This window comes from Pollicipes pollicipes, unplaced genomic scaffold, assembly GCF_011947565.3.
Source record: "Pollicipes pollicipes isolate AB1234 unplaced genomic scaffold, Ppol_2.1 Scaffold_4295;HRSCAF=5057_pilon_pilon_pilon, whole genome shotgun sequence".
Lineage (NCBI taxonomy): Eukaryota > Metazoa > Arthropoda > Thecostraca > Pollicipedomorpha > Pollicipedidae > Pollicipes > Pollicipes pollicipes.
In genome coordinates, this window is record NW_023596461.1 from 28,196,651 (window position 1) to 28,268,391 (window position 71,741).

At 51.7% G+C, this 71,741-nt stretch overlaps 3 protein-coding genes across 5 annotated transcripts in view; 1 reads left to right on the top strand and 2 right to left on the bottom strand.

The window, feature by feature from the left end:
• Window positions 1-5,780: 5,780 nt before the first annotated feature.
• Window positions 5,781-30,345, bottom strand: LOC119097576 (uncharacterized). Its single transcript, XM_037220619.1, has 5 exons — window positions 29,766-30,345; window positions 18,818-18,949; window positions 17,394-17,553; window positions 16,391-16,532; window positions 5,781-8,166 (listed from the first exon to the last, which is right to left on the bottom strand). The coding sequence occupies exons 1-5, from the start codon at window positions 30,109-30,111 to the stop codon at window positions 8,050-8,052; spliced, it is 897 nt and encodes a 298-aa protein (XP_037076514.1). The 5' UTR covers window positions 30,112-30,345; the 3' UTR covers window positions 5,781-8,049.
• Window positions 30,346-35,321: 4,976 nt separating this feature from the next.
• LOC119097385 (mutS protein homolog 5) lies at window positions 35,322-41,288 on the top strand. Its single transcript, XM_037220430.1, has 9 exons — window positions 35,322-35,333; window positions 35,473-35,610; window positions 35,659-35,727; window positions 37,244-38,287; window positions 38,399-38,575; window positions 38,932-39,354; window positions 39,451-39,609; window positions 40,185-40,408; window positions 41,222-41,288. Exons 1-9 carry the CDS (start codon window positions 35,322-35,324, stop codon window positions 41,286-41,288), a joined length of 2,313 nt encoding a protein of 770 aa, XP_037076325.1.
• Window positions 41,289-69,299: 28,011 nt separating this feature from the next.
• The window catches only part of LOC119096868 (sugar transporter SWEET1), a 10,105-nt gene continuing 7,663 nt past the window's right edge, over window positions 69,300-71,741 (bottom strand). For all 3 annotated transcript variants that reach the window (XM_037219848.1, XM_037219846.1, XM_037219847.1), the window contains one exon: window positions 69,300-70,276. In XM_037219848.1, coding sequence (XP_037075743.1) covers window positions 70,250-70,276 — 27 coding nt within the window. In that variant the 3' untranslated portion in view covers window positions 69,300-70,249. The remainder of the gene's footprint in view (window positions 70,277-71,741) is intronic.

The following is a 71,741-nucleotide window of genomic DNA, read 5'->3' on the forward strand; positions in this document are numbered from 1 at the left end:
TCTGGCTCTAACTAGCTCTAAACGATCAGCTATATACTCTTTGTTGCGCTCAAAGCACGATCCAAAGCCGAATCTTCTCGAGCAGCACCTCTAAAAGTATTTACGAATATTTAACATTTTAACGCGTCCTTAGCAACAGTGCAGAAGGTATTCACAGGAACAAAGCCGCTTGAGTAGGCCGCATTCTCCTGTACGTTAGAGACGGTCGGTTGGGATGTTAATTGTGACGATGGTGTTTAGGGACGCCGTTTCCTTTTTAGAAGGGAAGCGAGTACCGGGCCCCACCTTTCAGAGAAAACTGTGTATAACGTCGAAGTGTTTCAGAATGCATTTTTCAAAAATATGTGTGATGTGGGAGTGGTTTTAAGTGTACGTTTTTGTGCATTTGTGGCAGGTTTATTCATTTCCCACCCGGGCTGAGACCAGAAAGTCCAGCCGTTGCGCCGGATGCCCCATGACATCGCATAGAAACTAGTGCACTGCCGCATCGATCTCCGCGCATTGCGCTGCATTTTCAGGTCGGTACAGACGGACTTACTTGCATTTATATGGCAAGTATTGTCTCAGAGTCGGACTGCCGCGGCACGCCAATAGAGCGCTCAATAGTGACGAGCTTTTCCACAATTGCTGCTCGCATTCTGATGAATACTTGGGTTTTAGGGTGCATGACGGGTGAGGTAATGTGGCCCCATGACTGTGATGTTAGGGGTTGTAGGTCTCAGAGTCGGGCTGCCGCGGCACGCCAATAGAGCGCTCAATAGTGACGAGCTTTTCCACAATTGCTGCTCGCATTCTGATGAATACTTGGGTTTTAGGGTGCATGACGGGTGAGGTAATGTGGCCCCATGACTGTGATATTAGGGGTTCATTGGGGTAAATGCACTACCGAAAAGCACGTCTGAAAAGGCAACAGTCCATCTGAATTATGTCTGATTAGCGGATGTTTTGGGACACTTCGAGGGGTTACTCTATGATTTGTTTGCCATGCAGAACCAGTTGGCAACCAGCTTTCTAGGTATTTTCCCATGTCGTCTTTCATGTTTCAGCTTATTGGATGATAATGTCAGACATAGCAGCACCCAGTTGCGTTGGTAAGTAGGTAGCGTCACGACTAGCGACTTTTAAGCATAACATCAAAATTGCATTAAAGTTGGTGGCAGGAAACTCCCTGAACAAACTCACCCCTCTACAACCATGACCTCACGGCCTTGAAACCAATCAATGTTCGTTCCGGTCCGGTCCGCTTTTACGTTGGATTTCCAGATCAAATGGTCAGCTGATATATCGCTGCTCGCAATTGTCTAAACACAGCCATGCCCCTTAACTTCTGGCTGACAATCCTGGCAGGCAACCACGGTGGATTGGGGCTTTCCAGAGTGCAGCGAGGTTGATATGTGATTGCTAAGCCATGTTGTCTGAAATGAATTATTGCAAAATATGCCCTGTAATGAATCAGCGGCTGCCATGAACCCAAATTAGCTACTCTGTGCCAAGATGGGTCGCTTCAAACGTATGCAGAGATTTTATGGGAAACGTCGTCCCAACGGCGCATACATCAGGCGCAACGTGTATCCTTGAAGTATGACGTGACGTACCCCCCCCCCCCCCCCCCACACACACACACAACGCATTTTGAGAATCCACCTTCCTGATTCGAGATTCAGTTTCTTGATGGGCCGCACGACAATGATGTGAGAGGCCTTTTAGTGCATGTGCCCGCATGCACGTGGGCCCACAGAAGATGGTTGGCGATGTGTTGGCCTGTTTTCGACAGGGCTTTGAAACATTGCTGATGGGTCCTATGAAGAAATGGAGGGAAAAATGCAGTTTTTACTTGTTTTATTTTTACATACCCAAGGAAGAATAACGCTGTTTTCCAAGGGATGAACAGGTTATCTCAACTGCCTTTCATCCACCCACACGTTCGCCGTCCCTGCGTTCAAAACACAAAACAGGTGAAAGTAAACAGCACCACGCGGTGGCAGCGCCACCTGAGACCAGCGTCTGCGCTGGTGCTGCCACCTATTACCGGGTTTCCAACTCGGTGCTGATCGCCTCTGCGCACAACCAACAAGCTTCTTCAATTGACTGGTTCTCCAGTATCGCACCAGGAGTGCATCCAGTGTCAGCCCAGGGCAGCCCCATATCGAGAGCGGTGGTGGTGGTGATATGTCTCGTCTATTTCTTATCAAACGTGGCCACCGTCTACGCCCGTTGCCTACCGGTTGTACGTATGTTGCACGCTGGCGCTGCCGCTGAATGCTGAGCTGGCCCGTGCTGCCTTCTGTCACCAAAAGTGGCATCCCGCATCACGTGGAGTCATTATTTCACCAGGGCCGCTCAGTATTTACGCATTAGGGGACGTTACGCACTCAATAATTAAGGACCACGGGATGACCCACCAGGGACGCTTAGCATGTGTTCTTGTTTGGGTTTTGAGTTAGCAGTTTCAGTGCAAAGAAACATTGCATTCGCAGTTGGATTTTTACGAGTTGTTACACCAACAAACAGAAAAGGTAGGCAGTCTCATACTCTTAAACATAGATACCTGCTGCATGCCTAAATCTTGACTAAACATGGAATTGGCCAGCGTGTTCTGAGTACTACTTGTTAGTGGTGGTTCAGCGTTATTTGGAGCCTTTTCGTAGCGTTGAAAGCCAGCACCATTGACGCTCGTCGCTTGACGAGCTTTAACGAGAGGGAATCACCCGGGACCATTTTGTTCGGCAGCTATCATGTAATAAGAGCCGACACACCCACCGGGATCGCTCGCCTTGCATTGGCACGAGGTCAACCCAGCCCCCCCCCCCAGCCCCAGCCCCCACGATCGCCTTTTATGAGACGGCTTTGAGATGGACTTTTAGCGTGGCAGTTCAACTCAGTGGCATGATATCAATTTCTCACTCATTAATATGCAATGTCTGTCGGGACAGGGAAATGCCATTATTCCTCAGGGGGAGCCGCCATTTTTTGTGGCGCAATATTTATGCATGGTAGGGGTTACACGTGACGTTCTAAAAAATGTTGTCATCTATTGCTTGTTTTGGTATTTAGACGTGCAAAGCTTGCACGGAGAGATGGCCCCGTGTCGCCTGGGCAGGCAAATAGCCGGGCACTCTCTGATATTATGATATGCCCAAGACGCCATTTTTAGCCCCAGGGCACGTGATGCGGCGGTGGTGGGATGGAATCTTCACCACTGAGCTACTGGAATGCGGGACGGAGCGTGACACACGGAAGCGAATCGTTGTATGGGCGTGGATCGGCACGGCGCTTAAATGCAGGCAGCATACAGACGGGTGTTCCATCCCCTCACGTATTCGATTTTCTTTGTCATACTTGGCGCTACAGGTTTCCCTATGCCGCACGGGCGCCTATGAAACTATTATGTCTTGTCTTGAAACTTGTGTGTCTTGTGTGTTGCATATCTTGAAACTTGAATGTCCTGAAGGCAGCCTGTGCGTATTCTTCGAACACCATGGGCGCCCACTCAAAACACCAAGGTCACCCAAGCCCCCTCCCAGCGCCCCCCCCCCCCCCCACAATGGGATCCTTGGGATCCCTTTTATTCTTTACGACCTTTTTATCGCCCTCGTGACGTTTTTAGGCCTCAGGGACGCTTGTGATAAGGGTGTCCCTGCACCGGGCGCTTCTCCAGAATTTGGGGCATCATTTTATTTTAAGGGCGCCCTTCTAGCCCAATGGGTCATTTTCAGATATTAGAGGAAGTCATCGGAATTTTTTCCGTCCATTTAAACCATAGGAATAGTTCCAGGCCCTTTCAGCCCTTGGTATCAAAACTCTCAAGGATTTGTGTCTTTCTGTTGGCCTTTTTTGTCCTTTTGTTCTTTAAAGCGTTCCTCTATACGTGAGGACACATTTTCGGACTTCATCGACGCTGTTGGAGCCCTAAGGGATAATTTTCCTGGGATTTGGACGCCCTTCTGTTCTTAAAGGCGTTTTTCTTTACCCTCGGGACGCGTTTTCATACTCAGGGACGACCTATTGGCCACCGGCGTGCCCGTCCAGGTTGTGGGGTACCCAGACTCTAGCGCATCCTTCTAGACCTCGAAGCATATTTTTGGACTGCAGAAACATTGTTTACGTCTTCGGGGGCGCCCCAATATGGTTTGGGGCGCCGTTTGTTAAGAATAAATGCAACGGCACTCCTCTAGACTTTGGAACATAATGTCAAACGACAAGAACGCCTTTTTAGCTGTCGGGGGCACCCTCAAGGCATGGGACACTATTTTTTATTTTTACGTTTTTGATCCTGGTCCTGGGACATATCATAAAAGTCAGCGGCACCTTTTAAGCCCTCAGGGCGTCCCTCCAGGATTTGAGGCATCCTTTTATTCTGTGGAGCATTTTTATTACCGACGGGACGCCTCTCCAAGCTTCAAGGCGCCCTTTAAGCCACCTGGGACGGCTCTCCAATTCTAAGGGCGCCATTTTATTGTTACGGGCGTTGTTTTCCCCCGGGCAATTCTGCTACGGGAGCGCACCAAATGAGTCCTAAGAGGGCGCCCTGTCAGTCAAGGAGCTTTTGATGCCTTTCTATTTTTCAGAGCGTCTTTCTAGACTTCGGAACATTTTTCAGACCACATGAGCGTCCTTTCAGCCATCGGGAGCGACTTCTCTTCTCCCCCCCCCCCCCCCCCCCTCCTTCCGCTCCAAGGTTTCGGGGACCTTTGGATCTCCATGACTATTAAACATCTGTTCCGATCCGTGCCAAGCGTCTGCTTGGGAGCGCCGTCACAGATGTTCGCCTTCAGCGCCCATCCAGCGGCGCCTTAACTTTTCGATCGAGGGGGGGGGGCTCGTCCCCCAAGTGCCCCCTCTGGATCCGCCCCCATGTCTTCCTACCTGAAAAGTAATCTCAAAGTTGTACGGCAACGTCCAACACTTCATTGCCGCATCAGCTTGAAGGATTCCTAAGAAGTGTGTTTTCTACGCTCAGATGGCTTTGGTGGGCAACATTCGTTTCTATGAAATGCTCGTGCTGCGACATGTTTACTGCGCACCTCTCGTTACACGAAGCAGCAGAGGTTACTTTTATTCCTCATAGATGACAAAATACAACCGTACAGTAGCAGCATTTTGTTTGAGATGGTAACGTATCCATGTTCCATGCGTTTTATGCAGCCAATTTCGCCATTTGGAAGCTACTGTTGTAGAATGCCTTATCCATCTACATCAAGTTAGACAATTTTAGCCAGGTCCAGTGTGTGTCGATCATACCCCGCCTAGTGACAGACATTTAATTCTGACGCCTGGCAGCTGGACGTCACGAAATCGTCCATCATGTCGTTATCAAGGACAAATCACATGCACCAGGGACGACGGATGGGAGGGGGACCGCAGGGAGGGGGGGGGGGGCAGCTGCCCTTCCCACAACTCCGACCAACACTTAACATTAGCTCCATGGCGATGCATGGAAAGGATCGAAGTAAAAGGCACGATGAGCCTGTGACGTTAGGTGCTCTACCTCTTTGCATTAGTAGCGTGGTGCATCGTGATTTTTTGTGATAACTTAAGAGCGTTCGTTATGCGTAGATACTGTAAGTGGGACTGAGATTCGGCCTTTAAAAAATCCGGCCGCTCCCATCGCATATGCTGAATGCTCCTGCCTAGGAGTACAGTGTCAACAAGAACATGATGTTGGGTATCAGCTGATGACCGGCGACCGTCACCCTCAGGGGATGACTGCCATGCTGGTCCTAGGCGGGAAGTCTGCTCTCCAAAATTATCACATGTATGCCAGCAGCAAAGTCACTTAACACTAGCGATATGTCTGTATTCATCTACGTTGCAAGTGTCACCAAGATTACAAAATGGCAATGCACACGAACTCAACACAAATGACTAGCACTGTCCAACCAAGACCCGAATGTCAATAAACACCGCGTGCACATAAACCTAGACCCTGGCCTCCGTTGCGCGGCGACTTCACGTCCTCTACCACGCAATAGACGGGTAAAGTCGCCGCTCCCGCCGGCCAGCCGCGCCGTCACGGCACCGCCGATACTGCACCGCAGCACACGCGCGCCGGCCGCCGAGTCTGTGCTCTCGTGAGCAGCGATGTGACGCGTCTGAGACGAGTCAGACGCGCCCATCAGGCTCCCTCCCCTCAAAACCGGCCGTAAACAAGGGGGCGCGATGTAAGGCGACCCCGCAACAAAATGCTTAACGTAACAAGCGGCCGAGATCGCGTCACCATTCGTCAGACCAGGCATAAACGAGCTCGAAAACAAACGTAGCGATGATGAGGCGACAGGGCGATGACGAACTGAGGGAACTGGTGCTACAGGACCGTACATAATCAACGATGTGGCCAAGTTGATATCCAGCATGCGAGCAGATCAAAGCGAAACACTGTGCGCGCTCATGTACAATTGGAGAACACGTGGCGCTGTATACAGGTGTTCGTTGCACAAGTCAAAAGGATTTTCCTTTCCCACAACCCGCACCTTTTAGCGCCAGCCTTAATTGAGCTGCATTTGAACCAATCTATCAATCACATCCCTCCGGCCTAAACCTATCGAGGTTTCAAATCCCCTGTTTGGTGTGACTAGTAAGTGTTGTGCAGTGTGCGTGTGTGGTCACATCAGGCCAGCAAGCACGCGCCGGTAGCGACCGCGCCCAATCCTACTGTGTCACGGTGACATCGTCTAAGGAGATAGGGCGGCACCTGCTGATAAAATCTTCTTGGTTGCGTGCAGCATCCGCAGCAGAATTACCTTCTTAGGACATATTTCGGTGTCGCGTGGTGCTGATTACATGAACGACTGGTGGCGCAGCATATCAGTATTTCCATATTCCAACCGTTAACTAGACTTCGCTCATACCCCGCCATTCCCGTGAAATGCAATGCGTCACAGCCCCCTACCTAGTCTCCAAGCCAGCTGTGCACTTGCCGCAGCCAGGGCTGTGTGGAGCGTGCCGGCAGGACAGGACCTTGACCTGAGGAAGTGGACGGTCACCACCGGAAGCGCGCTCAACCATGTGTCAGATCTAGATCCCTACCACCACGCTCTCGTTGCCCATGTGCTTCGCAACGCGCTGGGCTCGCATCAAAGGCTTGAGGCCTCAGCATTCCGTCAAACGTGGTGACCTGGTGACCTGGTGACCTGCAGGTCAACCCGGCCGATCGAGAGCAGTAGTGCGTGACTAGATAATCCCGGAGTCGAAGTGCCTTCCTCGTCGGCAGCTAGCTAACAAACCAGTCCGGGGCCAGGTTTCCCACAGGATTACTGCAGTTTGTGTGCAAGACTCACAATTTGACCTTTTCACGATAATGCAGTTTTCAGGCTCTGTTCGCTGATCATTGGTTTCCAGCAGGCTCCGTGTTCAATGCATCCCCATAACGCCGTACGGTGGAAAGAGGCACACATATTATCAGAATGGCCGCAAATTTCATCAGCTTAGATCAAGACACAGTTAAGAGAGCATCCAAACCGCAGAACAGTCGCAAAACATATCGTAAACCAGATTTCGGCAGTGGCACCGATCTTGTCCATCTTGTCCACCTCGGTTTATATACACCAGTCGGCCAACACTCCACGCGTACGCTATCACGGGCACCTGTCAAAAATATATCATTCGCAAGGCGACCATCGGACGGACGTTTCACATGACAGGCATCTCTTCCCTTCAAAAAATACAGCCTCACGCTCATCCTATTTACAACAGACATGGTTTGTACTGTAACATTACATCGCTGCGTATAATGGGAAATGGACGGAGTCGATAGGGCCTTTGTCCTAGCTACTGGACGGATTATGTACACTTAACAGCACTTGAACCGGCAATGATTTGACTTCCAAATCACACCGAACTCGCAAAACGGATTCCATATTCAGATGCACAATCACAAGTCCTTTAAATTTATCAATGTTCAAAACTCGATGTCTTCAGTGATCCTCGGGGTTTCAGCTGGCCCGAATGTCTCGTCGCATGTCGGCGCCAGCTCATCCTCCTGACGTGGGGCGCTGGCGTCACCTGATTATTCCGCGCAGAACAGTAGAAGACATCGCATGCGCCAACCGTCTACAACTTCATGACGAGCTGCGACAGGATGTTGGAGTAGTTGTGCTCGACGCTCAGAGATGGCAGGCAGATCGACTCGCGGTCGCCGCCGCCCGGAATCTGCACCACCGACAAAATCTGCCGGCGACATCAACACAAGTTGGGGTTACTCTCAGCTGCTGCGACCTTGGTGAGCACGGTCATCAGAGCAGACATCGTCTTATAAAACAGTATACGGTGTGTTCTCCATTGTGCGATGCGGAAACACTGGACAGTTTGTTCCCCAATGCACGGTGCTGGCAGTGATAAGTCTTGAAGGGTCGAAATCTGTCGATGACGCAGCCGCGATCATGTTTTGTTGTTGATAGCGCTAAACATCATTAATCACCGAACATCATTGAGCAACGCATTGGTTCGCTTTCCGGTGCCTTTGCGCAGGTTAGATGGGCACGGAGCACGGGCACGGGCAATGGTTTACGTGTCGTATTGAGGAAAGGTACAGCCAAAGGTTGAACTGGAGACCCCCTCCCCCTCCCGCCACACCCCCCACCACCCCTCAAGGCCCGCATTGTCTTATCATAGATGGCTTCTGACCGAATGATAACAATCGACGCGGTGCTTTATCAGAGCTTCCCCACGCTCCCCCCCCCCCCCCCAACTCTTTCTCCAGGCTGTCTACGCTCACTGCATCCCCCTCTCCGTGTACAGCAGCCAGATGCCTGCCATTTGGTCCTTCACCGTCATTCGGCAATCACCCAGGGGCTCCCACCAGTATCGACCTTACCACACATGTAACGTCACTTCCGTCAAACTCTGTTTCAGAGCGCAACACGCCAGCAAAGGCAGGTAATGCGCCCTGTTTTTACCGATTCGGGCTGTGGGGTGGAGCATCAACACACCTGCTGCTCCAGCACTATATCAGTCACTGACGCTCCTCCCCTCCTCCCCCCCCCCCCCCCCCACATTGAACCGCTGGTGGACCGGCCGCGACAGCCGGGTGGGCGCGAAACAACTGCTGTGGTGGTAGCCTTTCCTGGAAGGCCATTGGCCAATGTTTACCCGACCCGCCGCTCTGCGGATAACTCCAAGTGCTGGAACCTGAAGGCAACCGTTTGTGTCTGATGCAATGTTGAATGCAAGGACGGCAAAAGCCCAGCAACTTGCACATATTAGCTTCCATGAAAATGTTTAAAGCGTTTTTTCATTTTATTTTTTCAGAACCAGCAAAAAGTCCGCTGACTTATTAAACTGGTGTAAGCCCTAAAGGAACCAAAAAGCAACAACAGAAACAAAAACAAAAACCATCATTCAGCCCAAAACACATCCCGAAGTGATCCAAGACATTGCCTCGATGGAAGTTTCAGCCACCCACCTCGTACTCACTCCTATCTGCTAGCGCCCGTATGATTGTCACAACACGAAGGAAAACCCTCTCGCAGAGAAGATAGCAAATGAATACGGGAAGAAGCATCCTGCAGCTGCCAACGTAATGAGCTATATGAACATGCGGTGGGCGCAACGTTTTAGAGCAAAACTTGTGGGCATGGTTCACCTTCCACAACGTGATCAACGGCATAACCCGTCAGCGGGCCCCCAGCATCGGTGGTAGTCAGGCTATCCGGCGCGCAAGTGAATCATCCACCAATCTGACCACGACGTCGTAATGCTGCTGCTCACTCGCAACCCGACGCTTGCACACACATTCTACACTGCGCCTTGCTTCAGAGCCCCCTGCGCCTTGGGTCAGCGCATTCATGACCTAGTTATCGCCGTATTCTGGCTGTCTGATCGGCGCCCGCCCACGTGCGGCCGTCACTTCAGCAGTACAAAGTGCACACACGTTACGGGTAACTGCGGACGCAGCTCGTTTCCGCTGCCCCCATAAGCGAGCCGCCTGGGAGGCAAGCGGCAGGTCCGAACGGTGCGGTCGATGCGTTATGGTAGCGCTCAGGCCATGCGACACAGCTACCGACGTGATACGCGCCGTGTGACACAGCTACTGTCGTGATACGTGCCGTGCGACACAGATACCGTCGTGATACGCGCCGTGCAACACAGCTACCGTCGTGATACGTGCCGTGCAACACAGCTACCGTCGTGATACGCGCCGTGCGACACAGCTACCGTCGTGATACGCGCCGTGCGACACAGCTACCATCGTGATACGCGCCGTGCGACACAGCCATCGTCGTGACTCGCGCCGTGCGACACAGCTATCGTCGTGATACGCGCTGCGTTCCCAAATGCGTGAGTGCGGGTGGCGTAGGTTGCGTGAGCTGGTGGAAAACGTTCTCGCGCTTTCAGTTGTAACGGACAAGAAAGAGCATCTGTGGATATGGACGAACACTGGGCATCACAATAGGGGAAAAAGCCATGGTGGAATGTAGAGAAAACTTCACTTGCTCGCTGATGTCGGCTCTGTTACACAATATCTTGTTTCGTGTGCTCGTAAACGACGTTGCTCGCTCGCAGGAAGTTCGTGCACGTTTCACCATGTTTATTTGGGATGCTACCACCGAGTGTGGCGTTTCCTAAAACTCGTTGAGGACAATGATTCACTCCATTGTCATGCACAGACCTTCGAAACATATAGACCGTGGTTGCATTTGGGCTAGGAGAATTAGAGTGAGCCTTTTATTGGGCAGAGGCGCCATCAAAAACATAAGGGACAGGGAAGACAGCAGTACAAAAAACATCACACTAAAGAATCCAAATGAGAATCCCTCTTCTCCAAAAACCGCAGTTTTCGCTTAGTTTTCAAAGATCGCCTGCATGACTTGCGTCTTATGTCACGGGATTACATCGGGCCTCTACATTTTGGTTCCAGCTGGTAATATCTATTCACGTAATTTTGGAGGACGTTATTGTGCGGCTGTCGCGGATGTGGAGCATATACAACTTTTTGGAATGCTAAAGCCGTCGTCCAATGGACTTGGACAATACTGAACAATGTTATGATGCATTACGCAGGAATGTGCTGACCAGCCTTGTTGAAGGCGTGGCATTTGACATTTGGGAGTTCCGCCGAACCAGACCATCACATGCTCCAAACTCAGACATGCATCGGGGAATTCGATGTCGCACTTGCATTCCACGGCAATCATGATGACTTTTCCCAGACAAAATGCGCTGTGACACCTAACAACATAACGAAAATTACTGCTCCCTAAAGGAATATAGGTTCCAGGAAAAACGGAGCGCCGTCTTGTTTGGTGCTGTTTCTATCATGAATATTTCATCCTCCGCAATTGGAAGTCAGCGAGGACACAACACTCCTGTGACTTAATCCTGGGATGGAGCCGATCATGGCTGGAGCCGCCAAATCATAATGGCCGACTTCGAGAGCCTAATGTTCGCAAAACTAGTCAGCTTTAATTTTGGGCGTACGTGGTCGAACACGGCAGGCACACCGCATTCCAACCCGATGTGTCAACCCTCACCCCTCACCTGCCCACCCCAGCAGCCGCACGGAGATCACACGTAATTATCGAATGGCGTGTTCAACTCGCAATCGCTGTCCATGCCATTCGGTCGTCAGCGCCTGGCTCGAAGCTAGCGCCGCCCGCGTCTGTCGAGAACCTGGAGTCGTCTCGAACACCTGCGAACGCTGGGCCTGGCGGCTAGCTCAGCCAATCGCAATCCGAGCTCGCCAAGACGTCACCGACCGTCCGAATATTTGCTAACCACAGCGTGTTAGCAAATTTTAAGGTGACGGAGCCGGGGTCGAGCTATCTCCAGCAGGCTGTGTTGGCGCACACACATCATCCTTGCTAGAGGCGCACACGCATCTTCCACGCATTGTTCTTGCTAACGAGCGGGGCAGATGAGTGGCGTTATCGGGAGGCGCTAGACGCCGACATTAGCTCAACTTGCCCTCTCACCTGATACCCTGCGTGATACCTTGTAAACTTGTGACTTCTTACATTGTGGTTCGTGATCAGTGTGACTAACGTGACCACCCAGCTGGTTTATGGCCCTGGGGCAATTTGTTCGCAAGACAGACCTTGTGTGTAATACAGGCACAAAACCCGAAGACAAAATCACTGTCAGATCAAGCACCAAGATCTGCGACAGCGAAACGGAGCAATAAGGGTCGCCATCATTACGGTTCGGGGACTTATCAGTTATTTCGCGCTGTATTAGGAGATGCGAAATAAACACCATCAAGACCTTTTCGCCACATGGAAAGCACGAGGTGATATAACAGACGACTATACAGACGTGACGATAACATTGGAATATGCTACTTGAGTGAGCTTAGTGGGAGGCGGTGCTCTGATGCTTAGCGTCCGTACATGAGACGTCTGTGGCTCAAATCAAGATACCTTTACTCATGGGCTTATATGGTTTGAATATGGACTGGCGTCCGGCCTGCCAATACCCGGCAATTAATCAACGTGGTGAATGAATTTGAAAATAAGCTTATTGTTGTGGTGACTGCCATGGAACTATTAAAAAAGCTAACATTTTTGGTGAGTATTGGCTACAGAAAACTAGGCTAAGTGCCAGCGTAGTTTCATGGCCCGATCTGTCTCTGTTTAGGCCATAGATTTGTATGTGATGCAGTTCACGGAAAAGGTGATGTAAGTTACTTCCCTGACTATTACTGGTGCGCCTGTGGGGAAGACAGTGCCGAGATCAGTCATGGCTTGTAGACGCCGCGTTCACCAGCGCCCAACAGCTGGTTTTGCGTGCCTTCCTGCTCTGGCTACCTAGACTGACATTTGCGAACGAGTACTCATGAGTCTGCACACAGTGACTCACACTTCTGCCAGAGCTACGGTTCGTTTTCTCCTCACTCAGTATAAACTCGTCTACGGGAACTAATGCGTTTTCCATGATCCTGGAACGCGGAGGTCAAATAGCGATGACATTGAAGTGTTGAGAAATTCGCCGACTTATTAAACAGCTCGCATTTAATTGTTCCAGTAGCACTTTGCATTAATTTCTTTTCGAAAAGCGTTCTGCTTATCGCTGTACATCTCACGACGGTCCTATCCGTAGTTTCAGAGACGCTCGCTAAATGTGCTGCCGGCCGGACCTGTTCGGGCCGTGCCGCTAAAGCTGCCAAATGTCCAGTTAGTCGGTGTTCAAAATCACTCCGTTTCTAGCCTCGCCAGTGATGATCCTTGGAAGAATAAAGATACTCTGCCCTTTGCTTACCATAGGCATCGTGTACACCAGGTAAGGTATCCTAAATATCACACCTGGTAAGGTGCCCTAAATATCACACCCACACCGCGATAGGTTGATCATTGGATGGCGATGATCGAGTAAACACAGGCGATTCTCTTGCGCCGTATCTTCTGGAGCTGGTATATATTGCCAAGTGGTCTTGGGGCTGAGCTATGGGGCCATGTGAATGAGTTGCACTATACAAGACCTCATTACCAATTAATTTGAGCAGTTCTAACCCAGAATTTCAGAGCTACAAAGCTTGGGGACCGACTGAAAAGATAGAGAAGCTGCAGAGATCGTAGTCGGAGCACAGTTCTCGGCTGCGTGGAAAACTCGCTTCCAAAATGCCAACTAATCGTTGACAACCAACTAAATGTCCCTTGTCGTTTCGGTAAAGGGTACATGTTCTCATATGGTGGTGAATATTTGCTCTCGCACTTGACCCCCTGAATGGTGGAGGAAATTAAAGCCGCATTTTCCACTCAATCCACAATTGCCTACCCGAAACCCGGTGGCGGTCACAGTATCCCTTATGTTTCACGCAGGGAATTTCTACAACCATCTCATTGATTCGTGTCGCACATGTGCTCTTTGCACCTGAACCGCACATTACCGAGACACGAGCACGGGTCCTCGGTTCTCATGTCGCGGATTTCAAACGAAAGGTGCACGCGCGAATGTCACCCGAGTCGGCAGTCCGTAACCCCCAATCGCGACCGGTGGCAAGGGGAGTCGCTCGCACCGGCGCGTCGGCACGAGCACCCTTCCCCCACCGCCGCAGTCGCGGCACGCCGCAACCCTCCCCCGCCCCCCCCCCCCCCCCCCCCCCACCGCCGGTGAGCGGGGCCACTCGCCCCTCCAGCGCGCCTCGCCCCCAGCGGCGGGCCTGGCGCGCCCGCCACGCCGGCCACGCCGCCGCGGGACGCCGCGTGCTCGATACGCCGCCGTCCATGGTCGATGTACTGCCGGCGCGCACGACCGCCGCTGCCGGCCGGCACTCACTATATATAGCGGCCTCGGGTCACTGGCCGACGACAGACAGCGCGTCCGACACCAGCCGCCGAAACGACCTCGTGGGTCGCACGGTCATACACGGCTGGACGGCTGTCATCAATTGGTAAACGGACGGAAGGACTCATCACTGTCGCGCGACCCGCGGTTTCCGCAGAAGCGTAGGGCGCCGAACGATTGCCCGGTACCCGCCTTTGCACGACTTTTGTCGAAGCTGATTTAAGTCACCCTGTGATACGGAAGAGGTAGATACCGCGACATCTGACCGCCGGTTGCTTGATGCCAGCGGTACCTTTAACCCCTGAATTCGTGTCTGGATTTTACCGGTCAAGGTATGCTCGGCTTCCTTCATAGAAATCTGCTTCAGACCCCCTCACGTGCGCTCGGATTACGGCAACATTTATATAGTTATGTTTGGTGCCAACGCCGATCCCGACCCTACAGGAGGTGTTCCTGTTACAACATGGTGTCGCGAAATTTGCTGTCGATACCGCTCCTGATTCCGATAATATAGATGATAAGCTCGACCCAGCGGTGCCATATGCTCAGGTCATCCAGGTCAACTCAGATAAAGTGAACAAGGTCGAGCTGCAATTCAAGCAAACACAGCAAACACCACACAAATCCGACCAGACAACAGTTTTCACTCTCCGGTAGCCAGCGAGCCCACGTCCCAACCCCACCGCATGCAGTCGCCAGCCCACCCTCACAAACGGGCCTGAGAGACCCATGGTGGCTCCTCTTCGCCCCGTTCACGTTCCACAAGGCCGGGCTGCCACTGTCAGGCAGCACCGCCCTCATGAGATGCATCAACAGCGCCAGTCGGCGGCCCCTCCTAGCACCGCTTGGCGGCAGCGGGCGCACCACTGGCACCAGCCAGCAACGCTCCCGGGGGAGGCCGCAGTCTCCGCCGTGCCGTGACGGCAGGCGTCGCATGCCGCCAAAGTGGACCTCACGTCCGCACTAATGAGCGGGAGCCTCTTATCTCTAGCACGTGTGCCAACATGCAATATGCATGGCCAGACAACACCGAGCAACTGTTTCCAACGGCACGAGCGGCGGGACACTCGAGTCGCCCAGCAAGTACACCGTGCAGCAGCCGCTTTTAGTGTTGAGCAAGCACCACGCTGTTTAAGGGGATTAAAAAACATGCATTCCTCTGACGAGTAAAGTCCTCACGACGGTGGGTTCGGCCGCAGTACGTTGATCAATGTAATCTTAAGCATGGATTAATTCACTGGTCCATGAGTGTCGGCGTGCAATTACTGTACGTGCGTGCATGCAATTTCAGCCTTTCAGCCTCAATGCCTGTTGTTACGCTTCATTACTACGACCACATTTAATGAATGAAGAAAGAGAGCTCCCCCATCAAGAGAGTCACTCACAACTGTGCATGTGATGTGCTTCTTCTTGGTCAGAGCTGGGCCGGACTGCCCCGGGCCGGGCTGGCTGCATGGGTCGCTCACCTGCGCACCCCTGTTGGCTGGGGTGTCGCGGGCCGGACTGGCTGCACGGGTCGCTCACCTGTGTGCCCCTGTTGGCTGGGGTACCGCAAGCCGGGCTGGCTGCACAGGTCGCTCACCTGTGTACTCCTGTTGGCTGGGGTGGCCGGACTGCCCCGGGCCGGGCTGGCTGCACAGGTCGCTCACCTGTGTACTCTTGTTAGCTGGGCTGTCGCGGGCCGGACTGGCTGCATGGGTCGCTCATCTGTGTGTGTGTGCCCCTGCTGCCTGGGGCGCCCGGTCCGCCGGTCCGCTCCGGCAGCAGCAGCAGGATGGAGTCGGACGCAGAGCTGGGTCGCTCACTTGTGTGCCCCTGTTGGCTGGGGCGCCCGGTCCGCCGGTCCGCTCCGGCAGCAGCGGCAGAATGGAGTCGGACGCAGAGCTGGGTCGCTCACCTGTGTGCCCCTGTTGGCTGGGGTGCCCGGTCCGCCGGTCCGCTCCGGCAGCAGCGGCAGGATGGAGTCGGACGCAGAGCTGGGTCGCTCACCTGTGTGCCCCTGTTGGCTGGGGTGCCCGGTCCGCCGGTCCGCTCCGGCAGCAGCGGCAGGATAGAGTCGGACGCAGAGCTGGGTCGCTCACCTGTGTGCCCCTGTTGGCTGGGGTGCCCGGTCCGTCGGTCCGCTCCGGCAGCAGCGGCAGAATGGAGTCGGACGCAGAGCTGGGTCGCTCACCTGTGTGCCCCTGTTGGCTGGGGTGCCCGGTCCGCCGGTCCGCTCCGGCAGCAGCGGCAGAATGGAGTCGGACGCAGAGCTGGACATGTACGGGTCATCGTCCAGCGATACCCTTGGCAACGATGACGTCTGCTTCTTCGGCCTGAAATGTACAATGTAGAGCGGTCAGCAATCATGGCTATTGTTACATTCTAACTCTCATGGCAGCTGACACGATAATTCCATTAGTACTCACACTCTTGTGAGTAGGATTTTCGTTATCCAGTTCAATGAAAATAAGAACATTATAACCAATGAGCCCTTCAACACCAAATGTTTGAAAATCTGACGTCAAGCTACCTTAAAGAACAGTCATTTTCGTTAACAACAAAGACTGGATTACCAAAAAATAGTTCATTATATTTCACGCAAACTGAACAGAAGCTGTTAAAAACATGTAGTGCACCGTACGCAATCACGTCTGTCTTTCTGAATGTGACGTTCGAATTACCCATCGGTACCAACCCGCCGGGGCAATCCCAAATAAAACACAAATGTGGCCGGTACTTCTCAAGGGCAAATACGGCTTAACCCAGTCCAAACAATGCATAAATCCACAATCAGGATGGGAAGATTCTTACCACCCTTCCTCCTCCTCGAACTACGGACAGACTTTGGTTCAGGCCCAGGGTTTATGTTGCTGTATGTGACTCCGGTCTCCGTTCGGCGCTCACGTTCCCCGCTTGACCCCGGCCATCCGTCCCCGGTCTCCGGTCTCCGTTCGGCGCTCACGTTCCCCGCTTGACCCCGGCCATCCGTCCCCGGTCTCCGGTCCCCGTTCGGTGCTCACCTACCCCGCTCAACGCCGACCATCCGTCCCCGGTCTCTGGCCTCTGTTTCGCGCTCACCTACCCCGCTTGACGCACGCCATTCGTTCGCGGTCTCCGGTACCGGTTCGGTGTTCACCTACCCCGCTTGATGACGGCCATCCGTGCCCGGTCTCCGGTCTCTGTCGGGCGCTCACCTGCCCCGCTTGATGACGGCCACTCGTCTCCGGTCGCTGGCCTGGTCCACGCCGTCGAACAGCGAGAAGAGCAGCTCGGTGTTGCCGACAGTGACGGTGCGGGTGCGCTCCTCCGGGCGGGCCTGACCGCGACACTCGGGCGGCGTGACGGGACGCACCTCTGCAGCGGCGGCGGCGCAGGGCAGAACACAGCGCTGGTCAGATAGATCCGCGGCAAGGAATCGGGTCATACAGGGCCCTAACCAATAGATGTGTCGGATAGGTCTGTAGCCCAAAGATGTGCCAGACTGGTTCGTAATCCATATATGTGTCAGACAGGTCCGTATTTCATGAATGTGTCAGGCAGGGCCTTATTCCAAGGTTGTGTCTGACAGGTCCTTATTCCATAGATATGTCAGACAGGTCCTTATTCCATAGATGTGTCAGGCAGGTCCTTATTCCATAGATGTGTTAGACAGGTCCTTATTCCATAGATGTGTTAGACAGGTCTTTGTTCCATGGATGTGTCAGACAGATCCTCATTCCATGGATGTGTCAGGCAGGTTTGTAACATGTCAAGGTTTTTTAGTTTGGAGCGTATGAGGTATGAGGTATGAGGAGCATTATGTGCGAGCATACGAGCATACCGGTATGTTCGTCTGAGGAGTATTACAAGTATGTTCCTATTTTTGGCTCGGCCACTCCATTTTTGAACGACCACTCCAGCTTGGAGTGGACACTGGGCGTTTCGTAGCCTGGCGACAGCGTTCGCCAGATGGCGCAGACAATTTGGGCTCGCCCACCCGACATCCAGTTGCCCCATGGTGTAATGGATAGCATACTGAACCGGCATTCAAGAATTTCGGGTTCGTGTTCCGGTTGGTGAACCTGAGTTTTACGCCCGATCTGGTGGGCGATAGCGCCGAGCATCAGAGCGGCCGGGATATCGCTCATCGCAGCAGCATTAGCTAAGTAACGCACAACCTCATATGAACATGTGTGTGCCACAGGGACGTAGATATGGACACACTCCTGTAACAGGTCAGGCAATGACAGGGCAATGTTCGCAGCATACAGGCAGACCATACAGGCATATACTGTGGGAGTCGGCTTAATGGTTGTAACGGAGCCTCGGATAGGTCGGGTTGGTCCAAAAACAGGGGCATCATGCTCGACAGATCTGTGACACAGGGGCAAGTTGGACAAGTTTGCAACTTAAGGATAGGTCAGACAGCTAGAGGTCACCTCGCAGCACAGATAGGTTTCCGCACGTCTTCGCACGTCGGTAACGGCACGTTCCAATGACTGTCACCCAAGGGCATGTGGCCGACTTTCTTGGCGTCTCGAAAAAACAAACATTACATTCGTCCTAAAGTCAAGATTTTGAACACCTTTACATCGGGGACAATATGAACGGCTCATTGAGACTGCATGCACTGGCTCACCGTTGAGGTCCTGCGCGTCCTTGGCCGTGGTGACCAGCGGCGGCAGCGAACCGCTGCTAGGGGACGTGCTGTTCGTGTTGGGCTGCTGCCAGAACGACTGGGGCAGCGCTCGCATCTTCATTGGCAGCGGCTCTGGCGACAGCAGCCGTGCCTCAGGCGCGCTCAGGATACACGACGGCATGCTCGGCCGGAAAACGAGCCGATGCACCAGCGGTGGCTGCACTTGCGCAAAGACGCATCTCATGCTTGGTACCAGGTCAGTCACAAAATCCGTCAGGGGTTTGGCTACTATTATCGGTAAACCGGTTATCGGTAAATCTGTATCGGTATCGGTTATTAGAAGTCCGAAGAGTGCGAGACTAGGTTTGCCATTGAAGTCAATATGATCGTGCCCGCACCGAAACTGTAACACCGTGAATGACCTGATAGTTCTCTTCCTTCCGCCGCTAGCTTCGTCAGAAGCTGCGTATCACTTAGGTTAGCTCGGAGATCGCTGCGCCACCGGGCACACGACTGCTGACGTCACTGGCACCGACCGTGCCAGAAGGCAAAGCGTCCGGTGTACCTCGCTAGAGGTGAGGGTGGTGGCTTATCAGTAACTCTACTGCTGTTTTGAGATGCTGCTGGAGACAAGTGGTCTGAAGATGTGAAATTAAAGATTCCAAAAACCAGATGTCGGTTTGAGGCCATCCTTTCTTCGTTTAACCATCATTTCAGCGATTCGGCCTAAATCGTTTTTCGTTAATATCGACCACGTCTCCGTGCTCGAACAAGGCACAACACTGCGTCTCTGGCAGAATAGCATGCATGCCACATACATGTCATATAGTCACATGCGTGTCATTTCCATGTCACATAGCACCGCGTTCTCTACAACGTGCTCCATAGCACCGCAGCCCTGACAATGTGTCACATAGCACCACAGCCAGTTTGCATGTATTCTGACGAATTTTCTTCGAGGACGATTCGTTGTCTGGGGGCAGCAGCCGTCGCCGCCGCATTCGCAATTTGCTAAAACTTCGCAGCGCACTTCAACTGAGGCCCCTCCTAAATAATCAAGACATACCGCACGCGGCAGCAGAAACACGAGTGGCGTTTGCGCCTTTACCGAGATTAAAATAAACGGTGCGGTGAGGCTCTGAAGTGTTTTCTGTTGTTGAAAGAGAATGTTCCAAATTTGAAAATATTAAAGCAAGCCTCAGATAAGATGAATTTAGTTCACTTTTAACTACAAGTGTACATTTAAGTGGAAAAACCTGGTTTAGACAGCACAATTTCTTTGCTTAGCAAGTATGCTCTTCAATGCACCATTGTTTGATTATGCCTTCGTATCTTGCACAACAATGATTGGGGACCAGTTAACGGCCGTTATATCTGGAAATCGCTCTCACGAACGTCAGATATAAGGACTTGGCAATCATACACTTAATGGCTTTGATCACTGCACGGCCAATGGAATGGCAGGAGTTGACAGGAGTTGAATCACATTGTTATGGTTTCATGGATACTCACTTCGCGAGTGCGCAGCTCAGAAACTATAACGGTTTACATCTTACGGATGGCAGGGATGTCAACTGCACCGAATGGTCTTCAAGATCGCCATTTCAGTCCAAAACTTCTTTCAAATGTGGAACCCTTCCTTGGCGGTACACATTCTGCACTGCTGTTCGCCTCCGACCGCACTCGAACCGAAATACGGGGGACATGGGAACACCCGTTCACCTGCCCCCTGGACTCAGTCGCCCAGGCGCCGCGGTGCTGGCTGGCCGGCATCAGACTCTGACCAAGCAGCGGCCGGAACAGAACGACCGAGGCTTGAGCTCAACCAGCCTAAGCCTCTAGCCACCTCCTGGCGCAGGTGCCACGTGTTTGTATGCCCCCCCCCCCCCCCCCCCCCCGCCGCTCCCATTCCATCCCCTGCCCATGCGCACGGCCCGGCCAGCCGCGGGCATCACACGTACCGCCGGACAATAGAGCGACTATCGATCGGTATCGGTCGGCCGGCCAGTCCGCCGGCCGCCCAGCGGAGGGACGGCGCGAACGCCGGCTGTGCGAGGGCAATATCCAGTCTCTGGTCCCCCCCCCCCCCCACGTGCAGGCACGGAACGCAGTCCGCACTTGTCGCTGGATCGAGATGGGTCCAGGTCACGACACGCACCGACAGTGACAGCATGGAGTTTGCGTCGCAGACGGCGGGCGGAGTGGACGCGAGGCGGAATAGACCAGAGACATCAGATGACTGCAGATGGGCGGACGGTGTATGGTGACCAGACGGAAGCCGCGCTGGCCATCAGTCAAGGCCGGTTAGCCATGCGACTCAAGTTGTTCTCAGATATACAGCCGGCGAACCGTCTTTAAGCAGCGCACCCGAGAGGTTCTGAAGTCTGCTGGGAAATCGGGGCACATCCGCTCCGTCCTCCCTACAGCCTCGGGGGCCAAACGAGCGATACGGAAGGAATTTGGGGTGAGGGTGGGATGGACGCTATAATAAGGAACTCTGTAAATTGTGAACCCATGGGTTGATGTTTTAAATGTCTCATCAGGTCGAATGCGCCAAACATTCGGCAATTTTACGTGGTTTGGCTCATTACACCAGCTGGTTGCCTCCTCTGACGGCAAAATAACAGCTAGACATTGACCATTGCAGCTGATGCAATCTACATTTGAGACATCAGAACACAAGCACTTGACAGGCCACTCTATACCATCGGTTTCATGCGGCTTCACCATTAACACGTGCACGATTGGCCGGTTAAATGCATCACGCTCGGGTGGCGAAGGAGTCAGTCTGTTCCCCTGCGAATAAAAAATTAAGAGAGCTAGAAACACCAAATTAAAAGAGTAGATAGGCTCTATGTGAAACAATTCGTGTCAAATTATTATGGCCATAGGTTGTGACCTTCGGGCAAAACAAGGTCAAACAAAAGTCTAACTTCAGACCGGTGTCTGAGGTGATCTCAGATCTCCTCGCGCAACCAGCCTCAATCTAGATACCACTTATGAGCAAATTGCCACTGTTGATTATCTGGTTAGTGACCTTTTCCGATCTTTAGAAGGTAAAAATGACCCAAATATTCGGGATTATTCTGATATATACATTTAAAATTGGTGCCAAGAACCACCCTACGCGGCACGTTCCCCAAAGCAAAAAGCTGATCGATGTAATGTTAGGCCAGTGACCACCTCCCTTGACCTCCATGAAGTTAAAATAAGGTTTTTTGACGTCGTTGTTATCATTGAACTCAAAATGGGTGTCAAAAACTGTCGCATAAAGTGAGCTTTCTAGTGATAATGCTGCCTGGTTTTGACATTGATCTGATCTCCATACCCGACGCAAGGTCAATAGAACTAACCATCGTTAGAATTTTAACAGCAGAACTTTCTAAGAAGTTATCTTAAAGTTGTACGACTTCGCCTAACACTACGTAAAGTTGTAACACTACCGACAATCATGACCTGAATGTGGTCTTTCATCAGCAACCGACCTTACAAGCTTTATCTAATTGTTGTATACGAAAATATCGGGTATTTAGTTGCCCACATCTATGCAAAGTTCTGTGCGGCAGCGCCGCACCATTCGGAAATTATTTCGGAAAAACCTTTGGGGTCAAATTCATACCATCCGAGCGCGTGTTGAAGTCCTAAGTGCTGTTTTCGCCAAACCCTTTCGTCATTATCAAGCGATTTTAGTCCTCTTGTAAGTCGGACTGAGCCCCAATTTAAAAATGACCAGAGCGCCGTGTGTGCGAACCTCTTTTTGCGACGATCCTCACAGAAACAGAAGGGCGAATTTCGCCCCTTTCCTTTCCTTCATGATCTGATGATCCATGTTTAAGCTGTATACAGAGGAAGTGCCAGCATCTCACCCTAATCCGTATTTCGGTTGTTTAGCCTGGCCCTCACTCTTCACTTCACAATATATGTCAAATTGTGACTTTTACGTATGTCCCCATGACAAGATGGAGCAGAATGGAGGAAGCCGCACGTATGTCATGAAGTTAGGCCATAGGGCTATGTCCATCAAAAGATCACTAAATTGGTAGTATTTCCGTTATCAGCCATGCGATGAGCTGGAAAGATGCTTTTTTTCGATGACCCTGCCCGTCGTAGAAAACAAACCCTTCAGCAGATCAACGAGCCACATTCCAAACCACACAAAGGGGAAGTCGCAGGGGCTCCCTGTCCTCCCTCAGAAAACGTGGACTCTGGGCATCCTGGAAAAACGAAAATGAGCGCACTCCACAGACGCCTCAATTGACATTGCGCACTGCAATCTCCCAAACGCGTCACGGCGGCATTGCAGCTGGACCCATCAATCATTCAATAAAATTATCGTCATGAAAATCGTCTGTGAAAGCCTCATCACCTTGCTGACCATAATTCCACCGTATAACGGTCGGGTGCAGGTATCAGCCCACCAGATGTCACCTTCTGATCCGTATCAGAACCCTAGCCTGACAGCTACATCCACCATGAGCTGCGTGACATGAGAGATGTCCGGACCGACGTCCGGATGGCGGAAATCACCGTCCAGCAGGATATGACATTTGCTGGACGGTCAACAAATCCCGTCTGATAATCCGGCTTCTAGTCTTCTCTAAGAGTACTCAGCTCTAAAAAGGCAAGCCAGTAATGATGAAGCTATTAGAGGAACGCATTGACATCCGAACATCATTGCGAGTACCTGTTCTCTATATGCAAGTGGCCACCTAAGAGCAGGCGTCTAATGCCGCGGGGAGGAGGCGTACCGGCATCCCTCCCAGCTTCCTGTCCTTAACCTTGCCAGACAGTTCCTTGAGCTTTGAAGTTAAAAGAGTAGGAACGTCAGAAGAAGCCTGTTTGTGTTCTGTAAAAGGTTGTGCCATACCACGCTATTCAGTCACCACCTCTATCATTGGGTACAGCCTAGATCTAGTTGAAAATTACACCAAATATGGCGCGTACCACGCTAATACCATTCTGAGCACCGGAGATAGCTTGGCAAGAGCGGACGTATCGACACTGCGCGCGTACCAGTGACCAGCAACTGCTATACTTTAGAGAACTTACAAACACAAGAGCAAACAAACCAACCTCTTCAAGCACAGGTTCAGATTACTGGGCTGATGAAATAACACAAAGCTTTGAAGACAGAATAAAAGCTCAGCAAATTCTTAGAAATACCGAATGTGATTAAGCTAAAGATGGAAAGGCTTCCTTGCTAGATCATAAATGCGCAGACTTTCATCTGCAGCACGTTAGAGGATAAAATATGGTCTCAGGTGAACATATTTCACTATTCATTTCTTCCACGACAATCCATCTGCTTCATTTGAGATGCAGAAAATGACCGTATGGTGGCATATAGAGACAAATTATTCACATTTATCACACATGCGTGGAAACATTTGGCCAAATTATATGAACAATCCGGTCGGATTCAGTACCGCGTAAAAATCGCCAATCCGGCCGCGTGCGAGATCCTGTGCACCCTGCCGTAACCCGACCTGCGCATTAAGGTGTGTTGCAGCCAGGACCTGCAAGGGGCACCGTTCGGTGGTTCGGCGAGCCTTCAAGTGCCCCCAGTTGAAGCAGCGCTTGAGGACCCAATGCACATGTTCCCAGCAGGAACACTGCATATCTACGTATTGTCAATATGAACGGAAAAGTGTTACAATGCATCAGACGACTAAGCTCACGCACTCGCTTCTAAATAGCTCAGTTCGTCAGGATTGTCATATTGGCTCCTCTACGTTGGGGAATCATCGCACACCTAGAGTAGTCCACCACACACATGTGGAAGGGCGGCGAAAGGCATTGATATGCCTGGCCGTCTTGCACATATATATATATATATATATATATATATATATATATATATATATATGTGTGTGTGTGTGTGGGGGGGGGTTCTGAAAACTTAACCAATTAGCCTCAAATGGTGTGAAACCTTCAATATGTTTCAGGACGATCAGATTTAGGTTAGGGGAGGGCCGCAATAGCATAATCAAACAATATCACACAAGTGCATGCCTTTGATTGACGAGACGTGTTATATGAGCTGCAAGATCCAAGCCCAAAGCCAGGAGACCCAGTAACGTGCCTGTGAGGCTTCCTTCAACACACGCTATAATCCTGATGACGCGCAGTCCGCATATGAACAGACCACTCTCATGCAGCACTTAAAAGCTGGCCGCAAATGGCTGGAATCACGTGTTCTTTAGAAGGCGGTCGCGCGAGTAGAACAAAGGGCCCGACGTCCGCTGCGTGTCTCGTTCGAAGAGCAAGATCGCGGTTTCAGGCGGCCTCAAGTGGATCTAGTTCCGTCAGGGTCGACGAGCGGAGGGGTTTTCTTGTTCCGCCTCGTCATCACATCAGTGATGTGGGATGCAGGAGCCAGAACCCAGGAGCAGTGAGCTGGTGTGAGGCTCGTTGGACCGCTGTCCACCCGAACACTGTCTGGAGCCAAACCTTCTAACAAAAGAGCGGGATTTCCGTTCAGTTTTATCACTAAGCATCTGAAAAGCCCAGCAACCGAGGACTTTTCGCGACTACGACATAATCCGGTGGCTCTAGGAAATGACCATTACCACGGCGATACTGAAGCGACTACTTAGTCGATCCCATGAGAAGGTAGTTAATGAACACCGGGGCCTTAAAAAGCAAAAGGGAAACCGGCGGAAATGTTTGAATTTCTCCTGACACGCAACGAAGACGGATCCAAGGATTCCTTAGAAAAGCTGCATGACTGAGCGTACCCCCCTCCCCTCATAAAAACACTGAAACCAAGTACAATCCAGGGGGATCAACTTTACCTCCCCACTCACGAGCAAGACTTGTTGACTATCTCGACGAAGACTATCACGAAAGTAAGTACTGGGGTGAGAAGCATTTTGCACTGTTCTAACAGTTGAGCCCCTCTGCAACTGATGACTGGTAAACTCAAGCTAGTGGAAAGGTGTGAGCTGTGGGCAGGTGTGAGAGCGAGTATCTGAGGAAATATCCGGGGAAATGTTCGCGAAATATGCATTTATTGCCAAAGATTAATTCGCCAATTTATATTTTTGCTGACAGGTTAATAGGGTGAAGTACTCAGAATGGAAAGCAATTTGCTCGACGTGCCTTTTTGATGACGTGTCAGATTAGCGCAGTGTTACTCAGTCTAAATGCTTATCTACTAAATCCAAACTTGCCAAGGTGCTTTTTAGTAAAATGCCAATTTGCCGAAATGTTCTCCATTCGATTGCCGAAGCGTTCTTTAAACGAATATCGAGTTGCCGAAATGCCTTCAGTCAGATGTGGATTACTCGAATTGCCCTTTAGTCGAATGCTGATGAACCCAATTTTTTTAGTCAAATGCTAATAACCGAGACATGTTTTGGTCGTATGCTAATTTACCGAAACGCTCTGAAGTCGAATGCTAATTACGTGGATGTTATTTAGCCGAATGTCACGCGCCGAAATGTTGTTAACAGCAGTGGCGGTGCCAGGCCCCTGGGGAAGCTTAGGCGCTGAAACGGGACTTGGCCATCCTGTTGGCCTGGATGCATGGCCTGTGGCCTATGCGTGCTTGGCTTGGCTGTGCATGCTTGTCGTGGCTACGACCTATTCATGCTTTTCTTTCAGCGCTATCAAGCTAGACCCTCAATTGACGTCTAGAACTATCAATAATCCACCATATCCACTCGTATCGACGCCAGACGGATTGTGGACAAGCACTGACATTGGCAAGCGTCAGTTTGACGTCCAGGTCCGTTGTGCTCCACCCACATCCACCCCCTTAGCGACGTCCATGCTTGTGTGTCACCCATACAGTGTGTCCAATGCATTTCAGGTTGCATGTGGTGATGCATGGGCTTGAATCAAGTGGAGTGCGGACGGTAGACTTGCCTGTACTGATCTGGATTAACACATGCTTGGGTGGGGGACAACTTGACCCGATTCGAAGGCTTTTCTGAAATGATTCCGGAACGGTGCGGCGTAGCCGCACCAAATTTTGCAAGCCGTAAACCACTGAATAGCGGATTGTTCCATATACAAATTTAGAGGTACTTTGTAAAGGCACTGACCTACGGCAGGTAAGTGTCAGGCCATGGATTAAGCGAAGACAATTTCTACGGAATCGTGCAATACGATGCAACAACGTAGTGTTAGACGAAGCCATACAACTTTGCGATATTTTCCTTGGCAACACAGCAATCGAATTAACAACTTTCGTTGAACTGGGGTCAGGTATGAAGGTTATACCAGGGTCAAAACCGAACTGTTTTACTACTCCCGAGCTTGGTGTATGGGGTAGTTTCTGGTACTTATGCATTTATTGATAACGGGAACCGCATTATATATCTTCCATGTACTTGTTTAATAGGTCACTGACCTTAAATGACTCGGCCTACATTTTGGTTTTAGGATTATGCCGCCTAGCATAATCCCTGACGCTCACCCAAGTGCAAAATAAAAGCAGTCGTGTATGATTTTGATTGTCATGACTTCCGAAACGTCACACAAGGCCGCTGACCTTAAATGAGCACCAGTGACATTTTTATCAGGGTAGGTATCTAGATTCACGACGGTGACATGAGAAGGTCCGGGAGCACTTTGGACACCAGTCTGGAATTTCACCTTGTTTGACCTTATTTGACACCAAGGTCATGACCTAGGAAGCTCAAGTTTCGATAGAAGTGATTTCACGCACAGGAAAATATACCCTGTGAATTTGGTGTCTCTAGGTCTGTTGTTTCTGATGTCTCAGGGGGGTCAAGTGATCCCCCCCCCCCCCGAATGAGGGGTATTCAACCAACCACCCGGGCACGCGCTGATATGTGGGCCCGCGGGTCCCGGACGCCAATTTGGTGGCGACACATAGCTCATAGCAAACTTAGGGCGTGAGGAGGGGAGCCAGGGGAAATAGAAGTGCCTGCAAGCTGGGGGCCCGATCACCATTTTAGTTATTTCTTTCTGGGCAGTCAACGCTCGAAGGGTCAGTGTTGAATTAACAGAAAGTTGGGTAGCTTGTTTGTCGAGCTGGGCCCCCAATTGACGTTTCGAACTATGAATGGCACACCATGCTCACTCGTATCGACGCCACAAACATTGGCATGCGTCAGTTTGAAGTGCAGATCCTACGTGTCCCACGCCACTCTACCCCCTTGGCCCGTCGTTCCCACACTCCTGATGGGACATCCCAAGTTTGATTTAAGTATGGTGCAATGAAGTAACCTAATGGAAGCCTAACTGTTACATGCCAAACGGCGTTTCTTTATGCAAGGTGACAAGTTGTTGATAACTAATAAGCGTTTTTAGCAACAAACGGTAAAAGTACAAACACAATTATCGACGGAAGTGTGTTGATCTTTTCAGACTGGGCTAGAAATCAAGCTGGGCTGTTTTGGTTTGTGCAGTCATTATTGCACGATGATCGCACCGACATTCAACAAATGGTTGAGTGTTTAAGGCTCAGCGCAAAGATGGAAGATGACGAATCTGAACGAAACACTAATCTAAATGAGTAGAGTCTGGGGCCGTATGCATCGGGGATGGGGGGGGGGGGCTCAGGCCACCTCCAAATAACTAAACTCAAATCTGGCAAATAACTGCGGTTATTGAAGGGGAAATCGGGAATGCCTGTCATCCATTTATCATGGCGTTGCATGCTGCATTATGCATGCAACTAAACATCAAAAATTGACACATGCAGATGTACTCCTTAAAAGTATATATTTCACCTAAATACGCAATGTTGTTATATGTCATGCAGCGAATTACGCGCGCCTGCGGCGCGCTTACACGATTTTCAGTGGAAATTTTGAGTTGTGGTTACACATGCAAACCCGCGCATGCCTCCACAGGACTGGACAAAATTGTGAAACTATCTTATGCTCTTGCTTGTATTGCTCGCATTAGGTTGTGATTTTTCCTCGAAAATGGTAAAATAAAGGTGCCCAAATATGTGAAGCAGATTGCGTGCTGGTGCGGTGTCTACTAGTTTTATGAAATTACACATTTGCTGAAAAAATCACATGCGGGGCGTCATAGCTTCATTGGGGAAAGGCGAGAAACAAAATGATGTTCCCAGAACACTTTCCTCTTGCGGAGCTTATGGCCAATTTGACCAACATCGATCGATACATATCGACATGATATAAATAGATACACATAGATACATAAGCATGTACGGTCATTTGTTTGTGCTGCGTTGTCCAATGCGCGGCATTGGACGATGTTGATTACGCGAGCCAAGTCAAACCATATGGGGGCGGACCGGACAATAACCCTTTAAAGGGCTGCTTCCGGCAAAGCAAAGGCCCCTTGGGGGATTACTATTGGTCACCAAATGTAAAAGGCCCCCAATCCCCGCATAAAAAAACAGGAACCCTATAGCAACGACGTGGGGGCTCTTAGCTGAAAGGGTTCTCTATGCACCGATTTGGCTCCTTTATTGGGCAGAATCCTAGCTGCGCCACTGTTCCGTATCATAAGTGACGTGGAAAGAACTATGTAAACCCCCCCCCCCTTCCCTTTTCAAGAATAATGAGCATTACCGCCATGGCATCGCATAGAGAGAAGTAACGTTGAAAATGGCCTAGAATTTTGGACGTTTCTTTATCTGTTGATACACACGATCATAACGAAACGGTGTTGATTACAAAGGCAGATGTTGAGTCGGTCATAATGACAAATGTGGAGTTAATCACCATAACAAATGTTGAGCTGTTCATGATGACGAATGTTCATTGCGTGACAATGGTCACAATCACCAAAGCATGGAAAAGCCAGGGAAGAGCAATCAATGACTGACACCGACTGACGGACTGGCGACTAACGAGTTCAATATGAGTCAGGCCACGTGTTTGCGTTGAATGCAACGTCCACCGTCAGCTTGCGAATGAAAAAAAGCATTCATGGAAATGAAAATCAGCGAGAGGCCTGAAGACGGTTGAGACTTCCAACGTCACCACCCTGCACTTACCGCGTCTAAAGCGGCTTTTGGGGGTGCCGATCACTGTCTCGTCCGAAACCTCCGGCTGCTGACTGATCGTCAGTAAGTTCTTTTTCTTCCTGGATTGGGTCTTGGGACGAGCACCGGTAGCCTCCCGTGCACCAGGCCAAAGACCAGGTCCGGTGGGAAGTTGGGAGCTGCGGAGCTCCTCCAGCGCTTGCTCACTGCAGACACTGATCGTGCTGACACTGCCCGGGGAGCCCACTGACTCATAACCGGTGTCCGAGGTGTCGTGCTTTTCCAGCGTCCTCCCGACATCCTCCTCGTCGCTCGAGATGCTGTTGGATGCTGTGGATGGTTTGCGTTTTCCACTCATTGTTTGACGCTGGCGGCGAAACGCGGAGCCAGCACGCGCGCTCAAGCACCGTGGTGAAGCCTCATGCTTCGGCACCAAATAACGATCCACTGCACGATCTCGACGGACATATTCACAGCGTGCGAATTTTCAACAGACACGTCACATGCCCAAAACTCGGTTGCAACTAGTCGAATGTCACTAAATTAGGAAGGACCGTCCCTTCCGCCACCCGCTAGGACGCAGCACACGCGTTTACAGCGTGCGCCCCCATAGCAACGCTGGACCCTTATGTTTACATTCGGCCTCACCTGGTTGCTAGGGATGACGTCACAAGTGTTTCGGCCTATGGTTGGATGACGGGCAGATGGAGGCATGGGCGGTAGCGCGAAGGCAAGCTACCCATCTGCAATTGCAAAGGAAACCAGCGGTACTAAGCCATGCCTGTAGCATGCTGACATTAAAAGAATGATTATTTCAAAGTGGTAGAACAAACTCAGCAAATCAGTGCATAGCACGCGGCTCACTGCCACGTCCCTGTTTTTATGGAAGCGCTTTATCGGTGCTTGCGCCGCCACTGTTGGCCGATCGATTACAGTATTCCAGGAAGCCAATAACATCGGACGCTTAATACGCTGGTAAAAATCGGTGGTGGCGCTCATGGAGATTTCGCTTCAGGACAGTGATTCACCGTCAATTTGCATCAAGGGCCAACAGCCCACTAAGCAGAAGTCGATTGGCTGATAGGTATCTGGAGTCTTATCCATGTCGGGTGAGAATGGAGCAGAGCACCGCGAAGTCCGATCGCGGCTTCGCGCCGTAGGCCTTACTCGTCAAAACAAAAGTATTGATTTCCGGCCGATGATAACAATGCAGTTAAGCTGACCATAATGCTTGTTAACGTCTTTTTTCAAACGGGTAAATTACCATAAACCAGAAAATTATTTCTGGCTACCAACAAATACAGGACAGCTGAAATATTACCAATTTTGCGCCTCGCATTTGTCGGAAATGTGGTCTGTTGATACACACGACGTATTTGATTAAAACGAAATCCTAACGAATGATCACTTCCGCTTCATCCCTCCCGTTTGGCTAAAGCTAAAGGTCGTGCAAACGATGTATAATTATTATTGTGCTAAAAGAAAACTCCTAGCCAGAAGGAAGATACAAATGCACCAGGAAAACGGTCATTCAAGAATCAGTTGGGAGGAGGTTATCAGTTGATTTGGCACTAAACTTAAAAACGTGACCCGGATGGTAAATTACAAACAATACTCTTTGCAAAGTGCGATAAGCCGTGTAAGCATGCATGTATACAAAATGTAGCATTGTGTCAGCGACAGCGAATCATTTATTTTTAGTATTGAATTAAGAAACGTGATCCGACTGGCAAATAGACTAATCGTCTTTTATTATTACGATCATTTATAAGACCACTGTGTAAGTGACGAAACGTAACTGACATGCAGCAGCAATAGAAATTCTCCCAATTTCAGAGAGCAGCGTGATAGTCATTTTCGGTATCTTCGGGGACGTCTTTCAAGTCAACGCCAAGTTCAGATCAATGTTTCAGAAATTTGGAACGCTCGGTCCATCCTGACTATTTTAGTTTCCACTACGCTGCAGGCATGGATACATCAGGGAAGACCGGGTCTAAATGTTGCAGTCATGTTGGTACTGTACAAGAATATACACTCATACAAGAATATACTACCTCATACAAGAATATTCACCGATACCTTTAGCCCGTCATTCCAATACGCTCAACACGGTTTTATCTTTGTATTCGTGTTAATAAGGATGGCACGACACACAAATATTCATGGCTTCTGTACTAAACATTCCTCAAACATACCGGCAAACAGACATCAGTGGAGCACACCATCATTATACCTTGAGTCATGACCAATTCGTAGTTGCACAATTTCGCAATAACCTTTCCAACCTAAGTTGAGTCTACTGCATCATGCGATTCTCAGAATGCAAAAAAGATTTCGATTGTCATGCCTCAGACTTTGCGCCTTGAAGCCAAGACAATGCAGCAATGCACGGACAAGGAATCTGCTCCATAAAGCTTCCTCGTGCGCAACATACATTAGGCACCGAAGGTACAGTTGAAATCTCTATCGTGTTGGTTGCAAATAAGTGACAGCAATGTACAATGGATGACATATTCAATAAGCAGCGGCGTACGTTCAGGCTGGGATCGAGCAGCACGACAGACCGCATCCATGAGGTGACGGCGGTGCACACCAGTATATATCAGGGCCAACAATGGTACTGATTAAATATGATGCTCACATTAAATGTGACGCTAGCTGTGACCATCATGAGTCGCGAAAACACAATTATTCGACGTCGGCCGTGACTATACCACTGAATATCAACGTCAAAGGAGCACGGTTGGCTGGAACAGTGGGAAGAGACATGGCACTGTATAGGCGTGCATCTCAACAAGGCGCAGCCTTAAACAAAACATTTGTGGATGCATCCAAAGCGTGTGTGGTAGTTGGACGATTAATTTACCTACTGATGTCACGTAACACAACAAAACAGCAGAGGCTCCTGATACACCGTCACTTTTGTGCACGCCTTTTTAACTGAGACGCACCACATGAAAGCTATCAGTGTTTTCCTTAAGCCGGCCTTATCCTGATGGCGTCTACGCCCACCGTCACGGACTGCATCAGGCAGCTCACTCGGATCTGATCGATACCGCTACCACGACAAAACAAAACGCGGCCGTCAATCCTCCTACTGCAGACGGTGACATCGACCGAAAATGTCGTCGCCCGCCGCACGGCGGGCTCCTTAGCGGCACCGGAGGCAGGGGCCAGCCCCACTGAGAGTCCCGGCTGTCCGCATCTGTCAGAACCTGTCCGATGAACCCAAACGGGCAACCCGCGCCTATCGGGCGGGCGTCAGGGACATTCTGCCAAGTCGTGGTCACTTTCAAATCGACAGCCTTTTTTCCAATGCAGTCGGATACATACGGTTTGAAACAAGGCGGTCGCGTCAATCGGTCACGCAAGCAGAACAGCATCTCACGCAAATGAAGCATACCGATTGGTAGGTAGGCACATGGAAGACAGCACGGACTCTGGAAACATCCCCGCTCCGCCGAAGGTTGCCTCATCGTCCGAAATCGTGCGAGAACGAGGTGAGACCGGAAAAGAACATGGCGGGCGCAGCTGACACGGGGCAGAAGCCGAACGGGTCGCGAGCTGACTCGGTGACTCCGACCATCGGCTGGGAGGTCACGCCGTACGTCGCCGCCACCGGGGGCGCAGCGGAGGTCAGCAGGCTGGGGCTGAGGGCAGCCCTCGCCGATTCCTGCTGTTTCTGGAAACGAAGGAAGGGCTCAGAGACGGAATAGGCCGGTAGTGCTGCGGTTAAGGCGCATGAGACGCGACGAATCTGGACGAGTGGCTGGCACAAGTGTTGGGAGGTAGGCGAGCATTTAAGCGGGGTGATGTAAATTTGATGTGGGTGTTGATTAATAAATAGTGCGTTCGCGTGACTTGTAATTTTGCGTAATATGAATCTTTTCTCGGCAATCCCATGGACGCGCATTTAACTCATCAAGTGTGTCTGACCAATACTTTGCTTGTGAGTGTACATGAATACCTAAATAATATGCCCTTAAATAATTACGCACATTACGCACGCACTCCTCGATCCTCGTCCTCCTGTGTAGAGGAGCGCATGATTTAGCCCTGCATCAGAGAATGGGCGACATCCATTCTTCATGAGGCTTTCCTTTCAATGCAGTACCGATATGGAAATAATGGTTAATGCAAAAGACCAGGAGCTCCTCGATCCTCGTCCTCCTGTGTGGAGGAGCGCATGATTTAGCAGACAGTATGGAGAATGCATATCATTGCAGACTTCGACACTGCCGTCTGGTAGATTGTTGTTGGTTGTTGGGTGTGCGTAATCGGGAGGTCTGCCCACGGTTTGAGAGTACTTACCAATCGCTGCTCTCCGAGACAGAACGTGCACAGAGTTCTTGCCGCCCCGGGACGTGTCTCCCTCATGCATGGGCTGTTGGCGTTTCCTGCAAAGAAGCATAAGATATTAAGTGGTCTGGATCGTGCCACTCTCCACATCACTGGTGTAATCTGCACTGTAAAATCGCATTCAAAAATTGCTAGAATGGGGCGCCGAGTGTTAATACGTTAGTGTGGCCCCTGGCCGCCTTCAACTATACCGTTCCACCAGGGACGTAGCCAAGGGAAGGGCCAGGGGAGTCCAGTCCAGAGATTCGCAAAAACTTGTGGGACAAATTTTCGTGGAAATTCGCTCCAACTAGGGGGATTTTCAAGAAAATTATGCGTTTGCCCCCCCCCCCCCCTCCGACGCACTTTAAAATATTTTGGCAATGTGCCTGCGTCCCATATAGTTTACCAAGAGCATGCACACAATGCCTTGTTACCTCCGCATCACTGGAATTGTTCCCCTATAATGTCAATTATTTACCTTGGATAAAGCTTTAAAATTGCATTCCTGATGCGTTTTAGATGGCGTAATGCATTCGCTATATACTGTCGATTAACCATGCCATTTTTATAGTTCTGGACAAATTGCGCAGAATCAAGGTCATGTTGATGTGAAAACAAAATGGGTTTGTGGCGAAAGGTGTGGATGTGTTTTACTTTTTCTAAAGAAAAAACTCCCATTACGTAATTGAAATGGTGCACTTTGAAAGTACACGAAGAGGATGTTAAGGATATGTCACATTTTCCCAGCTAGCCAGCGCGGGCGTTGTTTCTCACTATAAGTTCGGGGGAGACAACAGTTGAAATGACGCAACCTACCGCCAGGTTACGGCAAGAAGCGGACTTCAGCCCGGATTTGGCCCACGTTCTTGAAGTTGGGGGGGGGGAGGCTGGAGCCCGAGTCCATAGCTGAGGTGAGTTTGAAGCCCCTCTACGCCCAGCTGAAAAGGAAACTGCACCTCTGACAACCAGATTTACTACCAACAGCCAGTCGCTTCCCAGCTGGTCGCTGCGTGGTTCCACCAGCTTCACGCTTCTAGGAGATTCATTCACATCTGAGAATGTTTGGATCCATCCATCGATTGTCTGATAAGCCCATTTGGCGAATGAGGCCTTCCTCAAGTAAGAAATATGATTAAGTTATGACTTGTCAGCTCTCTGTAACTGACCCCACTGTCCATAAATGACAGCTATGCCGAATGCCTTCGAATGTGCTATGCCTCTATTAATATGGGCCTGAACGTATGTGACCCAGAAACCCACCGGCACCATCCACCAATTGCTTGAACACAGACTACGAACTGCATGACAAGCCCGCCCCGTACAACTGCACCAGTTCCGGTGCATCGACGCCACCCCTGCCCCCGCCCCGCCGGAGCAGGTGCTGCCGGGCATGGAGCGGTCGCCAGCCGGCGAGGACGCGGACGACGAGAGCGCGGCCGGCGCGCCGACCCTGCTCAGCCTGGCGTACGGTGGCGGCCATCTGGCGGCGGCCCTGTACGACCCGCTCAGCATGACGGCCGCCCTGCTGCGCGACACGCCCGACCCGCCGCCGGCCTTCCCGCAGCTGCGCGCCCTGCTCGGCCAGGTGCAGCCCGACCAGGTCAGTGCCCCGGCCGACATGGTAGCGTTCAAGGTAGCCAGGTCACGAGAGAGAGAGCTCTGGGTGCCAGGTCGGCACCTGGGCCGGGAAGCAAGGTAGGTACCCGGGGAGCCACGTGAGAGCCCCGCAGAAATTGCAGTCTTAAATGAGTCAGGCAGGCTCCAAGGGATCAGGGCGGGGCCTTTGGGGATCGGGTTAGCGCTCAGAGCTCGTAGTTCACGCTACGGGAAGCTTGGTCACTTGTCGGATTCTTTTTGGGAAAGAGAGAGAGAGAGAGAGAGAGAGAGAGAGAGAGAGAGAGAGATATATATATATATATATATATATATATATATATATATATATATATATATATATATATATATATACATACATTTATACATATATATGTGTCTGTGTGTGTATGGGAAAAATATTGGACAATGGACAGCACTCGGGAGAGTTCATATTCGCCAGCATGAGTAGGGTCGTCAGGCTCACTCCAAGGGGTGCTCACCGTAGCCACAGGTCGCCACTGCACTCCTAACGTCCACGTGATAGTTGTCTTGTACACAGAGTGTTACCACGTCCCCAACCCATGCCTACAAGTCACAGCTTCCGTAGGCAGGTAATACAGGGCGTCGGACCATGAAAACAACCATTCACCTCAAAGGCTTCCGTTGCGTGAGAGAAAAATATGCTGAAATGCAGCCGTCTCTCGCGGGTCCTCTACTCTACAAAGCAGGCACCCTTCAGAATAGCATCAGCGGTCGTCACCAGCCGTTGAATGTATCTCCAATACTGTCGGGCGCCGTGCTTGTTAGCACCCGCGCGGTTGGTTCCGCTAATTGGGGCAGGGGTGCGGGGATGGGGCAGGTGACCATTTCAGGACGGGCTGTTCCGTCCGTCGCCATGCTCTTCCGGGCGGTATGACTGGAGGGATGGGGAGGCGCCCGGTGCGCCGGCTGTCCGCCCACCGCCTGCTTGGAGCGGGCGGGATCCAGAGGAGCCGGGTACTGGGTAGCGTAGGAGACGGTAGCGTTCAACGCGCACGGTTCGCTGCCTGACCAGTGGCGGGGTTAGGGCCGTTGTATGTTTGCTGGACGGGCTATCATGGAGTTAATTAAAAATATGATGCCAGTGATGTTGAAAATGTTACTGTTTATGGCATAGATAGCCTCAATACTCTCACCCGTAACCCCACGGAAGGTTACGTTTGCATGAGCCGTGACGATCATCTTCAGGACTACCCCCACCCCCCCCCCCCCCCCCCCCCCCGCTCTCCCGTACTTCAGCCCCTCCTCTCTTATAATCTGGGCCCACTGCGAGATATTATGGGCAGGTTACGATGAATGATTACGGTTTGTTACTTGGCTGAAAGTCATGCAAGTGTATTTGTCAAGCTGCTGAAACGCCCGGTAGCTGACGAAAGCTGAACTCATGCCACCAGTCCTAACCCCTCACATTTCCACCAACATCAAATGGATCACTTCAGCACGTCTCTGGTTGCACACCCCCTCGCCTGCTGGCGAGGACCGCATGATTTCAAGCTGTCTGCCGCGCGGTCCAGGTGATCACCAGCGGCCGCCAGGACGAGCGGCTGCTCACGCAGCTGTCCGAGCTGGTGGCGGCGGACGCCCGCGCGGGCGACGACCAGTCCCGACTGCAGCTGCAGCCGGCCGGCGACTTCCGCGCCGACAGCTGCCGCCACCGCGTGATGGCCGTGCAGCTGCCGGAAGAGACATCTGGTGACGAGCAGGCACACTACAACTTCATCACCTCCCGCGTGGACTTCTCGCAGACGACGATGATTCGTGCGTTCGGCGGGCTGCTGCGGTTCCTGGACCGGCGGCCGCTGGAGACGCTCAGCCGGCAGCCGGTGATGCGGCTGGAGACGCTGTCGCTGGAGGACGTGATGTACGTCAGCAGCGGCGCCTTCCAGACGCTGCAGGTGTTCTCGGCCGACCGGCATCCGTCGTCGTTCAAGGCGAATGCGACGCGAGAGGGTCTGAGTGTGTTCGCCGCTCTCAACAAGTGCTGCTCGCCGCTGGGCGTGGCCCACCTGCGTCGTGTGCTGCTGCAGCCGTTGACCAACCGCGCGCGCATAGAGCAGCGGCTGGACGCAGTCGAGTTCTTCACGCGGCCGGGCAGTGAGGACGTGCTGACCTCGCTGCAGTCCTGTCTGCGCCGCGTGCGCAACCTCACGCCGCTGCTGAATCGGCTACGCAATGCGCGCGCGCTGGCCGGCGACTGGGGCACGTTGTACGACTCGCTCCGCGGCTGCGTGGTGGTCGGCGAGATCTGTCGGGAGCTGCCGCGCGGCGTGGCGCTGTTCGAGCGGGTGGCGGCCGCCGACAGTGGCGCCGTGCAGCGACTGGTGCACACACTACACGCCACCGTCAACCTGACCGAGACCCGTGAGCTGCGCCGATTTAGCGTCCAGCTGGGCCTCGATGACGCGCTCGACCGGCACAAGCGGACATACGCCGAACTGCCGGAGCTGCTGTCGCGCGAGATGGCCGCCCAGCAGGAGCAGCTACCCGATGAGGTGCAGACGTGCAGCATGGTCTTCCTGCCGCAGATCGGCTTCCTCATCATGGTGGACGAGTGGCGCGCGCCGCTCCCGCGTGAGCGCCAGCGCGCGCTGCCCGGCCTGCGCTTCCAGTTCGAGGACCGCGGCCGCGTGCTCTTCAAGTCGGCGCGCTGCGACGCGCTGGACGCCGAGGTCGGCGACGTGGCGACGGCCATCCGGGACGGCGAGACGCTGGTCATGCTCCGGCTGTCGGCGCTGGTGCTGGCCGCCGCCGAGCAGGTGCACCGGCTGACGGCTCTCTGCGGCGAGCTGGATGCCGTGATGGCGCTGGCGCGCGCTGCCGCCGAGTTCGGTTACGTGCGGCCGCAGGTGGGACAACCGGCAGAGCGACAGAGCGAGGGAGGGGAGAGGGGTGTACGGACAACCGGGCGGGGGTGGGGGGACAGGCCAAAGGAGGCGCGCGCGCGAGTTGGCTTAGTAAAAATGTAATTGTAAGTTATGTGTGTGATTTAGTTTAAAGGGCTTCGTCTGACAGCCAAGCAATGCCACATCGCAGCCAGCTCTGGGTGAAAAAGGGAAATATGTTGTATTGATTGTGCAGCTGCTGTTGCGAAAGTGGATGCATGTCACTCGCTGATGACGGTTTATGTTTACCAATGCTTGTGCGTGCTTCTAAATCTTTCACGCCAGCTACCGAGCGTCTGACCCAACCTCTACCACGTCAGTTCGTCGACGACAACGTGCTGGAGCTGGTACAGAGCCGCCACCCGCTTCTGGAGCTTTGCGCCGACGTGGTGGTACCCAACGACTTCTTCAGCGACGGCGGTGGCTTGCGCGACCGGCTCAAGCTGGTGACGGGCGCCAACGGTGGCGGCAAGTCAGTCTACCTGCGCCAGGTGGCGCTGGCCGTGCTGATGGCGCAGGCCGGGTCGTTCGTGGCGGCCTCGTCGGTGCGGCTGGGCGTGCAGCGCGCCCTGCTGACGGTGACGCCGCCGGCGCTGACCGGCGCCACCGCCGGCTCGGCCTTCCTGGCCGAGCTGCGCCAGCTGTGCGCCGCGCTGGCCGAGAGTGGCGAGCGCACCCTGCTGCTGGTCGACGAGTTCGGCGGCGGCACGCTGGCCGAGGATGGCGCCGCGCTGCTGGCCGCCGCGCTGGGCCAGCTGCTAGGCCGCCGGCGACGCTGCCCGCACGCGCTCGTCTCGACGCACGTGCACCGGCTGGCGGCGCTGCTACCGCCGTCGCAGCTGGTGACGCCCGTCTGTCCCGAGCTGGTGGCCGAGCCGGGTGCCGAACAAGTCACTTTCCTCTACCAGATGACGACCGGCGCGGCCGGCAAGAGCTACGCCCTGGCGGCGGCGCGGCTCGCCTGCCTGCCCCACACGCTGATCGAGCGGGCGGCGGAGGTGAGCCGCCTGGCTCGGTGACCGGCCGCTGCCAGTTGGGAGCTCGGCCAGGAGTGGTGCCGATGGCACGCCGGAGAAGCTGGGCACTCGTCCCCAGAGTGACAGTGGCGAACGGTCAACGGAGGCCCCTATTGAGTGTGCTTATGAGTGTTTTTGGTACAAACTTCGCACCCGTGGCTAGTATTTTAAGAAACAGAATATTCAGTACTCTCAAGGAATCAGTGGTTCAATGACCGCGCGCGAGTAAAAGCAACTACATAATTATCACACGATAGCATGGTAATGAAACTTGCTGATTTCGGCGCATGGATCTCTTAGCCGTGTTCATTTAACCGCATCCGAACCGTTAACTGCTTTAACGTCAGATGTCTGCACAAGTCAGTGACCTATCGATGCCTAAAAGACCTTTTTACCTGGTGCAGTGCTCCGTGTGTCTGTCCGTGGATGTGCGTCCCGGTTACATACCACCGGACTGGCGCGTCATTGCCGTCAGTGGCCTGTGCTCTGTTGCCCGTCAGGTCACCAGCGCTCTGGTGAGCGGCGGGCAGCTGCGACCGGACCCGGAGCTGCTGCAGCTGCGCGAGGCACATGTGGCTCGCTGCCGGCGCGCCGCCGAGCTCTTCTTGCGCGCCGACCTGGAGGCGGATGAGCCGCGCGAGCTGCTGCGGCGGGTGCGGGCCGAGTACCGCGCCAGTCTGGACGAGGCCACGGAGGAGTCGGCGGCGGCGGCGGCCGGCGCCGACGGGACGCGGAGCGCGGAGGGACCTGCGCCGGAGGCGGCGGAGGCCGAGGAGCGTGTGTGGGACGGGGATCGGGGAGCGGACGGGAAGAGGCCCGCACCGGGGGCAGCCGGGAGCGCAGAGTCGGCCTCCGACTGGCGCGAGAGGAGCGCCGTTAGCACGGGTGGCGGTGGAAGGTCGGACGCCAGGTCAAGGTTTGGCGAGAGGTCCGATTGCGGTCCAGCTGTCGGCGGAAGTTCTTGGTCAGCGACTGGCCGGGACTCGGTCAGCAGACCAGGGACCAGCAACGAACCCTCCACCGGACCAGAGGTCCGCCAGCGAGTCTCTGGTGGCTCACGCGGTGGTGAGTGGTCGACCACGTGGACAGACGGTGAGCGCCCGGCCCGGCGGTCAGGAGCCGCAGCGCTATCCGTCGGTTGGTCGGACGTCAGCGAGCGGCCCATGTGCTGGGTGGACGGCGGGCAGGGCTCGCTCGGTGCCAGTCGTTCCAGTAAGCCGATGAGATACACGAGCGGCTTAGAAGCCAGGGGGAGACCGGTGGGAGACAGGCGCACGTCGGCTGCCCTCGTGACGGACGCGGAGCCGACCGGAAGACCGGCCGCCGGCTCGTGGCGCAGTGACCGGACCCCCAGCGGACTGGGCTTCAGCCTGGGCCCCTCCAGCAGCTCCGACTCGAGCGCCCGGCCCGCCACCGAGCGCCTGCCACACGCCTCGACCTCTTCCCCTGAGCGGACCAGTGACGGCGGTGACTGGCCACTGCGCGCCCGCCCGGGGAGCCGGGCCGAGGCCAGCACCAGCGGGCTGGGCGGCAGCGAGCGCTCGGCCGGCGGCGCCGAGCAGTGGCTGGCCGGTCGGCCCCTGAAGCGCGCCAGGTCGGAGACGCCGCTGGGCACGCCCCTGATGGGCGAGCAGGCGTTCCTCGCGCCCGTGCGCCGGTGACGCGGCCCCGGGCTGCCGCCAGCCCGGCGAGAGCGTGATACAGAGGGTGGTCTGCAGGAGGGAACGGACGTGTTCGACAGGGCACCGCTCGTAGCCAGCTGTTCATAAGTGCGTAGAGGCGTTCTCGGGCTGCTGTCTGGCAGCTGTAAGGAAGCGTCAGAAAAAAATGGCCATGCTTATTTGCGTGTCGTATTCACACCGGTGGGCAATAAAGCAGTTGTGAATAGCGATGGTGAGCGCGGCAGTCATACTTAGGAATCTGTGGTCGCCAGTTCTCCAGATGAGATAATACGGCATTGAAGTAAGCAACAGTCCTGTGTTTTGTACTTCAAGTGCCTCGTTTCGAGTTCCCGGCGGTTCCACCCACGCATGGGGTTCCTCCTGATGAAACGAAGCTGCGATAGCTGTTCAAAAGCGAATACACCGTTTGCAGCCGGAGCCGGGCGACCCAGTGACAGATGGCTTCCAGGTGCTGCGTTCGGAATGGACCAGGGCCGGGGTAAAACCTTCGCACTGCGCACTGGCCACGCCCTCTGAGTTTTCGACGGACAAACGGGTGTCATCGGCCTGGCTTGACAGTTAGGCCACAGAATTGCAAACAATACTGGAAGCACAACCGAGGATGACAAATCAAGTGATGACTGAAGGGGTAAAAACTCGCGAAACGTATGCTGACAGGGGTGTTGCCAAGGGTCGGACAAGGAATGACATGTTCACACCGTTGTTTTTTGGTTTTGGTTTTCTAGTGCATGAGGCCTTTTTCTTCTCGTTTTTTTTCCACCATGGCTGATATTGACACATCAGGCATGCCTTCCCCCACCCCTCAGGATATCCAATCATGTTCAGGATCCGGCGTTCCTGAATCGATGTCATGGTCTGACGCGTTTCCTGACGCCAGAGAAAAGCAGACGTCACTACAAACTCATGGGTTTCTATACACGACTTAAAGAGAGCGGTGCCAGTTCACTGGAAACCGTACCGAGGCATAGCGCGAGCAGCGCGCGACGCCACTGCCGCCTGTGCCACGGCGCGGCGTTCAGCCGTCTCACGTGTCCGTCGGCTCCATTGTTTCAGACCGAAGTGGGACGCGTGGTCAGCGCCGTACCCGTCCACAGCGATCCCTACCTCCGAGGCTGCGCCGAGTCCCACGGGCCTGTACCCCCCCCCCCCCCCTTCTTCCGGTCCTTGAGAGCGGAAACAGGTCCGAGAGGGCGGCTTCCGGGGTCGGCCCACCCGGCGGCGCTGCCGTGACCCGCGCCTGACCTTCCGGCACTGACGCGGTGTCGGTTACCGGGGCCACACGGGGTCAGAGGCGGGGAGGACGTAACGGCGGGGGTCTGGCTGGCTGGCTGTCGCAGGTACGGTGTGCCCGAAATGTGTGCGGTCAATCTCGATTTCGTTCCGAGTTGTATGCTTGATCGCGCGGTATCGCCTTCGGTATCAAATTCAGGATGTCACATTTGACACCATCCACTTTGAATTACACATACCATGTCTTAGCTGTTCATCGCAAATGCACAAGTCTTTCGATTTCAGAACACAACACAGCATTTTAGGAGATATCTGCATGGTTTTTCAAAGTTGTAAGCCAAGCGGTAATCTGGAGCGTAATCGAAAACAACCTTTGTGCTAATCGCCATGTACCTACCTAATGCAAAAATTTTGGACCATTTGAAAGAAACTCAGCCCCATTTTCCGTGAAAGTGGGCAATTAATGAACCTTATTTGGCTGCTTATTTTGCCTGATCTTTGACGAGAGCCCCCATGCATCCTCCAGTTGCCTGCGCTGGGTTACCTGAACACTGCTCAGTCACTTCGTGTTTGTCAATCTCAACAAAAATTGCCTAAAAACACGCGCTTGCGGAACATCCAAACATACGTAGGATTACCAACAACACAAAACTTCTGTTTACGGAGGCTAAAAGAAGGCAAACCCATTCATCACTTGGACGCGGATGGTCGTGCATACCATCCCAGTGCCCGACAAAAGACGCCTTCACACCGGTGGCCCCGTGAGTTCGACCCGGCAAACCAACCGCGGCAGCCCTGGTCCGTAGCCGGCCGGGGCAGGAGGGGGGGGGGGGGGGGTCGTCACAGCCGGCTGCAACACCCACTGACCCGACGGGACCCCCCCCCCCCGCCCCCCTCCATCCGGCCGGGCCGGAAGGCGGAGTCGCAGACGGCGTGGAACCGGCCCCGGCGGCCGTCATCGGCCCCGTTTGTCGGTGACGGATGGTGCGGCCGTCAACAGGTCGTCCGTCAAGGGTCGGCCGGGCGCGCGCGGCTCGGGGAGGCGGAGCGCCAGTCCGCCGGTCGGGAACACGAGACGGCCGCCGGCGGGACGGACAGCCAAAAAAGCGGCGCGATCACGTTTGAGCGAGATGTGGCGGCGGAGAGACGGTGTCCGCGAGGGACTGGACACTGCAGACGGAGGACATCTGGTCCGCTGGGACGTGGTCAGAAGGTGTCAGAAAGATGGTACTTTAAGAAGTGCAGCCATGCCGGGGAGCAGATGCCTTCTCCTAGGGACCGCACCTAAAAAAGTAGTCGAATCTAAATAATTTACGCGGGGCTGACCGAAAGTTCTGTGATGCCCCTACTGGCCATTAAATAGGTCATACTCTCGGACGGCTGTTTAGTTTGTATGTCTTGTAAGTTTTGTATGCTTTTACTCTGCATGGGTTCAGTCCTCAATGCTGACTTGAGCCCCATTGAAGCTTTTCTGAGTCCCCTTCCATGTCATTACATGTGAGCAAAAAGTGAACACTGGACCGATGAAACGCAAGAAGCGTCTTAACTGACGATATCAATCTCACCCTCATCATACATGATCATTATCGCCATCACATCGTCTTCAAATGGGAAGTCATATCTCAACCCCAAAACAATCTTGGACCCGACCACCTATTTGCCATATTAATTTTGACATTAGGCACGCAAAGCAAAATGGCCAACACCCGGGGGCAGGCTGGGTGTCCAGGTGAGTGATCTGTGCCCTCAGTCACACCGGCACCCCTCACCTGTGGCCAGCTGAGTGTCCAGGTGAGTGATCTGTGCCCTCAGTCACACCGGCACGCCTCACCTGCGGCCAGCTGAGTGTCCAGGTGGGTGATCTATGCTCTCAGTCACACCAGCACCCCTCACCTGTGGCCAGCTGAGTGTCCAGGTGGGTGATCTATGCTCTCAGTCACACCGGCACCCCTCACCTGTGGCCAGCTGAGTGTCCAGGTGAGTGATCTGTGCCCTCAGTCACACCAGCACCCCTCACCTGTGGCCAGCTGGGTGTCCAGGTGGGTGATGTAGCTGCAGGCCAGGCGAAGGGTCTCGATCTTCGACAGCTTCCTGTCCGCCGGTTGAGTCGGGATCATGGTCCTTAGTCGACTGAACGCAGTGTTGACGCTACAAGACGCAACAGGGCCATTGCTTAGGACCATTGCAACGGTAAAGCCCACGCCGTCATACCCGTTTAATAATGCGGAGCAGCGCATGAAATATATCGGTCATGGGACGAAGCCAGCAGTGCAATATGCTCAGGAATAAGTGAGGCCGGATAGATTGTAATGCAATGTAGATATGGATGTGCAAACGGGGGGGGGGGGGGTGGTAGTGAGGGAGCATGTTGCTTCTTCCACAACGTATAAGCTAGGGGGGGGGGGGGCAGTTCTCTCTTAACGCGGGGTGTCTGTGGAGGGCCAATTTTGGTAAGTAAAGTGTCGATTCTGAACTGTTAATGAATTACGTAAGCCTGTAAAAGTCAGTTCTGACCTTCCAGGGCTCATTCTAGCCTATAAAATATTCGTTCTGACTACCAGAGGGTCCTCCTGGTTCTGTTGAGGGCCCATTATTGACTGTGGAGGACTGGATGGTATATTACCGACTGTGGAGGATCCATTCTGCCATACATATTCATGGGTTTTCCATTTATTCATTTACAATCTTGTAGATTACATGTGCATGTGCCCATTCGGGCTTGCGGACGGTTCACTAGTGACTTAAGTGACACACCTGTAGAAGTCATTGATTGGCTTTGAAGGGCTCATCCTGACCAGTAGAGGGCCAATTATTCACTGTGGACAGCCCATTCTAGCATGTAGAGGGCCCACTCTGACCTTAGAGGACCTATTTTAACCTGTAGAAGGCCTATTCTGGCCTGTGGAGGTTCCATTTGGACATGTAGAGGGCACATTATTGACTATGGAGGGTCTACTCTGGCCTGTAGCGGGGCTCCTTCAAGCCTGAAGAGGGTCCATAATGGCCTCCAAATAGCCACTCTGGCCTAACGATGGCCCATATGGACCCGTAGAAGTCATATTCCCACCTGTAGTTGGAACCATTCCAACCTGTAGAGGGCCCATTACCAGCTGTGGGGGGGGGACTATTTTGTGCTGCGGAGGGCCCATTATGACCCGTATAGGACCATTTTGACATGTAGTGAGATCACTACCGACTGCCAAGAGCCCATTCGGATTTGTAAGAGGACCGGCTCACATCCGGGGGTTCATCAATCAATCTCAGGGGCTCATTTTGGCATTTCGGAGTTACCCCCCTCCCCCTCCCCAACATCAGCCTACAGCCTCCACGCCACACGAGAGCGCAGAAGGGGCGCAATATCTCACTTGTTGGTCCTGTCGCGTTCCTTTGCGTTTGCGAAGACGCGGACTGGCCCCGTGTTCTCCGCGCCGACACAGGGGTCATCGCCGTGACACAGGTCACCTCCTCCGTGACACAGGTCAGCTCCTCCGTGGCAGACGTCAGCTCCACCAGGACAAACGTCAACTCCACGATGGCACAGATCCGCTCCACCGCGACACAGGTCACTGCTGGGGCGGCACCCGTCGGCCCCACCCAGCTCCATGTCCGGCCTCCGGGGCTGCCGGTCCGTCGCCGCGGAGACCGAGGTCAGCAGTCGTCGGGTCAACAGCCGGACACTGCCGCCCCCTGCGCGGGTACGACCCTGGCTCGCCGTCCACGGCACGTCACGGCGCCACCACCGTCGTCGACGTCAACGTTCTGGCGCGACTACGAGCCCTTCGCCCGACCGCCCCAGGTCACGGGCGTGACGTCACCAGAAGGCCCCGCCCCCGGTCGGTGCGGCGGACGGCCGGGCGGCGCCTCGGATTACCGGGGGGTGTCGCCGGCCGCTCTCCCGTCGCCGAGACCCCGATCGGGTGACACATAATGGTGACTAATGATACTCGGAGGCGGGGAGCGCGCTCCCTGGAAGTGGAACGGTTACCGCGGAGACAGGCGGACGTGATTTGGCTCAGCACTTCCCGGGTGTGGTGCGCTCAAATTTTGCATGTTGTCCAGGCTGCTCACCGAGCGTGGCTGAACTACGAACTGTCAAGTACCAAAGACAGTAAATAAAGTTTAAACGTGTTGAAATCATGGAAGAGGCACCATAGGATTCGAGGTCATTCTTCCAACCACCACCTCTACTGAAAGACAGGAAACATTGTAAGCCTGCCGTTTAAGCCCATCCCAATAACAAGGAGAGCCCCATTCGTGACGAAAGCAGTCGATCACCATGACCGCTGTCTGATTAAATAAAGGAGCTCCTCATTGTAACGAGACCCATTCCTCAAAACTGTTCAAGACCAAGTCCACTGTAGGTGCAATGCAATTCGATTTGAACCATCGCGATATAAATTTCTCTGGAAGCTTGCGGGCGCTCTATATGCGTTAAAATATGGTCCCTTTATTTAGCCGAAGTGATCATCAAAAAAGCATTTCATAGCGGCGCTGCTGCAAGCTTCTAACAATACCCGAACACATGCGACAGTGCGGTGCTACCAGTGCTACCAGTGCTACCAGCACCTTCTCGCGTCGTCGTCGGTGCACGTTATTTACTTCATCACTGCTAAAGGCATGGACTACTACTGCGCAATCTACTCTCACGACCACCATTCAAGCTGAGCAGAAAAGTTGCCACGTTAAGGTAAAACTTCAGGCAGATGGAAATATGAACACAGTTCAGAGAAGTGTTTCGCGTCATAGGTTGCTACACAAGGCATTTTCCGGTCGACCCAAACCCCTTCAACGTGCACCAAGCGCAGCACAATACGCAACGCCGTCACAGTAAACAGAAATATCTAGCAAAGCGGTTGTTATGAAACCCATAGAACGAAGCATCTCTAAGCTTACTTGCAACAGCACAGGCTTCAATAGAATCCACTCCATAGCTGATCCAAAACAGAAACATCCTCTTCAGTTGAATCGAAGCGGACTGTTCTCCAGAGTTACAGTCGGAACTAAACAAGCGTGTTGTGCATGGGAGTCGTAGAAGATTTTACTGGGGAGGAATCAGACACGAGTCTGATTACGGCGTGCGCTGTGTCGCTGGCATGGGGACATGCCCTGACCCAACCGTACGCAACAACAGGGAATGGCAACAACAAGGGTCTCAAAGCCCGAAGTTGAGTTACTGGTTACGTGATGGTTCGCGCTCAAAGCGCAGCGTTAGAAAGAAGCTGCTTTGAATCACCCTACCGAACAATGGGAACGGGAGTACACGGAGTACGGGAGTAGTAGACATCCCCAGTCGCATAGGACTCGCAGGCAACAGCTTAATACCCGATGCAGCCAGGGATGGATCCAGGATGTTGTCAAGGGGCGGGGGGGGGGCAACATTGTGGGGCTCCCTAAAGCATACCCCCCAAGAAAATAATCCCATTCCGGCCATCAAATTTGGTTTTTTTTTTGGTAGGTGTTTCATACGAGAACCAATCCTACTGTGCGCAGCCCTAGAAAAACAGGTGCGCTGTGTATGCACATACATGGAGCTTATCCATTTGTTCCAGATCATGGTGGATTCTGTTATTTTTAGGCTAAATTTTCCAGAAAGCGCGGAAAAAATAAACTATAGGTGGCTGCTAAACACCCTCAAAACAAGCACGAACTTGATTGTTTGCTTATTCATAGCTAGCCGGCTGGTGGATGTGATCAGCTGATGGTTGTTGACTAGCGCAGAGTTTTTATATTGTTAATAGGTGTCACGAATTCAACAAACAACGACAAAGACACATACGACGTCGGCGGCACGTCAAAATATGTCCGACAACTGCACATAAAAACTCAGTGGCGCATATCCAGAACGTACGTGATTATGGGTGCCGCAACAGGTCAGACAACGCTTCCGTCAACAATTAAGGAGTCCTCAGAGCAAACGAGAGGAACCCAAGACCAACGTGGTGGGCCCTTGAACGATTGGGGGCACCCAACACCAGAAAACCCAAGAACCAGTGTTCGTGAATTAATGCTCCTGTGCAATCAAGAGTGTCCGGGCAGGTTAAAAGAAAGGGCCCCGATAGGAATGAAGGGTTCTGTGCGAATGAGATCAAGGGAAAATAGCCTTAGTCCAATGTCGAAAGTACCTGAGCACCGAATGGCTCGGTGCCTTACATTATATGCGCCCCAATAACAGCACAAGGCTCTTCAAGAAGTGGAAAACCCTGAAACTAATATAAACGGTCTCTGAGCAATTAAGTGTATACCCTAAAGTGCAATCAAGTGTACGGCAAAAGCGCTGCAAAGCTACATAGTTAAGTGTAGCTAAGTGTACGGCAAAAGCGCTGCAAAGCTACACAGTTAAGTGTAGCTAAGTGTACGACAAGGGCGCACAGAGCCCTTCGGGCGATGGGAAGAATCCCTGGAGGGCTGCTGATTGATCAAGGGTGCCTAGGTATGTTAGCAGATAGTGTCCCAACAGCAGCGTAGGGCCCTGCGGGAAAAAGCTAAGAGACCAAGGGCAACGTGGAAGGCTCCTTGGCCATGGGATCGTGGAGATAGTGGAGACGTAGGGCCGTGGTAGCAGCGTAACGCGTAACGCCTCTAGATAATGCAATGAGTCACGAAATGTCCTCTAGTCACCACCCCCTTAATCAGCGAAGATTTCACTTTGTCTGCACATGGGACTTACGCTTCTAACTGTTCTTGGTCGCCGGGAAGCCAAAGACGTACAATTTTGTTGCTTTCTGTCTAAAATATCTGCATCTGTTCGGCCGGCTATGGGCTCCTTTGGGGCCCAAGAGGAGCATGGCCCCGTGCCGCCCCCCCCCCCCCCCCCGCCTAAATCCGCCCCAGGCTGCAGCCCTTGAACTTTGCAGAAGTTTGGCAACCACCTCATGACGTTGCATTTAACAAAATGGTCTAAAACTTTTCCATCTCCCATGACTTATTTTCAATTCCGACGGCTCTATAGATTCCCGAGTCTTATCTTACTGAGCGTTCAGCCACATCACGGGTAATCACAGATGGTTATCCAGATGGTAGCGAACGCCTGACACCCTTGCGGAACTGTCCCGGACTCCGCCGCACCCCGGCGTCGCCCCGGCGCAAGGAGGGGCGGACTGAGCCGAAATGGCGTCCGGCTCGGAGAGCGGAGTCGGGTCCCCGTCGGCCGGGGAGGGGTGTGGTCCCAGGCCGTCACGGGCGACACCCGGAATGCCCTCAGTAAACAAACAGCGGCGGTCGAGGTGTCGCCAGGAGGCCAGCGGCTTCCCCTTCCGCCCCGCTCTCACGCTGCCGGGGGTCGAAGAAGGGAAGCCGACGGACCACCGCGCTGGTCACGTGATGATGAGGCGCTCCGGCGGCATCCGATGGCACCAACAACGCTCATTCAGTGCAGACAGTAAAGATGGGCCACGTGGACAGTCAGTCCACGCTGAATGAACGGTGTAGAAAGTATGAAATTGGCCAGGCCCAGCTCACTTCGTCTGACACGCTCTCTAGACGATGTTATAAAACGAAAAAGTCCGTTTACATGTTAGAGAACCGTAAGCCACGCAAAGTATTCTTGGGATTGTTGCACGGAAGGCTGAGTGCGGCTTGTAAAGCAAAATTTGCATGAAGTTGTGTTCGATAATCGTCCTCTTCAAGTCGCAGGTCAAACATGGCGTGTGATTCTGTCCGTGGTTTGACTGATATTGGCATTTGACTGATATAACTTCTGCACGAAAGACCTTCGGAACGCGCGCACGTCGTCGCAAAGAGCGCAGAACAGACTCCCACATAGGATGTAACAGCAAACAGCATGCAGTTACGGCAGTCTAACTGCGTTACTCGGCTGAAGAGTTTTTCATAACGATTCGGAACTTGCGAAAATGTACAAAGCATTGAATGAATATACATCTTTCGTGGCGTGTAGTGACGTTTAGTGTTTTCGGCCGAAATAAGCTACCAAGGCGATACTATCCTACCGGCGCGATGAAAAATGGCAAAGTACGATACAGCACAAGGAACCGATCATTGAAACTGCCCTGAAAGCTACATTTGTAGCTACTTTTAGCAGCGACCCTTCTCAAGGCATGAACAGCCCGCTCACGCTGCAGCCAAATGTCTGGTTTAATCTCACTTACAAATTTGAAAGCTGCGGTCGGAAAAATCAGCAAATTTTAGAAAAAAAGATACAGAGTTTCCAAAACAGCCGGTGCAGCGTCCGCCTAACAGTGAACAAACTCAAAAGTTGCCGACGGCTCCGCGTTGGGCGCACTATTAAAGGAAGTGTTCCATATTTGAAGATAATAAAGCAAGCATCAGGTGTAATGAAATAAACTCACTTATAACCATAGGTATACTTGAAAGTGGAGGAGACTGCTCTAGTTAAAAATTCTCTGTTTAGAAAGTGCGTCTCTCAATCGGTCATTGTTTGATTGCGATGTGGAACGTTTATATGACAACACTCATTAAAGTCCTTTCAACTCCTGGGATGCCAGCACTGGCTCGAAGTGTTTGCTGAGCTAGATATCGTTGTGTGCTTGTGTTTTGGATTGTTCCCGTCGTGTTCTTGCATATTTATCGGTGAGTTTAAGATGTTTACGTGTATTCACATACTCAGTTATATCGCTGTTCTTTAGTATGCAAGTCTTATTTCCATAATAACTAGGAAGAAAGCATAACTTCTTTTTTATGCAGCGTACAATTTAAGGATGAGCGTCAATTCACAGCCGTTTTGTCTGGAAAATGTGCCCACGAGCGTCATATATGAACAACTCGACCATTATCTTTTCTCGACATTGAACGCCCCAGGGCCTATGGAGTGGCATAGTTTGAATGACGTCATTATGGCGTCATGGATGTCTGGATAACCTTGAAAAGCTTGCGCACCTTTACCGGTGTCTAGCTCAGAAACTATAGTGATAGGTTTTCATAGGAGCAAGGCTGTGAACTGCACCCAATGAGTTTCAAAATGTTATTTCGGTTCAAAACCCTATACAAATGTGGAACGCAACCTTTAAGCGTGCGTACATCGGCACGATCCCAACCCCCAATACCCATGTGGATGCAGCTTTCCTTTGGAGACGACTTAGTGGTCGCTTGTTTAGCACTATTTCAGAAAAAGAGCCATTCATAGGTTTGCGTTAGTGCTCGGTCACTTTTCAGCCACGATAAGGATAAGATGGTTCAGTAAAGTAATTATAGCATGCCGTAGACAGTTGTTTATATCATCGCCGCTAAACTTAAATCAAAGCTGAAATAACTGCGGCTATTTATGCCGTCATCGCCGCGGTATTCAATCCAGGAGCTTCAGCACCGTATGGTGAATAGCGGGAAAACTTGTTTTTAATTTAAATCTAGCAGAATTGGAGGGTTAAAAAGCGGACGTCCCTAAAGATGAAACAGGGATGTTTTAGCCTTTACTGCAGCCAAGAACTGTTGGGGATTAGCATGGCATGTGGATAAAAACGGGATTTTAGATTGGTTTCAATGGCCCGATATGCTGCGGTCATGATTTCCGAGCCTATGACATACTGGACACATTCAGGGCATCACGTTTGGGCATTGCTTCCGAACTGCGTACTTCATGAGAAAGGTAAGACGTGAAGAGTACGCAGACGATCCCGGGCTATCGCCGTCCGCGACGCTTACCGCCCCCAGAGACCCATGTCGGGACGTATGAGGACAGCGAACCAATCAGGAAAGCCGTGAGGACCACCAATGACTGATGGCCGCAGAACGTTCCCCATCAGACGAGGCGTACTGAAGACGCGGGACGGAAGTGACAAATGAGGAAAAATGACGTGGTGCAACAATCGCAAAACTCATCTGAATAGGCCATGTCTGCCATAATATAGTAAGCTTGGGACCTATTTATTGTATTTTTTGGAGTTTGACGCTGTAGTCAACACTGCACGGCAAAATATTGATAAAGATGAACAGTATCAGAGAGGGTTTGCTATCAATAAAAGAGATTGGTGCAACAAATGCGAGCTTTTTCATCGGTGAATCAGCAAAGTGCCAAGACCGCAAGACCGCAGTGCATCCCTTTAAAACAATGCGCATAGAAAATCGCAGACAAAACTGACACTTGTCGAGGATTGGAATATTGACATTTGTGTCAGAGCCATCCGTGAATGGATGAACAAGCGCAAACCTTCTCCTTCTACTTCTCTTGCTACGCACAAAACCGTGCACAAACACAGAAACGGAATATACGACTCGCAGCGCACCCTGCTGGCAAGCAGAAAAGGCAATCAAAGTAAGTGTATGAAAGGCAGTGCACACGTGTATGTTTTAGCCATCTACAAGTCATACAAAAGACACACCAGGTAGCCATAGCCGAATGCATGGTATGACTATCCATTAAGCCGTCCCTAGCACCAAATTGGCCCGCATAATGTTGCTGAGAATGTTGAGTTTATACGGGTCGTAAGTCAGCCGCGCGGCGTCAGCATTGACAGCAATGAGCTCCCCCAGCAAATCAAGCTCCGTGTTGGCGAGCCCCGTGAGGCAGCATGCAGATCATTTGACCATGAGTGTATCGCAACATTATCATTTAGTGCCGATACCTGAGACGTGTGGTGCTCGATGCCCGCACTGGAAACACTGAGGGAGATGTTTTCGTCAGTCTGGAGCATCATAGCGTTTGAAGGTATTTGGGGATTCCAACGCAGATTGGCCGCACCATAACACCTTCGAGTCCCAGATTCTGATAATAGCTGTATCAAAAGGTTACCTGGTGCTATGATTCATTTATGAGCATTATGACGCGATTCAAATGATGGTTTTTGAAATGCATTCCTGCATTTTTTAAGTCATTGATGTAGGGATATTCTTGGAGACCTGTATGTTTTACAAGGCCAGCACCACTGCACAAATGTCCTATACCATTTCAAGGCTCGTGATTTGTAGAAAATAACGCGTGCATTATCTTTTATTCTAATCAAAATGAACATGTGACCTCGCGATCTGAAATCACGTGACGTGTCGTTGCCTGCTCGCAGTAAAATCTGTGGTTTTTGGATGCGTTAAAATAAACTCCAACAACTTATCTTTGAGCTGTGTAGTAACCATTTTCACGAGGGATGGATGCACTCATAAGGTTTTGGGAGTTTTATGTTTCCATGAAATTTTGGTGTATACTTAACAATCTGACAGGAAAATGATTGTTCTCATGTAGTTTAATTCGCATTCCATAGGTGAGCTTTGTCGACATTCGTTCGGCAGTCCATGCCTTTAGTTCGTCAAAATTCTATGGAAATCGCATTTTCGGTTATCAGTCCTGTGAATCGGTCCACCTATCGGCGTTCGGTGCCGGCTGCGCTATTATTGTCTGCATGGGTGCTGTGTGGAGCAAGGTGGGGTTTGAGGATTATTTACTTCAAGAATAATTTATCGTGGGTCATGTCTAGGCATGAAATCTTTATAGGTTCTGCACGCCCATGAACAGGGACGCGGCCAGTATAGATGAGTTTGTCTCATCCTGTCTGCATCAGATATGCTACCAAATGCTTTTTACGGTTGAAAAAGTTTTGCTAGGGAGAGATTTGGTACTATATCTGCCCATAAAAGCATGATCTGCCCAGAGCCAGTCAGCCACAATTTCTTTCAAAATACACGCATTCACAAACATGTTTCTAAACCTCTGATATTGTTTCTGGCTGAAAATCCCGGATGAAAGCTGTATACTTAGGGAATGAACCCTGAAAATGTCTTTACCTTTTCATCGAAATTTTGCACTATAAGGCATCGTGAAAGCGGTTAGTATCACATTTTCGGCCTTTCTGTAAACGTCGTTTTTTGCGCGGGTATGTTCCGTATTGGTGAGAAAACTGCGTTTCTCCGAAGGATGCTTGCTTTTTCCATAGAACGTTTTATGCAAGTGGGCTTATCTAAATCAGCATGTCTGGAGATGGCTGAGAACAGCATTAAGTATTTGTGTTTACAAACTTTTTAAGACGTTTTGACATCTGCATATGATAACCTAATAATTTGTAACATTATTGTTTGGATCAAGTATTACTTCCAAGAAACTAACACGGTCTTTTAAGATGCCTGTGGATTACAAACAGTTCATAAATGTGGTGTCAATTCGATACCCACATGGTTTGATGATTCAGAGAAAATCAACCATTGAGAGGGTTGTGCCCACCATACCTTAAGATGACATATGGTTGGTGGATGCGCTGATGAGCAACAAATATGCCATCAGTAGGTCTGTCTTTAAGATTCATGACAAACGAGCTTTTCTTGTCCTATCCATAGAGGCTTTGCTTTGCTGCAACAATATGCATAAAAGCGAGCTTATTTTGGTATAAAAGTGAATTATAATTTCTGTCAGCTATGCATGTGTAAGGTGCAAAACAGTGGAGATAAATATCTGTCAGCTGTGTGGGAGAAAGGTGTGAAATATTTGAGACCACAGATATTCATTTTCTATGAACTTCATTTTTCACTCACTCATGTTTCAAAAGCATGGTCGTTTGGGGACATGTGCTTTAAGTAAGGACGTTTTGCAGTGGATTGCATCGAGGAACATTTCCCTTCTGCCATCACTCACATTTCCTTAGTCCATACGCCTGCTGAATAACGAAACACAAGTTGCGGCACCGCGGCAAAATACGGCACAATACGCTGCATTGTGCATTCATAGGTATGCATATTGAACGGGTCTTCACATGGTGGACAATTTCATATCAGTGTTTATGTAATGCAAGTAAAACATTGGTGTAGGTGAGTAATTGCAGGAACTAATTTAGCTTCATGCATGGTCTCAGCCGAAAACACAGCAGCGGAAGTATCAGCAGTAAACACAGCTTATGCATCACGACATTGCGGCCCTCTCCTCAAGAATGTTCAGCGACTTTCATAGCCGTCAGACTTACAGGATGATACATGTGCTTATTTTGCGTACCCCTGCGTTCGCCGATTTGGAAAGGCGCTCCTGGAAGCACGTAGTATCGTCATCAACCTCAGCTTTGCTAACAAAGAGGAAACAAACTGATGACTCATACGTTGTACTGAGGAAACCGAACATGGTCTTGGCTGAAGTAATATGGTCAGTATGTGTTTGAAACTGACTTTCTTCTGCCACGGCCTTTTTATTATTTATCCTTTCCCTTTACACGAGCTCTTTTAGTTGACTGCACAAAAGGCGCTCGTCGCAGGAAACCCTGAACTCAAATATGTCGTTACAAATTTTGATAGCGTCGAATTTGTCGCACTGAATCGCGCAACCGTCCCTAACGTATCATGTTTTTGAGGCCTGAAATCTGTGACATTAGTGCGGGCTGTGTAGTAGATGTATGCAGTCTGCCAGACACTTTACTTTTGTGTCTTCGATATGCGGCAGAAGCATCGGTAGTAAATAATTTCGTGGGACAAATACACCACAAAAGGGTGAAAACTGAGAACCTGGGCTCAAATCACGCTACGCATAGGAAGTGAGAGGTGTGTGTTGGGGGGGGGGGGGGGGGATAACGGAGCATAAATGAAGCAAAACAAGGGAGTTGTCTTTAAAAAAGTGTATGAAAACCAGACACCGTTACCTTCCGGTCAAATAACAACCCCGTGATTTGTTTCGCTTCAATAGCACAATTAAGCGCCCAGTGGACGTTAGTTTTTCGGAAAGTCGCGCTTAATGGGAGTGTTCTTTATGTGTATGGGGTTTTGAATTGAGATCGCCATTTTGAAGATCTGGCAGTGCAGCTCGCAGCCGTGTCCTTGTTAGGAATTAAAACCTCTTGCTTCTGAGCTTGGCGCCCGTGAACTTGCGCAGACTATTTTGTCCAGATTTTGCGAGGCCACCCAGACACGCATGAAACGATGGAAACGTTGCGCGAATACCACCGCATCATTGGCCATGAAGTGTCCAAGGTAAAAAATATAATCATCGAATTCATTCATGTCCGTCGTACATCAACACGATTCGTGGCATCAACCGCCATCAGTTCATCTTCAGCCGATTTCATGAATTGAGTACAAGTTTTGAACGCAAGTTACGTTTTGTGCTACATAATACATCAATTCGGGCTGCGGTATGAGTTATCACCGAAATAAGACTGCGAATAGAACACCTTAAGAATAGTGTCATGGCCTAGCATCTGCATGCAAGCAAACAACATAAAATAACGGAGAAAAATGCAAACGTGCCACGAGAGAGGGCTAAAAAACGATCAGATAGTGATATTCTCGTTCATCAAATACGAGCCAGCTAACACCAACAACCTCGCGATAAATTGAAGCACTACAAGTGAGCTAGTCCGTCATCTACAGAGGCGTTTTTGACGCGGCCAGTCTGGCAGGGGATGGTCGCTCATCGTATCCAATGTGTTATCATGAGGGAAGGGGGGGGGTAGTGCCGATAACCCCAAAATACATAATGTAATTCATGCACGACTCGCGAATAGTTGATGTCCTGATTCCTAGTCATATCTTTGAAATACGCTCTGCATAATAAATAATGAAAATAAAGTTTCCAAAAAATGGCATATATATAAATAAATATATATATATACATATATATATATATATATATATGTATATATATATATATATATATATATATATATATATATATGGACGTTTTCGCCAAAAGAAGTCGTACAAGAGACACAGAGTTTTTCATATATGAATGAAAGTACGGCTCGAATGGCTTGACACGAGCCGACGCCCGCTCAGGTTTTCCATCTTCCTGTTAACGTTCGACAGACACCCGTGTCGCGGCTCAATGACTTGCACGAAGTTAAACCGATCGGTGCTTACTGTGCCTGTGACAGGCATTCAAACCACATCTTTAGGGTCGCACCCTAGAATGGTAAACCGAAATGCCGAACGGAAGAAGTCGTCTTCCGCGGGCACTGTTCGGCACTGATGCAGTACGCCTTCCTGATGTTCACTCACACACAGCGTGAGGGAGAATACCTGTCGTTGGCGGGATATTTTCCTGCGAGGATCTCAACTATGGGCTTTAAGTTGTGATAGTGTACACTCACGTACACTATATGGTGCATTACTACCTGCGTCTACGAAGTGTCGTGGTCGCCACTTATGGCATACATTTTGGTATTTTGACTCACTTTAACGCATTAGAGATTTACCCAGAGTCCTTAAGGCTTCTGAAATAGCGGTCGCATGAAGTTCAGGTTTTGTTGGGCTTCTTTGGCCATGCCATTTTGTGTCAAAATCGTTTTGAGCCCGCACGGTACTTTCTGCGAGTCACCGGGGGGGGGGGGGGGAAGGGGGGGGGGCCCTTCCGTCATTGCATCAGCTCTTGTTTGTCAGAAATATTGATGCTAGTCTTAGACATCTTGCAGTTGTTGTTCATGAAGGCTCACACCACTCTGTGCCCTCTTATCGTGCCCTGGACGTCATGTCGTCACTAATAGTTTAGTTCCAGTGAATCATGAAACCATGGAGTATCGATGGCATTACATTCATGAACTGTTAATAAGCACAGTGTGTTTTAAAGGACCATATTAGTCTTCTGGAAGTAATGCTTTATCAGAACCGGAAATGTGACTGCTGCTCTGAATCAACAATTGCGCTGGTGAGCCACGACGTCCATGACTGCTTTTAAAGGGAATGCTCGCATCTGAGGCTCTTCAAGTAATCATCAGACATGATAGAATAAGCTCAGTTATAATTGTTGGTACACTTTTGCTCTAGGCAATAACAGTTCTCGGTGTAGTAAATATGCTCCTCAATACGTCATTGTTTGAGCACGTCATCGTACTTTACACAGCATTAAGAGCCAAATAGTGGCCGTGTAAAGACCCAATATTCATGCTTTTTGGCCTTGTTCGTCGCATCACCAATAGAATGACAGCATTTGAATGACGTTACTATGGCGTCATGGATGTCAGGTGACCTTGTGACAGTCTTCATGAAAAGTCTGCACATATTCTCGAGCGTGTAGCTCAGAAGCTATTGGGGTTTTAAGTTCAGTTCAAAATCTCATACAAATGTGGAACACTCCCTTTGAGTGTGGGTTCTTGATTCATGACAAGCTGTCGCTGCTTATGTTCATGCACATAACTGGACATAGTTCCTGACTAATATGACTCCACTGAACTGGCAGAGCTCGAGTCGGGGCGGTACGATGGAGATCGGCGTGTCCCCTGGTGGACGCGTCCGCGGCGCGCGCCGGCCTTCTTCCGCGTCTGCGCGGCGGCGGCCGGCGCTGGCCGGCTGACGACCGCTGACGCCTTGCGGTAGACGCCAGCCGTGACGTCACGTGGTGGCCGATACTGTTTCGAAACTCAACTCAGGGCATTCCATTAAAAAGAAGTCTGCGAGCTTCGATGCATTTTAGCATGTTAGCATGTTTATGCAGATGTGATTCCAGATATTGCGAACCTATCATAAAAATAAGCGCATCATGGTATTGTTTGGTTAATCTCTTTGTGTTAGTCACCGAAAACAGATCGTTGCTGGAAATGTTGGCCATGTCTTATGACATGTTCCAGAAGGGTAAACTGAGCGTTTAAAAACTCCAATTGATTAGTGTACAGAAACGTATCATCAAGTACCACAAGAAAGGTGCCGTAGAATAAGACTGCTATTTTTTTTTTGGGGGGGGGGCATTTGGCAGCGCCCCTGAATCAAGATAATTGGGGATTCACGTCGTGTGGCGTACCCCTGTAATTGCAGATCTCTCCCATCTACCGACATTGACCAATAAATACCTTATGTTATTACTAGTAAGTTAAGCTTTCTTATCAACACGTGTATTTGGGTGAAGCAGTGCCTAATGACAGTGCGACACCTAAGCACACCCTCAGGCGGGTGAGCGGTATCCACATAGCGTGATGTAGCAGCGCTCGTTATGGGTCCGCAACACATCAAGAAATGTGCCCATGGAATGCAGAAGTAGAGAGCTCTTCAACAGATCCAATATTTGGATTGATTATCCGTTGCCTTGGTGACATGATTGGTATATTCCATTGGAATGGGGTCTGGAAATGTTGTCGATGAAGAGCCCCCTTACGTACAAAAGCTGTCTTCGTGCTGGAGGAATCAGTCTATCACTCACTCGACCCATCACTACACTTGCACAGAGTTCAAGTCCCGTAAAGCGAGCAGGATGTGGAGAGAGCCGTCTGCCTTGACCGTGGTTAATCGACGGCCAGCTGGTAGCGCACTACCGCGGAAAGGCTCGCCCTGACTGTCCTAAGGCAAAAACCGATTAACGTATATCAGAACAATTACTGAAATGAGGAAGGCAACATCGAACTGCTGCCATTGGTAAGACAGGCGGTCGTACAGCACATTATGCTTGACATCACGGCGTGACGTGACTGATGCTCAAATGACTGGACTCTCAAATTGGATCCGAATAATCACTTTAGATAGTTTGGTGGTTTGGTGGACCGGCCTTGAATGGTTAAGAAGCCAGCCCATGGGATCAGAAACGGGCTGCATTATTTCGTTTCCCAGCTGTAAAAAGTTACGGCATCTGCCGGTTCCTGGCAACGGAGGGATTGACGGCGCCTTGACCAGCTGCTTGAATGGAGCAGAAGTGAGCTTCTCGGGCTCTGGTAAGCTCAGCCACCATATGGAGTCTGCATGCACAGGATCAGGTGCGCCTCCGGGCAGGGTCTTGCTGCCGGTCCACTGCTGGTGATGACTGCGCAGAGGTCCTCCGCCGAGACGGTGGTCGGTGTCGGCCACTGCACGTGCGCGGACGAGCCGTTGTAGTCTTCCCAGCCGCTGGAGCTGCTGATCCATCGCAAACCGGTCCAGATGTCCTGCAGATGGTGGGAGAACGATCGACATAGGTCATATGCTGCTACCCGCAGTGATGACGGTCAGAGGTGCCACGGGGGAGGGGGGGGGGGGGGGCAGCCTTAAGGCGAGCACGCAGTAATACCAGCTTCCCGCCGTACAGCCAGGACATTGTTTTGGTCTCAGGATACCTAAGGCTAACGCACAGGGCTCAACTTACATTGTGGTACCTTATGTGGCACATGGGCAACATAGCTGCAAAGGGCTTAAATATCCTGTCCCACAATATTTCTGACAGGCTTTTGACACTCTAAACCAAAGTACTTCGGTTTGACTTGCTGCAGATCCAGTGTAACGTATTGCAACGCATCCATGCAACGCTTATTCGGTCTGTTGGTTTTTCTCCCGGTTTCTGGTAGACCTGGTGTTCATTATGAGTTCTGAGTTCTCATGACGAATTATCGACCTTCCACCTACAGGCGGTACTGGTTAAATGATGTCATAGAGCTGATATTGGTTTCATTGTCAATACTCGACGTTTCAAGCTTTACGTATGGTTGAGCAAGGTTTACCAAGGTTGAAGCAAGGTTAAGCACAAACAGCATACATGGAACTAAGACGTGTGAATCTAGAAAATGACCGGAATCCGTGCAGCCACTACCACTAAAAAAATACCGATATAATAAAATGTCCGAGTGTGCACATCCTAGCGCTCGATGCAAGGTTCTACGCTAAAGGCTGCACGAAACACAGACAGCTGAGACGGAAGATTGCGATGACTCATACCAAGCATTAGAATAGAAATATTTATGCCTAGCAGTACTGTGCATTGCGTGCCAGCATGTGACAACCGAGTACCTGGAATATTCGTGCGGTGCGTGCGGCATTAGGAGTTCATGATGTTCGTAGTAAGTAATTTTCTAAGATAATGTTCCGCATGGGACATCGAAACCTTCCTGCTTGTCTGCTTCTTTATTTTTTTAATTTTTTTGGGCGCAGTCCTTAACGTAGCACCGTGTTTGATTCGTTAGCCGGTGGCAGCTCGGATGTTTTAATATCTTGACATATTATAGTGACAGCACATCCACGAAGCTTCGGATCATTTTCTGGATTTGCGTGTCTTGGATTTTAAAGATGATATTTTGTTCAACCCTTCTTAACCTTGCTCACTTGTGATTCTAGGCCCAGCTTAAACATTGAACACTGACAATGTAAACAATGTGTGATCTATGGCGGCGTTTGGCTACCACCGTCTGGTACATTGCCGGTCGATAACTTAGCGTAAGAACTCTGAACTCAAAATACCGAACGACCAGGAAATGAAGGTCTATATTGCTCATAACAAGAACTGGTCATGGTTTGCTTTGTCTTGGAATGGACAGACTTTGTGTCTGATGCACCATTAGGCAGCAATTTCAGCTGCAGCCGTCAGTTCAGCAAAGGGGCGAACAACGAAGGTCATGGATTTCGATTAGCAGCAATCGTAATTACGTCATTCTCGATTCCTTATGGTGCTCAGGGCCAAGCAGGCGGTGAGATGGCGCCGTGGCCACTTCGAAACGTTCGCCCGGTTGCCTCGTAAACAGAATGCACACATAACCCGTAAGTGGGAGCCAGACGTGGAGTGTATCGCAGAGCTTTTACGATCTACAATACATTTACATTTACGTCACATTTACACTACACACATTACACTTCCACTTACATTACAATACATTCACGGGAACAATGAATGAAAGACCCGATTCAAACCGATGCTGCCAAGTGCCTTTGACAGGGTCACAGCTTTGTAATCCTTAAATGCGGAACTTAGAAGGTGCCGCAGCAATAACGTATCCAAATTATTGATACACGCTAGCCTTTTCCCCGCCACATTTATGGCACTAATCTCCGACGGGCTACTTCATTACGGAATTTAGGAGAATGTTGAATGCCTTGATTATTAGACACATCTACTCTGAACTAATCATCCCAAATGGCTGTAAAATCGCAACGCACGTTATAGGACAGGCGTCCGGAAAACAGCGTCGTTAGGTACACAAGGACTTACGTTATCTCACATTACGTTAGTTACGTTGTTACACTATGTGGCATTACGTTTAGGCTCTGTCAGCTGACAAGATCGATTTTTTCATTGTTTTTCTCATTCTCCATCAAATGGAAGTCAGAACACGAAACTTAATTTCGAATACGTCACAGATAGAGAAAGGAATGGGCTAGTGCATCCCTCGCTTTGACGCCACACAGCATCGTGATCCTCACCTGATCAGTATGAAAGAGTTTTGCCAGCCACGAGAGGGCTTCTTCCGAGGCAAAAGTGGCGAGCGAGAAGTTGTCGCCCTGCGCGCGACAAACCGCCTCAGCCACTGAGTGGTTGGCTGTCTGCGTGAGCAGTTGGTAGCAGCGACTCTCCAGAGCCACAGCGCCGGCGGCGCAGGCTGCAGGACCCCTCCTGGGCATGCTGCAGATCGCCCAGTGGTGGTAATGGCACTGGTCTGTGTCCAGGAACTGCTCACCGGCCGGCCAGTACACGCACTTGTGCGTGTTGTTCGGCATCGGGTCACCGAACGGCAGCGTGAAGGACAGCGGCGTGCCGTCGACCTGCGTTGACGTATTGTCCTTCCAGTTGTGCATGACTCCGATCCACTCGCTCTGGTTGGATCGGCGGTACTGCCGCAGAAACTGCAACTCCTCCAGGCTGGCGAGCTCGTTGGGCCTCGCACAGGGGTGCGCCTTGTAGCAGCGCTTCGGCATCCAGCCCGTGCTGGTCCACTTCACAGACCTGTGATAGCACTTATCCCTGTAGAGGTAGAAGCCGGCCGGGCAGGCGGGGACCTCGCTCTGCTCCGCGGCCGTCTCAGCCGCGAACACGCTGTCGTCGGTGCGGTTCGGACAGGCGCGGTCGTAGAGGCTACAGACGGCCTGCGGAGAGGTCCAGCGGAACAAGCTGCAGGCCGCGGCGCGCATGCAGCTGACCGCGCAGCTCACGGCGGACGTCGGTTGGGTTTCGGCCAGCGGCACGCCTGGCACGCCGATAGCTTGGCGACGGTACGTCTCTGCACGGGCGCACTGGAGACCGGCGACGGCTAGCAGCAGGAGTAGAGCAAGCCGTCTCCACCCACTGCCGTCGCCGCAGCCGTCGCCGCTGCTGCATCCGCCGCGCGTCACCTGCGGCCCCTCGAGAGACATACAGCACTGGCGAGGGTGGGACCGGACGGGCATCAGCTGGGTCTCACAGGCCAGGCGGTGCCGCTGGGACTGCGCGGGACGCCATACAAGTCTTACAATGTCGGCATGGCGCTTTAGTCACCCAGCTAGCAACGGCGCTCTGTTGCAGCTCGGCGGCAACGACCGTGCATTGTATGTGACGGCACATGTGGCGTCGCCATGGCTCGATTGTGGTCCATGTATGTTTGATGGCTTCTTAGGTTAATTGTTCTTTTGAAATAAGGATCTGTTACCAAAACTTGGCACACAATTGAAAGGCTTTTACTTTTCTCCTGAAACGAGGAAAGCAACAGCCTTTAAGAATTGTACTGTAATTCATTGCACGAACACACACACACACACACACACACACACACACACACACACACACACACACACACACACGCACACACACACACACACACACACACACACACACACACACACACACACGCACACACACACACACACACACATATATATATATATATATATATATATATATATATAACATGCATATATGCATGCACCGTTCAGCTCATTCTGAGTTTCATAATTTTGAAGGAGGGGATTCGTCGTTAGATGCGAAGCTGTTTTATCACCACTGATGCCGCGACCAAAGTTCATTTACGCTTTGTATGGCATACTGCCGCGTTCGAAATCAGCCGCATGCTTTTAGTTTCCCGAAGCAAATCATTGAACCGGTTTCGACTGAATAATATCATAAGTTCTAGGCGGAATATAGTTGACTGAATACCATCTAGGTTTATAATGGGTGGGAAGTTCCACAATAACTGGACCTTAGTTGTAACAGCAGTTGTCGTAGCTGGGGGACTCAGGCAGCTACTTGACATTTCCTTTTTAACTGATATGCCGTGGCGGCGCTAGCCAATTAAAGTTATTGCACGGGGCTAGTACATTATTTCTCATGCCATTGTGCCGATCTCGGAAATCACCATTGGTTTACGAATGTAAGCTACCGGGGCTTTTAAATCAGCAAGAAAACAAGCAGATCATTGATATTTTTCCTTTGAAGCTGCGCATTAACATCATTGCAAGTTGTTTATCACTCGTGCGTTCTGCCTTGAAGCCACCTCTCGCCGCCGCACGCTACAGGTCCGACCGGCGCCGTCTGCAGTTCGGTTGACCCGCCTGCCAAGTCAAATTCAGCCAAGCGAAGAAATCAGCCGAAGTGGACGTCGAAACGCGGAGCCAGTGTGATACAAAAAGTATCCAAGCAGTATCCCCCAGCGAAAGGATCTCATTATCTGCTTTTGTTTCAGAATTACACAAAGGTGAAATTGCTTTTGATCTAACGAGTATGTAGTGGCCTGCAATGAATCTATCACATGTAGATCTCAGGTACTTTGCGGCATTTTCAAGCACAACAGGGCTGTAAGTTAGGAGCTGGTTTTGGCGCTGATGTCTTCTGTTCAATGTTCTCTTGAATGTGCCTAAGGCTCGTCAATTACAAAACCCGTATGACGGTGCTGTGTTGACCACAACATTGCACACACACATGCATTGTATTGCAACACAACTGTGCACCTGCTGGTGGGAAATTGGCCGCGGTAACATTGCCTAAGACTCTCCTGCGTTGAGCCGGCCATTCAGCATGGGCCTCCCAGCGGGGCTGCAACACTAAATATCAAGGTCGCTGCAGTCTCTTCTATCGGATAACCTGGGAAGTCATTTGCTTAGTTCTGTTCCGCAAAATGTGTCAATCCTGTGTTCCTTTCCGTGGTGAATCGCTCTCTGAACCACAATTACCGGAAGATGCGCCCAGTTATGACGGTACAAAGACCTACAGCAGGCATTCGCAGATGCCACTTTTGGGTACTGTTATGAGATCAAAGTTTCAGTATAGTCCAGAATGTTGGCGTTGCCGTACATGTCGATCCGCTGGGAGGATCGACCTGGGAGGTCAAGAAATCAGATCAGCACCCCAGAAAATCCGAGGTCCCAAATTCTGAATGAGAACATTATTGGCGAACCCCATTTCCCGATGGAGGGTCGTTTTCGCGCACCCACTGGCCGTCGCGTGGTGTTAGCTGCGGAGACCGACGCCCTGTGGGCCATGGAGATTGCAACGCCAGCCGTGGGTGCTTCGGCGTCCAAAGATCAGCTTGGTGCAGCCCTAGTTATTGTGCTAATGGCCGGATGTTTTACCTGTAATATGGCCAAATACATTAGCAGCATTGGGAATACATCCATGAACTATGGAGACCTGATTTTTAGTTGGTGTTTTCGATCAGTTATCAGATCGCCGGATGACCGGTAAAACTAGATTGATATAAGCCAACTGAAATTTTACGATCCGATCTCTACACCCTCGCATCTTTATCTTAATCTTCATCGCTATCCTCATCTTCATCTTCATCTCCATCATCATCATCTTCATCTTTACACTGCGCACAGTGGGGTCTGAGTTGTCGCTAAAGGAAACAGCTATCACACGAAAAAGTGGAGGCGAGACCTTTCTGAATCAAATTAATAGAAAACATAGCCTTTAAAACGTGAGCAGCTCATTTCGAGGTCCCCTGCAGCAGGTGGTGGGCCTCGCTGTCACTAGCCTTTATAGAATGCCTGGATCCGCCGCTGGTCGAAACAACATTCGTGGTCTCTTACCTCTGGTGGCGATCATTCTGTGCTGATTTTTGCATGAAGCATCCCCCACTTTGATAATTAGGTCGGCTCGAGTGGCACTGCTGTTATGACGTGTGTGACGCTATTGACGTGACTTCATGCGGTTAACCTCTGTCCGGCATTGCAGAGTACACAAAGGGCATATTAAACCAAGTGATGAATCCAAGTCAACTAAAGGACTTACTGGCACAGTGCAGTACTGTGCGGCCGAAGCCGGATCAGAAAGCAGGCGGCACACGGCGTGAGACAGGCTGGCGAACTGGCACAGGTTGGCAGGTTGGCACAGCCCAGCAGACCAACTGGTAACCACCGACCAGTACATGGGAACGAGGACAGCAGCATCGTTTTGTTCAGGGTTGGGCGAGTGGGGTGACTTTTATTGCGTGCAAGTAGTATCAGGGGGAATTTTTTTTCGAATACATGCGAAGGATGGCAGATTTTAGTCATTCAGCTGCGGGGGACTTCTTTTCGCACGCTCCCGTCTCACTCAGACGGCACTGCGCCACTCCTACCCACAGCGATGACGGGAACCGATTACCATTTGGTGTGGAGGCCGTTGATCTGTCAGAAACGCAATCTCTGCATCCAGTGCCTTATTTTTCCGTAAGACATGTGCCGTCGCGCCACTGCCTGAGTACTTTTCGTATCACAACGACTCCGCGTGATGACCACACGAAATAAGTATAAAGGGTTCACGCAGAACCACCCAGCTAATGCAGAACCGCGATGTGGTTCTGCATTAGCTCATCGTGACGAGTCGTTTCGTGGGCGACATGACCGTGTTCGCTGTGGTCTTATGCCTGAGAGCTACATCGCATCTTTATGAGGTCCATCTTCATGGGCTACATCACCGTCACCTTAAGATGAAAGCATGCCTCATCTGGGTGGCGGTCGATGTGTGATGCCAAGCCGTATGTAAACTAAACAGTGAATTCGTGTGGCCGGCATTGTCCCTGCAGGCTCCTCTGTTAAGTTGCATGGCAAATAAGGCGCTTGCTGGCAAAGTGACTTTACTTGGATGTAACTGAGTCTCTTCCCGAAGAGAAAAGACGATGCATAAAGTTCACATAGTTAACTTCACCAAACAACCATGTTTTCTAACTGCATTCTGCGAATGATTTGGTGAACGTGTACAAACTAAAATTATTAACTGGGCAGCAGACTGTGCAAGCCAGACTGTCGCATTTCGACGTGATGGGACTCGCCGAAGTGTTTGGCTTGTGAAGACGCCCGACACACCACGTTTTGGGCGTTTTTGAAGAGTCCGTGCGAACGGGCGGACCGTGGTTTGTCTCGACATACATGCTCGTGGTAAGTGAGAAGCGGATGTACGTCAACCGACCGACGAGTTTTATGCTGGCTCGTCAAGTTACTGGACAGAGTGCCGAGTGAGATCTAATTGAATGTAATTTTACCGAACGTGAAAAACGAATGCCTTACGCCATGTCTTTGGGCGCCTTGTTAAAAAAGCGAGCGGCTAAAAGGTCAGATGTATATTGACGACGTGCTTTGCCTGGCGATGTGCAAACCGTCCAACCCAACAAGTCGAGTGGCTTATTGGTCTTTGACCGGGTACGCGAAATATGAATTAGTCGAATACCAATAAGTCTCAATGAGATTTAAGCGGATGACAATTTGGTACAAACTGCATATTTGGTCTGAGCTGGATGCGTTCTCTCGATGCATACTATAATGGAATGCCGTGTGACAACACAGGTTGAGATGAAAATAGCTGGTGGTACGCTTAAGCCTTCACAAAACAACACTCTTTGAAGGCATGCCTACCTACAACCTATTCAAAATATTTCTACACAAAATCATTAGCATGTCGATTTCTTAAAAGGATTGAGGGGATCAAATTCGTGTAAGTCACCGAAAGGGACTGTTACGAAAAACTTATCGGATTTCATGCACTCGATATCTTCACACACACACACGCACGCGCACGCGCACGCGCACGCGCACACACCCACCCACACCCACACCCACACCCACACCCACACCCACACCCACACCCACATCCACGAGAGAGAGAGAGAGAGAGAGAGAGAGAGAGAGAGAGAGATATATATATATATATATATATATATATATATATATATATATAATGCTCCTGTCGGCCACCCCGTCACAATAGAGCTGTTGTCGGCCACCGCGCCACCCAACAGCGCCGTTGTCGGCCACCGCGCCACCCAGCAGCGCCGTTGTCGGCCACCGCGCCACCCAGCAGCGCTGCTGTCGGCCGCCGCGTCACTCGGCGGCAGCCAAAATCTCTGGTGGTGACCGGGTGCACGGCGCCGGTCCCCGGGGTGCCGTCGGAGGGCGCCGAGCCGTCACCGCGCCCGTGCCGCCACCCGTCAGCGGTGCGGCCGGCGCTGTTTGTTTTTTGACGCCGCTAACACGTTCGGCAGACCCCGAGGCAGACGAGGCGGGCAGACGTCGGCGACAGCGGCCCGCGCGGGAGGAGCGGACCTGCGACTGCAGCGGTCCGAGAAGAGGGGAGGGGCGGAGTGGGCAAACATAGGTCAGGGAGACACCGATACCAGGGGAAAGCCGAATGTGGATCAGGGTTTAGTGGCGGGGAAGAGGTCAGCAGAAGCAACAGCATACAGGTAACCAAGAAGACACAGATGTCACAACGTGGAAACTGAGACCGGGTGGAGTGCATGGAACTAGGACTGGGACCTAAGACAGAAGTCACATGATGCGACCTGATACGAAGGGAGATGACGAACGGATCCCCAGCAACAGTAGAGAAAATCCAAGAATGCAGCGATCATCGGTCATGCCGTTTGCCATGTGGGCCAGCATATACAATAATGTGAATTGAGTTCAATATCGCGTCCAACACTGAGGCAATTTAGCGGCGGCACCTTCCACAACGATTACAGAGGGGACATCGACGCTCTTAGCCGGGAGACAGTTTGACTCTGCCCCCCCCCCCCCCCAACCCCAGCTTTCCGCGCGAGGCTGTCACGCCAGCGTTCTGCGCTGTGAGCTACGCCGCGCTATAAACTGTCCCGTCACCGGCAGAAGCCCGACAACCGACGCAACGGAAGTCCCTTCACTTGTCCCGTGTTGAGGGGCATTCCTCGGCGGCATCTGCGGTCCAGAGACGTGGGCCAGGCGGCCGGCGCACGGCAGAGGAGGCCGCCCGCCGGCGGCGCGCGCCGAGCGCTCTACCCAAACCGTCGGTCGAAACACGTCACTGCTTCGGCTCAGTGTATCATAAAACTTACAAAACACAACAGCACGGTGGAGCGGAGCTGCCGCTATCACAGCGGTGACAGTCGACGTCACACACGTTGAGCACCCCACGTGGACCCGGCGGCAGCATCGTCGTCCATCCATGAGACGCGATGACGTCACGCACCCAACACGACCACGCTGATGCAGCGGAGAGTGGAAGCTCGCGCCCTGTCATCTTGGAACACCGCTCACGAAATGCACCATCCCCCCCCCCCACGTTTGCACAAACACACGCGCTGCCAGCACACGGTAAGGAAGACTCATCACAGCTGGCAGCTCGCGTCAATACGAACACGAATACCGCGGCGCTCACCCGTCAACGTTTAAAATATATGCTCCGTCTTGCCCTGATTCTCCGTAATACGACGCGCGTAAAATCATGGCGCTTAAGAATGTGTACCAGCAACTGGGCACAGCACGCAAATGCAACAGGTACTAGGGGAAATGTACCGCCAGATATGGAAGAAGGCACTGGGCCCAGACCATCATGGAAGCTCTCTCTACCCTCCTAATATTTAAAGTAGGTACTTGTGAGGTTTTGAAACGGAGCGCGCAGCCGTGGGGCCGTTCCATGGCCCGTGGGGTCCCGCGACACGTCAGGCTGCGCACTCTAAGGGGCAGGCCGGAGGGCCGGCACGACTCCGCCCTGGAGTCTTCGTACCGCGGCCCACTGGAGCCAGTCAGTACCGCAGCCGTAGTGCTGTATGTAATGGCGCCACCAGCGCTAGAGTTTCGATTCGAAGCGGCGAGGGCTCCTCGCTGGCGCTGCGCGTCTCTCGCCGCATGCCTCTTCGCAGCTGTCAACGACGCTTCCGTGGCGCCTCACGCCTTTAGAGTCATGTCATTCGAAGGGCGTGCCACGGCCGACGGGGCCGGCGAGACGCGCGGGACACGGGCGCCGGCCGGTCTCGCCGGCCTCATATGCGGGTCACGGCCGCAGCCACCTGCAACAGGCCACACGCCGGTTAGCGCACGGCGGCCAACACTTGCCACGCCCGGACCGGTGGTTTGCTGTTTGAGTCGGGTGTGGACAAGTAGTCTGCTGCAGAGCGTCCAGCGCTCAACGGCGACGATGCCGACTTCTCTGACGACTTCTCTGGCGACTTCTCTGACGAATTCTCCGACAACTTATCTGACGACTTCTCCGACGACTTCCTCGACAGCGATGCCGACGACTTTTCGACACGCCGTGAGGAGTTTGGCGATTTTGACAGTTGGCAGCGGAGGACCATTATTGCACCGTCGTAATCGACGCTACACCAGACAGGTGGTGGTCAGCGCAGGCCAGTGCAGCATTCTGAGTGATCACGGCAGCGGGAACTGCAAACACTCCTACAGCTGAAGCTGCGCTTGGCTACGCCGGTAGGACTTGTGTAGCGTCTTCTATGGACAATGTACTCACATGGTACAACGTAACACGTTTCACTTCCACATTAAACAAGCGGGATAAATTTGGCAGTTGTGTATGGTATTCCATGGAGATACCCGGCCTGTTATCATAAAAAGTGGCCATGCATCAATGTCAACTTTGGCATCTGAAGTCCCGGGCAAATGCATTGACGCTAACATTCTGATCAGGCCGAGGCATGATTGCCAAGACTCCGAAGGACAATCAACTAAGATTATGCACGACCCAACCAATATATTAGTCCAAGAACCGCGAAACTTGACATGACAACAACCGCGTGGTCAGTGCTCAACAGCGCGTGATAAGAGCATTTGCCACCGGCCGGTTAAAAACGAACCTTACACCAGCATCTAGCAGCAATATTAACGAAGACACGAACAAGCCAACGAAAAGGAAACACTAGGCAGGATAGAGAACGATACAAGCCCATGTAATGCAAACGATGCACTTACGTGCCCCCTGCACTGTAGCGACATGGAGCTCGGAGGTCTGTCGTGCCAGATTGCGTCAAACCACGAAGTCCTGCAGCGCACACTCGCCAGATAACCTTTTAATCCTGCCAACCCATAAAACTGCTGCCGACGTGATCGGCTGGAGGTGGTACTGGTCACTGGCCTGGCCATCTGTGTCGGTGGCTGGCTGCACAGCCAAACAGTGCCGGTCGGTATTCTTTGCTGCCATCACCCTCCAGTCCTTCCATTCAGTGGCACCAACTGGCCAAGAGCTCCACGCGACGCACTATGTACGGCCGCAGTCACGCCGTAACACTATTAGCGAACAAAACGAAAACCCAAATTGCTACAATTTGCCCAAAGCAAAAATACCCAACGGAGCAGCGCGTGACATCTGGACGAGTACCCGCAGCCGTCGCTGCCTCACAAACCCTGGACAATAATGGCCGAACGGACCATGGGCGTGGCTGTCCTGCCGCGCACCCAAGCTTCGGAGAGGGCGCCCGGCGAACCCGCACTATTCATGCTCACACCAGTGCACTGGAGACA

What these genes read in the sequence shown, in the direction of transcription:
- LOC119097385 (XM_037220430.1), top strand. An exon ending in TCGGTTACGTGCGGCCGCAG is followed by an intron (nt 38,576 to 38,931) that starts GTGGGACAACCG and finishes CTACCACGTCAG; the next exon opens with TTCGTCGACGACAACGTGCT. An exon ending in TGATCGAGCGGGCGGCGGAG is followed by an intron (nt 39,610 to 40,184) that starts GTGAGCCGCCTG and finishes GAGCTGCTGCAG; the next exon opens with CTGCGCGAGGCACATGTGGC.
- LOC119097576 (XM_037220619.1), bottom strand. Translation starts at nt 30,111, where the DNA reads ATGAGTGGAAAACGCAAACCATCCACAGCATCCAACAGCATCTCGAGC. An exon ending in CAAAAGCCGCTTTAGACGCG is followed by an intron (nt 18,950 to 29,765) that starts GTAAGTGCAGGG and finishes TGCTGTCGCCAG; the next exon opens with AGCCGCTGCCAATGAAGATG. An exon ending in GCCGTCATCAAGCGGGGCAG is followed by an intron (nt 16,533 to 17,393) that starts GTGAGCGCCCGA and finishes TGTACATTTCAG; the next exon opens with GCCGAAGAAGCAGACGTCAT.